Raw genomic sequence first — 72,089 nt, forward strand, 5'->3', positions numbered from 1 at the left:
ATTAGTCCATTTAAGACTGATGATTATTCTGCAGAAGCATCCTTTTTAATATTCGACATTTCATTGAAATTTTTCAGGTTGTTTTTAAACTGTGTTTTATTGGGGGTTTTTCCTTAAAGGAATGTTTTCAAAAATTCCTCCACCACATTGTTTTCTATAACGCTTAGGCTGTTCCTGTAAGGGTAGTTCATTTAAGCTGGATAAACAGGTTTCCTCAGTGGTTAAATCCCAAATTTCAAAGGTCAAACACTTAATGCTGTACAAAGATCTTGAAAAACTGATACATGCCTTTTTGACCTCCATATTAGATCATTGTAACTCGCTCTACTCTGGAATCCAACTTGCTCACTCCAACGATTACAGCTCGTTCAAAATGCTGCGGCTCGTCACCTAACCAGGACTAGAAAGTTTGCCTCTATGACTCCAGTGCTCTCTGACTTACATTGGCTGCCTATTAAATTTCGTATTGATTTTAAAATTCTGCTGCTTACTTTCAAATGCCTAAACCTAAGGCATTTGAAGTTATTTCATATTCTTCCCGCAGGCGATACGGTCTCTCAATCACACCACCACACAGTACTGACCCACACATATAGTTCTTACACACACACTGGACTTTCTGGACATTGGTTTTCACTTCATCACTTAAATCACTTTAAGCATATTTGCACTGCACAAGACATAATGTGGATTGCACAACACTGGACATTATATTCTTCATTTCCAGTTAATACTTGTACAGCTGCTGTTATTGTGTATATATTTATTTATATTTCTTCATACATTCTTATATAGTTCTATATTGTGTATTTTGTTGTACAGTTGTTTTATTTTCAACTTTAATTTATATATTTTATCTTATTCTTTCCCAGTTAAATTTACCCTTCATTCTAATTTGTGTTGTACAGTTATTTCATTTTTAACCTTAATTTATATTTTATTCCTTCCTAGTTAAATTTACCCTTTTTAATTTTTCATATTTATTTCCTATCTTATTCATAGCCTTTTCCTTTTTTGTTTTCTTTAGGTCACGAGCAGTTGTCCAAGCATTTCACTGCATATCGTACTGTGTATGACTGTGTACATGACAAATAAAATTTGAATTTGAATTTGAAACCACCTTGCCCCTGACTGTCTCACCAACCTCCTCAGTCTCTATGCTCCCAGCTGTTATTTACGATCATCTGGTCAGTTACTTCTGGCCCAGCTCAGGCACTGTCTGAAGACTAGGGGTGATCGTGCTTTTGCCTCTGTAGAACAAAACCTCTGGAATAGTCTTCCCGCTACCGTTTGTGCCTCTGACTCCATTGAATCCTTTAAAGCACGTTTGAAAACTTACCTATTCAACCTGGCTTTCCGACTCGCTAATTCTCACCGCTCATTAATTGCTGTATTGCTACTCTCTCTCTGGATAATCATGATTCCTGCCTATCTCTACTTACTGATGATTTTGCTTGTTTCTCTATTTTACCTTGTTTTAATGACTTCCTGTTAAGTGTAATCATTTACCTTTATTCCTTACTGTGAAGCACTACCCCCATGCTATATAAATAAAATTCTACTGTATTGTATTGTATTGTAATAAAGTACTTAGTAGTTTATTACTATTTAAATGATGTTAGGACAGAAATATTAGCTTCTTTCATGATGAATTAAGTTCTAATTAAGTTTCCAGTAAAATGATTAATTGCAGCCACAGATTCCCAATTCAGATTACCTTCAATGCAATAACTTCTATTTTCAATCTTTGCTTCATTTAAACTGCATCGTACTTATATCGATATGTTGTGATGGAAATTCCTTTTTCTTTTATGTATTGATCATGTATGTTAACAATGGTATACATATAGAGGTATTAGTTAAAGAGATGGAAAAGAAAGCATCATATATGTGTTTTATATTTTATTCTACACATACGCAATTAGGTATTGTAAGTTAGACTGACGCATCCAGGCACCATGAGACATTAGGCAGATAGCAAAAGCCTTCTCCTTATCTTAGAGAGGAGGGGGCCTTGAGGGAACGATTCAAGAGGTAAATCTTTAGGTGACAGTTAAATGAAAAACAACTCTCACTAGGGGAAGGGGGCATAGGATGAAGTTTTCCTGGACCCTCTTTCCTACTGAAACACCTATTTCACCTGAAAGTAAGTTAGAAGCTTAAAGTAACATTTACATAATGCAAAACACTATGTGACTCTGTGAAATACTGTAAATGATCAGTTACTTAGTTCAACCATAAACATTTGCTTAGCAGAAATTCTAAACAGAATCAGATGCTGAATATTACAGGAACTGGCTTCTCTGTTGTGGTCACTGAATGCTGCTGTATTTTCTTTTTTGGACATTCTGATGGTGAACAGTCAGAAAACACACATGCAGTAATTGGTTTGTATTACGATCTAAGTCAGACTGCAGTTTTTGTGCTTTAAAAATTAAAGGTCTTATAATTTATATAACAGATACTCTCGAAGAGTATCTTATTTGAAAGTGGAGACAAGATTATCCACTGATCCAATTCACATTACCTCAATATTTTCTTTGAAGCTGGATTCAATTTAGATTCTTTCATGTTTTCTCTCCACGATAAAAAAAATCATAGAACATAAAATCAGTCTGCTACAGACCCCTAGTCCCACCAAAACATTCAGCTTAAGAGGAAACTATACAGTACATTTTCCCAGAAATAAATGTGGTTCAAAAATATACATAATATGCTTGAATAACATGTCTGAATGTATTTTACCTTGTGTATTACATACAGTTTCTTCAAGGCCAGTGTACAATATACAGTTTAACCTCAATAAACCTAAAATTCAAGTACATACAATTGCCATACTGACAGTTACGGCAGTTATTAAGATGATTATCTAAATTGCATGTGACTGTGTTGGAAGAGATATAGCATAAATGCCCGTTCATCTCACGAGAGCTGTTGAATGTATTCATTTAAGTAAGTTTTTTTTTAAATTAAGAATGTTTTAATTTGGCAGGAGCTGTAGGGAGATGTTTTTATGAGACAGAAGACAATTATATGCTCCAGTTACACTTTAAAAATTTATTATCAAAATGGTTCAAATTTAAAATACGTTTTTCATGGCGCCGTGGACCTCCTCTCTCTGGCTCAGAGACAAAAGGCTGCAGTATACACTTTTTTATTGCATGTCACAGAAACATGGTATTAACATGATTGATCAAAACAGTTTAGATTGGCCTTATGTCTGATATCAGCTCATGTTTGTTCTTCTGAAGCTTTCTGGGCATCTCATTATATGGAAACGCCACTTCATCCTTCTGTCAGCAAAACTCCCGTTGCCATGACAACCATCTCTGGTCCTCCGTCAACCTGCAAAAAGATCCAGAGAGCTTTTCCAAGCCCAGAAATTTACAACCATGTTTATCTTCTGGTGCTTTCACTAGAGAGGCAACCCACCCCCTCAAATTCCTTGGAAACAGGGCCTCTCTCTGTAATGTCAAATAATATCAGAGTAGCAGTCCACCTCCAAAACTAGATGACACAATTGCTACATAGTGAAAGACAACAAAAAACGTTTAACACATGAGAAGAAATCTCCTATTTCGGTATTCTTGTTCCGGTCTCGTCCTCGCTCCCATCCTCACTTTCCAGGTTCACCAACATACTCCAACAATGGGCATCTGAAGCTGTGTATTTAAAAATTAAGGAAAGTACGCAATACCAAACACACCTTTCCTCTCCGCCAGAAGCATGTCTAAGACCTTCCTCAGTGACGTGTATACAAATTGTTCAAATAAACCTGAAATTGTATGTTAAGATTAAATTAGCCAATTAAACATTACAGTGGACAGAGTTATGAAGATCAGACCTAATAAATAAACTGCTGGCTGGCAAATGCCATTCATTCACTGTAAGAAAGGTCATTGGCAAAAAAAAACCCCAAAACAAAATCAAGTCATTAATTATCCAATAATTGAAATTATCCTACTGGACCAGCTCAGAATCTCATCTCTGATTTTTGCAGATGATGTGGTTCTGTTGGCTTCATCGGGTGAGGGCCTCCAGCTCGCACTGGAACGGTTCGCAGCCGAGTGTGAAACAGCGGGAATGAGGATCAGCACCTCCAAATCTGAGGCCATGGTTCTCAGCCGGAAAAGGGTGGAGTGCCCACTCCGGGTCGGGGATGAGTTCCTGCCCCAAGTGGAGGAGTTCAAGTATCTCGGGGTCTTGTTCGCGAGTGATGGGAGAAGGGAGCCGGAGATCGACAGACGGATTGGGGCTGCAGCTGCAGTAATGCGGACGCTGCACCGGTCCGTCGTGGTGAAGAGGGAGCTGAGTGTAAAAGCGAAGCTCTCAATTTACCAGTCGATCTACGTCCCTACCCTCACCTATGGCCACGAGCTGTGGGTAGTGACCGAAAGAACGAGATCGCGGATACAAGCGGCAGAAATGAGCTTCCTCCGAAGGGTGGCTGGCCTCTCCCTTAGAGATAGGGTGAGAAGTTCGGCCATCCGGGAGGGGCTCAGAGTAGAGCAGCTGCTGCTCCACATCGAAAGGAGCCAGCTGAGGTGGTTCGGGCATCTGACAAGGATGCCCCCTGGGCGCCTCCTGGATGAGGTGTTCCAGGCATGTCCCACCGGGAGGAGGCCCCGGGGCAGACCCAGGACACGCTGGAGAGATTATATCTCTCGGCTGGCCTGGGAACGCCTTGGTATTCCCCCGGATAAGCTGGAGGAGGTGGCTGGGGAGAGGGAGGTCTGGGCCTCTTTGGTTAGGCTGCTGCCCCCGCGACCCGGCCCCGGACAAAGCGGATGAAGATGGATGGATGGATGGATGGAAATTATCCTCTTAAGCAACAACGCCCCCATATACGGAGCCAAAAGGGAGGAGATCACATTTAGGGTTAGGTGTGCGTGCTAAAGAGGTTAAGTTCTTTAAAATAAAACTACAGATCTCGCGTCTCCCCTTCATAACCACCTTACTATCTATCCTCATTGTTGGCAGTCCGAATCAGCTGCGAACATCTTCCTCCTGTACAAAATAAATGCAAGCCCACCACCTCTGCAACTCCTCTCCTCACCAGATTTGTGACCTTTAGCGTGGAGTGAATAGTTGGTGTGTTGTGTATTCATTGTTTTATTTTGTGTGTTTGTGACATTCATTAGTACCCTCACTAAGGCAGGTTACAGTGTAAACACTGTCTCCAGGTGGAGCACAGGAGTGATACACCTCCTGTTTTGTATATGACTTTATTGTTTTAAAAATTTGGGCTTAAGTTTTCAAAATTTAGAATTTCAAGTTATGAAAATAATTTACTAAACACGTCTGTGGATTTTACAGTTAAAATCAAAATACAAGTACTACTAGGATTTTGGTTTTTTGTGTTATTTCAGATCAGTTGTGTTAATAGAGTATGTCGATGAAAAAATAACTGTAAATTCAGACACCTGAGGTGGAGCTGAAAAGAATGACACTAAGCAAGGCAAGGAAAAAAACAATTTGAAGGTGAAATACACATGTAAAATCAAAAGTAATCAATAATGGCCAATTATATTTTGGACCTCAGAGGGTTATTATGTTTATGGGGCAATCACTTTTTTTCCACAGAGGGCCATGCTGGTTTGGATGTTTTTCCCCTTAATGATAAACCCCTTAATTTAGAAACTGCAAGAATTAGGTGACACAGTCTGTGTGCAGATCTTTATCCACTTGGTAGAGCCCCAGAGCTAAACATGTAAAAGCAGGAAGTTGTTTTCAGGTCTGAAAACACAGCCTTCTCTGAGCTCATTACAATAAAGCATTTAACCAGAAATTCATATTAAATTAATATCACAGCTTAAAGTGAGGGCATTCACATGGACAGAATCACACCCCCAATTACAGATACTGAAAAGGACTTCCCACATAATCCAGGAGTTAAACATTATAACAATAGCCTACATGAAGTATTAAACTTTTTGGAATTAAACTATTGTGCTTGTTGTGCACATTGTTTTCCTGTATGGTTAGAGTAAGGGTGTACTTTTCCAGATATGGCTCTGATGAGTCATACAGGAAGCTAGCATAAGTACAAACCCACCACAAGAGAGATGGCTCATCAATGGTTACAGTTCTTTTTTCTTCTTAAAATTAGGTTAAAGTACTTCAAGCACCAGCACCCATTTGCTTTTCCTAAAACAATTGTGCCTTGTGTAGGCTTTCGTGCAGAATCCATGCACATACACAGTCAGGGTGCTCTGGAAAAGAACTGGAGGTTGTAAAACAAACAAAAAAAAACAGTTGATCCCGTTCAAGCAACCATAGACAACTTTGACATCTTTAAAAAAAAAAAACCTGATATAGAACATGGAACTGTAAACAGCATAAAGAACACTTCACAGAAAAACACTTCATTGTGGAGCCTGGTATTACATGACGATAACATGACAGCTTTGGGGAGAGAACACGATTGCTGTGTTGTCATATATATATAACACTAAGGACAAAGAAAAACCGTTTAAATGGTAAATTGACCGTTTTTTATGCGTAACATTTACATTTAACCCTTATCTTCATGCCGATATTGCATGCAAATGAGCAACATTTCATCTTTTAAATACAATGCTACAAGCCTGGTAATCTGAGGGTAGGAGTCAAATCTTTACTTTGCATGCACGCACGCACACGCACACACACACACACACACACACACACACACACACACACACACACACACACACACACACACACACAAACAAAACTGGGTAACAGCCAGGAATCTTGTGGTGTGGGTTTAGGGTGAAGGCTAGACTGGAGAAAAGAGCCAGGGTGCTCAGAATTACTGTAACAGAAGAAACAGGAGTCAAGGGGTGTTCTAGACACTGATCCAGGGTGAAACAGACAAATTGTGAACAGTCCGGGTTAGCAGTGAGTCAAGATTGGAGATCTGAGCTGTTCCAGTGAGTTGGGCAGGGAGGCAGGCAGGAGCATGAGCAGTGAAGCTGCCGAGCACACCAGTGACTGAACAGAGATTTGGTTATTGGAAGTTAGAAGCTGGAGATCCAATGAACTGGAAGAAAACAGCACTCACCCTGACCATGACAATTTGTATGCACAGAAAGATTTTTGAAAGACAAAAAGCTACAACTGAATAAATTGTGTATAAATGTATTGGATGTACACATTTGTAAAATAGCTGTACATGTAGTCATATTGCTTCAAATTTGTTTGTGGATTGGCGCATGCATTTGTTAGTACTCAAAAGTTACACACAAATTTACGGTACACGTTTGCAAAGATTATTTTAAGCTTATGGATCATATGGTATGCATTCATAGCCATTTTGGGTGTAAATATCTCTCCATAGTAATGTAGCATGGGGGACATGCAGGCTCAGCAAACACATGGATGTGGGGTACATGTAGCCACTGCACAGTGGAGTCTGGGTGGGAAGCCAACTGTTGATCCCAGTGTTGGTGTGAAATGTAGGATACATCTGGGCACCGCAGTGTGTGACCCAGGCAAGGATGCTGTGGGCAGATCAGTTTTGGTTGTAGACTATGGGCTCAAATTGTACAGGTAGAGCTGCTCCAAAAACCCACAGAGCCCAGCAGCCAGCGCAAGAAATTCTGGATCCTTTGCTTTTAGTTAGCAGTTAGCATTAGCAGCATATCCTGCGTCGGCACTGTGACTCACAGCAATGGTCCCGGGTCAGCCCTGACTTTGTGTTAAACTAATCCTAAAGTAATAATGGTATTTCTAACCACTGATATACCACAACTTTATCCTTTCAACAGCTGCTGAAAGTTATTGGGACCTAACTGCTATCGGATATTTATATAGAGATCCTCCAGCTTCAAACTGTATTACCCTTCAAGGACCTGCAGTTCAAAAAAGTGCCCTGCCGACAGCCAAACCCATCTGTTCTCTGATTGGATTGTTAAATTTGTGATTGACATGACATTGACCAATCAGATGAAAGAAAGAAAAATAGGGTCAAAATTCGTCATTGTAACTTGCAGTTTCACACGTTTTTTTTGGGCTAAGTCCACACACAAATCTTTTTTACACACACAAATCTTTTTTACACACACAAATCTTTTTTACACACACAAATTCTTTTCACACATACAAATCTTTTTTACACATACAAATCCTTTACAAGTACAAAAGTGATTTACAAGTACAAAATATTTATGACCACAATTTGAGCCCATAGTAGACAACTCCAGAGGAGAAAATCACGTCCTGTTTAAGGAGCCAGCTCAGACTTATAATAATAATAATTCACAAACCAAAAGCTCAGTCTTGATGACCTGCTCTGACATTGGAAGGAAAGAAGGTGATGCGTGGGTTTGCTCACTGTGGAAACAGAGTTAGGCTTTGTTTTTGGTTTCCCCCCCATTTCCTCCCTGTTGACATTCTGAGCTGGAGCTTCTGCTTCAACCTGTGGTGGAGTTCCTGGCAGCTCATTCCTTCCTGCACCTGTTCTTAATGAAGGAACCCATATTTGAGGGGCCGACAGGAGCCACAGTCCTCTGCCAGATAATCCTCTCTGCTATGTCAACAGTTAACCCTGTCTTGTTTTTGTTTAACCTTAGTATATTATTGCCATTTACCCAGATTTTCTGCTTTCCACACAGGAACTTGTCTGAATTTACTGTTGGAAATTGGTTTGCTTAAACCTCATGTCACCTGTGCACTGTGGATGCTGCTGGGACCATTCCCTTTAGCCTGCTAGCTGAAACCTGTAAAGAAGGAAATCACCAGCTAACCACCTCCCTGCCCACTCTCTCTCTCTCTCTCTCTCTGTTCCATTCCAGGATCCGTGGACCGACCACGGCTGGACCCGTAAACCTTGCAAATTCTCTCTCATTTTTTAACAAATAAATCAGGTTTATGGTCAAGTAGAGGTGGCGCGTTTGCAGTCTGCTCCAGTCCGGGGATTGCCTGTCTGTCTGTAGTGAGCTCTGTTTTCAGAGTGACGCGGTTTGTAAAGAATGTGGTTCAACAGTTTGTGGAAAAACTCTTGCTTGTGCCTTTAGTGAAACTCAATCAGACAAAAGTGGTGCAGTTTCTAGACGTGGTTTTCACATCTTTATTGATGCACCAGACAGATAATATATTTACGAAACATTTGGTGGTAAATGTGGTAGGCATGCAGTGAGCTGTTCTGAAAAACAGGATCCATTGTGGTTGCAGTATCATTCGCATGGTTCAAATGTGCTGCATGCAGATGAAACAGAAAATGTCAGTGAAATGTGTTTCTCCCTTTTAATTCATTTTTCCTCATGGGTGAACATTAAAGAAATCATATGTTACATTCATATGTGAATCCAGGAACTTGCTGTTTATGTAATATTGTGAGGATTATTAATGTCTGATAACAAACAAAGTGTTTTATGAAGTTAATTTTATTTTCATGCAATACAATGTGATTTTTATGAGATATTCAGAATCTTTGATGCAGTTGTTAACATATATTATAAGCACATAAGCTGATAAAATCAGATATACCAGTGTTAAGCTAGTGCTGTATCAACAGTCTGATGAGGATCCCACCCCCATCAGACTGTTTTTCGTTAACTACACCCCCTCAGTCACTGTACACAAGTGTCCAGCCCCTGAACTCTTAAGAGGTTTTTTCAAAACTCAGGCTGTTTGATTTCGTGGCTCCTTAATGTCTTGGATATTTATGCTGAATAAATGAGATAAGAGTGAAACTTTAGAAGGAAGAAATGGTAAGACATGGATCATTTCTATACTGTAGCCAGTGGTTAAATATCATAGTTTTGTTCATTCTGTTACCATTAACACAACAATAAAATTTCAATGACATATGACATAAATATACATAAATAAATGTAAATGTGAATTCAGTTAATTATGATATTAATTATAATGTTAATTTATTTTCATCTCTTATATGACTACTCCTGATTTCTGTCCAAAGAAATAAAAAGTATATAAATAAGAGTTTTGTTGTAGATATCATCCACGTGAAAGTTAACACTAAAAGAAAAAGGGAAACATTTGTGCAGACAAGGGCAGATGATTATATATTATATTTAGTTTGATTAATATTTTCTTCAGTGCCACATGCGAACATAATGGAGCAGTTTCCAGGGGGGTTATGACCCCCCCAATAATCAGACCCAACCAATATAACCCCCCCAGTAAAATTATGAATTATCTTGCATAAATAGGCTGTTGATTTTCTTTACTCGTTTCAGCTATTACCAGCAAAACAGTTGCATGTTTAATCATCTGGCAATTTAAAAAGATTTATTTATTTATTTAGACAGAGATCTTGACCCCACCAATGTTCAGCACAAAGTTACGTGCCTTTTAGTGAAACTATATAAATTTGATACATCAAAGGCAAAAGACAAAGTGTAGTCATTTTGTTGCTGTGAATATTTTTTATATAAATGTAAGGGGAGTTAAAATGTCAGGATTTTTAGATGTTCGAACATTGTCTCAGATTTCAGTGTGTGAAAAAATGCTTTTCAAGTTGGTTGATGCACCATTTTTTAAGAATATGTGTATTAAGTATTGATATATGAAGCAATCACTCTTGTGTCCAAATTTATTACTGCAAAATTTTTATGTAAATGCATTGGGTATGCCAGATATTGACTCTCCCTATACCAGATGCTGACTTTGCATCTTTAGTACTAAAATAAATAAAAATAATCTGCCACCTGACAGCTGTTGGGGGCAGGAGCATTAGAACTGCAATCTTTGCCCTTAGGTCCTTTGCTAGCAAACTGTCTACAACGTGAGTTTGTGTGTGTGTATGTCCGCAGATGTCATTGAGTAGCACAAGGCTCCAGCTGGTGGCTGTTACTCTGATCATCCTGATGGTTTTCTATGTCATATATTTCTCTAACGTTAATGAAAATCTGTTCAAGTTTTCCAGCGCAACAAAACTAAGGTAATAATTTGTATGTGTGTGTGTGTGTGTGTGTGTGTGTGTGTGTGTGTGTGTGTGTGTGTGTGTGTGTGTAAATCCCTCCTCTTGTATATTTGGCAGTGTTTGAAAGTGTTTTCATTAAATTGCCTTTAACACACACCACACGCACATGTAGAGTGCTTTGTATGACCACTTTGTGTGTTTTTGTTGCTGACCAGAGGTGAAACTGCATTTTATTTGAGGAAAGTTGGTATACTTCTATCCAGATGAAGCAACAGTCTTGTTACCCTTAATGCATCATTAAAATACTTTTTAGACTAGTCTCCCAAATTCCCATAAAATCTGAACTACTTGATTTAAATGACAATGTGATATAGAAGAGAATTTTGTCCCTTTAGGAGTTCTGTATTTCCTTTGTTCTTCAGGTCAGTTTCTCCTAGGAACTTTTCATTGGCTCATCAATGTACCTGCCCTAAAGGCTCAGAACTTCTTAAAGATTATATAGCCAAGGATCAATACGAAGAGCTTGTTAAACGGCGAGCTAAGGACCTCCAACAGTACAAAACCAGGTAGAGGGTGGATGAATGAATGTTGTGTACTTTAACAGTAATGCAATGGCATTTGTAACTGAACATAATCAATTGGTATCTTTGTAAACTGTAATTAATGTAGACACATTTGGCATTAAATATTACGCTTTGGGAGTGAGAATGTGTTGCACTTCAACAGCAGAGTTGCTTCGCTTGGTGCAGTCGTGCAGTCTGTCAGCGTTAATCAGAATCAGAATGGGGTTTATTGCCAAATGTTGAGCAGGTTTACAACATTAGGAAATTGCTGCGGTGCTTCAGTGCAAACATAATGTCATAAATAGCACTTAAATAGACATGGAAAAAAATAAAAGTAGGGATAAGAATTAATGCTGACAGCACTAGTAAAAAGGTGATACCTGTTTCTATATCTACCCACATTTCATCTCTTCATCAGGATGGTGTCTGCTGAACTATCCAGACTGCTGTTTGCTTCGCCTAACTCTCCTCTGCAGTATCCTATTCAAGGTTATATAGTACAGCCTTTGACCTCTACTCTCATACCAGGTATGCCAAGCCTAATACAGTGGGGCAAAAAAGTATTTAGTCAGCCACCGATTGTGCAAGTTCCCCCACTTAAAATGATGACAGAGGCCAGTAATTTGCACCAGAGGTACACGTCAACTGTGAGAGACAGAATGTGAAAAAAAAAATCCATGAATCCACATGGTAGGATTTGTAAAGAATTTATTCGTAAATCAGGGTGGAAAATAAGTATTTGGTCAATAACAAAAATACAACTCAATACTTTGTAACATAACCTTTGTTGGCAATAACAGAGGTCAAACGTTTACTATAGGTCTTTACCAGGTTTGCAGACACAGTAGCTGGTATTTTGGCCCATTCCTCCATGCAGATCTTCTCGAGAGCAGTGATGTTTTGGGGCTGTCGCCGAGCAACACGGACTTTCAACTCCCGCCACAGATTTTCTATGGGGTTGAGGTCTGGAGACTGGCTAGGCCACTCCAGGACTTTCAAATGCTTCTTACGGAGCCACTCCTTTGTTGCCCGGGCGGTGTGTTTTGGATCATTGTCATGTTGGAAGACCCAGCCTCGTTTCATCTTCAAAGTTCTCACTGATGGAAGGAGGTTTTGGCTCAAAATCTCACGATACATGGCCCCATTCATTCTGTCCTTAACACGGATCAGTCGTCCTGTCCCCTTGGCAGAAAAACAGCCCCATAGCATGATGTTTCCACCCCCATGCTTCACAGTAGGTATGGTGTTCTTGGGATGCAACTCAGTATTCTTCTTCCTCCAAACACGACGAGTTGAGTTTATACCAAAAAGTTCTACTTTGGTTTCATCTGACCACATGACATTCTCCCAATCCTCTGCTGTATCATCCATGTGCTCTCTGGCAAACTTCAGACGGGCCTGGACATGCACTGGCTTCAGCAGCGGAACACGTCTGGCACTGCGGGATTTGATTCCCTGCCGTTGTAGTGTGTTACTGATGGTGACCTTTGTTACTTTGGTCCCAGCTCTCTGCAGGTCATTCACCAGGTCCCCCCGTGTGGTTCTGGGATCTTTGCTCACCGTTCTCATGATCATTTTGACCCCACGGGATGAGATCTTGCGTGGAGCCCCAGATCGAGGGAGATTATCAGTGGTCTTGTATGTCTTCCATTTTCTGATGATTGCTCCCACAGTTGATTTTTTCACACCAAGCTGCTTGCCTATTGTAGATTCACTCTTCCCAGTCTGGTGCAGGTCTACAATCCTGTTCCTGGTGTCCTTCGAGAGCTCTTTGGTCTTGGCCATGGCGGAGTTTGGGGTCTGACTGTTTGAGGCTGTGGACAGGTGTCTTTTATACAGATGATGAGTTCAAACAGGTGCCATTCATACAGGTAACGAGTGGGGGACAGAAAAGCGTCTTACAGAAGACGTTACAGGTCTGTGAGAGCCAGAGATTTTCCTTGTTTGAGGTGACCAAATACTTATTTTCCACCCTAATTTACGAATAAATTCTTTACAAATCCTACCTTGTGAATTCATGGATTTTTTTTTTCACATTCTGTCTCTCACAGTTGAAGTGTACCTCTGGTGCAAATTACTGACCTCTGTCATCATTTTAAGTGGGGGAACTTGCACAATCGGTGGCTGACTAAATACTTTTTTGCCCCACTGTATATGCAACAGATAAGTTTACCAGTGGTCTGTATTGTTGTGTATGTGCTGTATATTCTGTTGTGGAAGTTTTCCATTTAAATAAAGCCTGCAGACGAGCGGTAGCTAACATTCTTTAATCAAAACACACAAAGAACAGACAACCAAGCTTGTGGAGAGCCTACATGACCGCGGGACAGACGGTCAGCAGAGTCTCTCTGAGCCTAACATGGCTCTCAGTTAAATACCTTCTCCAGGAACAAAAGAAAGTACACAGCTGCTTCACACCTTAAGGTTCACACTCCCTTGCTACCTCCCAGAGTCCTCGAAGAGACAAAAGACTCTTCCTGTGGAGTTGTCTGCTTCCCCCAACTTCCTTACTAGACCCCCACCATCTGTCTTACAGTATGGGTGTGGAACATGTTTAAATCTAGTGGCACCAAGGCATCATACAATAAAATAATGTGATTAATACATAAGTAAAAGAAATTCCTATACAATCCCTTTCTAGTTTATTAGAAAAATGGTTAATAAATGTTGATCTGAGACTAAATTTGGTGGTATTTCTCAGATTATTAAGTAAACTTTAATACCTCTGAATTAGAGTCATTAGTGAGTCAAATTAACATGCAATTTCAGGAATTTTCCACGTTTAAAACATAATTAAAAGATAATTAACCACGAGTGATAATGACCAGCAAACTTATACCTCAGCAAATGAGATGGCAAAATTAAATCTGTATTACAGCCAACATATTCACAGACAAGACAGTTGCATGGGGGTTTTAAGTAATTCATGTTGATCATTTATGCTTCAAAAACGTGTCATGGAGTCTTCCCATAAAAGGACAATGTAAAAGTAATGTCATTTTAATTTCAGGTTTAGGGCTGCATGCAGAAAACAGAAGCAGCTACAAGGTTGGTGTTTCTCCCTCACAGCTAATATGAACTGTACAGGTTGGCTGGTTCATACAAGATGCCTCCTGAACATATACATTTCAAACATTAAGGGCCCTGATTCCCTGATTTTGTGATCAATGTGTGGGGCTGACTTTAATTCAGCTTTAGGATAAATGAAAGAAAAAACACAAACCTCATTTATGGTCTGATGTACAGTATAAACTAGCATCTTTCTTTCCATCTTCAATAGGTATTCCAATGTTACACTGACATAGCATAATTTCATACACAGTTTATTTTTTTTGTAGACGACTGTATAGGATATTCTGGGGTAGGCATGGATATCAATAAAGTATCCATTATTATTATTATTATTATTATTATTATTATTATTATTATTATATTCTGAGTGCTTTTTAAATTTATTCAGGCCTTTCTTTTGTAGGTATCTTTAAGTGTGTCTAAAGGCATCCTGACCACAAATATTACACCTGAACAGACAATCATCAAAGGTGAGATTTAGTAAATAAGTGACTATATTGTAGGGGGCATTTTTGTTGGATTGGTTTTTGGACCACACGCCAGATTAGCAGCAAGGGTCAGAACTTTTCAGCCATGTGGAGAAGAAAAACAATCTCTTACAAATATGAAATATAAAACATTTACAGCAGTCTTGTCATGGGCTGGGTCTGGGACCCAGCATTTTCTCTTCATTTTGCATTATTGATATGTACTGTAGAAGACATGCTAAGTTCTTGTTGTTTCTATCATTAGTTAGGATTGAGTTGTTTTGTATTTTGAAATTCTTTAGTCCTTGTTTATCTAGATCCTGTTGTGTCGTCACCCCTTATGTTCCAGTCTCAGTGTTGGGAAGGTTACTTTTAAAATGTATTCCATTACAGAATACAGATTACATGCCCCAAAATGTATTCTGTAACGTATTCCGTTACGTTACTCAATGACAGTAACGTATTCTGAATACTTTGGATTACTTAATATATTATCATGCTTTTTACAACAACGTGAATGTACTATTGCTGTGTGATTTATTACTATTACTGAAAGTCCGCGATTCCGAACTGTAGTAAAGGGACCTCTGACTAATACGGCGGGGTCCCTGTCGGCTCGTAGCCGAAAAATAGCTTTACTTTGTTGTGTGGGTCAACTTTTCTTGCGAGAGACAGAGAGAGGCGTTGAAAGGCTGCTCCAACGGAACTTATTGTTTCGGAGGAAAACACGAACACGGTGTACAGTCGAGTCTTAATAGCTTACTTACAACTGGGCTCGTCAGGCTCTCTTCTTGGCTGCAGTGGTTATTATTATATTTACATGCTTCCAGCTCCCGTTTTTGCTCGATGACAACTCGTACTTTGCCTTTTTCTCCCTCCCTCGCTCACAGACACATTAACGTGTATGGCAGTCTGTAGCACCCTCAAGGATTGACGTACGCACGATGTAGTTATAAAACAGGGTTTATTCTGGTCTTGGCAACCCGTGAGAACTGCTCACGGACAAAACAATAAAACATAAACATCACATCAAAATGCGCTCTTGTACGTAATGTCAATCAATCAAAAAATCCTTAATTACAGAAAATAAACCATTTAAAATACACAAACCTCGTGAGCTGACATCCAGGAGGTGCTAAATAGTCCTTTATGGCCTTATTGCCTTATCTTCCATCTTCTTCATCAATTATTTCACTCTTTAAACAATATTTTCTCCATGTGTGGAGCTAACTGTGAGTTGCAGCATGCAGACACCATGTGCGCTAGCAAAAGAAAAGTGGCTGGGTGGAGACCCAAACAGCAAAGCTGTACCCTACACAGTTCACCACCAGAGGGCGCAAAGGAACAAAATCCAGACATACAGCTTAACAAATATCAAATGCAACAAACATCAAATGCAAAAGACCGTTACACTCCCACCAATCACTTGTGATTAAAAACTATGAACCTATGAACTAATGAACGGCTTTTGAATGAACTATCGTGAATTATCCTTTAAGCAGAGTGCGGTGGAGAATCGTTTTCCGCTTCCATCAGAATGACTGTCTTCTGAATGGGTCTTTCCAGGTGCACAGGTTTGGAGGTACGTTTTCCTGCTCTATCCAGGGTTGGATCACTCAGCAGCAATTTCACCTTCCTCACTTTTCCATCCTTTCCAGGATACACTTCAATGATCCTTGCCAACTTCCACTGGTTGCATGGAGTTATCTCATCCTTCAGGAGGACAACATCATTGATCTTAGCATTTCTGTGCTCTTTGGTCCACTTCTGTCTGCCTTGAAGATTTAACAAATACTCCTTTTTCCACCTTGTCCAGAAAGTGTTGGCAAGTAGTTGAACACGACGCCACCTCTTACGGAGATAAAGATCTTCTTTCACAAACCTTCCTGGAGGTGGAGAGATGATTGTGGACTTCATGGTTAGTATGTGATTCGGTGTTAAAGGTTCTGGGTTTGATGGATCACATAGTTGGTCAGTAGTCAATGGTCTGCTATTAATCACTGCCATGACTTCATACAGGAATATCCTCAGAGAGGAGCTGTCGAGTTGTTTGGCTGATTGTTCCAGAATGGACATGAGAACACTTCTTATGGTGCGAATTTGTCTTTCCCAGACACCACCCATATGACTAGACGCTGGGGTGTTCATGAGAAACTCACAGTCCAGTTTCCCTAGCTTGGCTTGATCCATTTCCTTAAATGCTCCAATAAACTCATTTCTAGCGCCGACAAAATTCGTGCCTTGATCGCATCTTATCTGGCGAACTGTACCTCTGATGGCCATGAATGCACGTAAGGAGTTGATGAGGGAATCTGTAGAGAGATCGTCAAGCATTTCAAGATGCACTGCTCTGGAGCACATGCAAGTGATTAGCAAGCCATAACGCTTTAGCTCCTTGTGGCCTTCTTTGACATAAAAAGGACCAAAGCAGTCCATCCCACAGTAGGTGAATGGCGGTGTGGTCTCCATCCGATCCTCTGGGAGGTCTGCCATCTTCTGCTGCTCTGTGCGCCTTCTGAACCTTCTGCATTTTACACATTTATAGATGTAAGATGACACAATCTTGCTGCATCCAAGAATCCAGAATCCATTAGCTCGAAGTTCATTCATGGTGATCCCTCGTCCTTGATGGTATGTCTTCTCGTGATAATGTTTGACCAGTAATGCCGACACGTGACTGTCTCTTGGCAGGATCGCAGGATGCTTGACATTGGGGTGCAAAGCTGCATGTGTTAAGCGTCCGCCTACCCGAAGAATGCCTTGGTCATCAAGAAATGGACATAACTTGTGTAACTTGCTAACCTTGTCTTTCATCTGCATCACATCATGATGTTGCAAGGTTCTTATTTGCTGAGCAAAGGCTGTTTCTTGAACCATCTTTATGATTGTTAACTCTGCTTCCTTTCTCTCTTGTAGGCTACTGATGTCGTGTGATCTACTCTTGTGATGCTTTGCTTCTTTCACATAGCGCTTGAGTCTAGCAACTGCCTTAATCATCCTCGACCAGTGGGAAAACTTGTGTAAGCGATCTAACAGTGACCTTTGTTCCTCCCCTTGTATCTTGTGGACTTGAACCTTCTTAACCTCCGGGTCACTGGTTGATAACTCTCCCACCTTAATTTCTCCACTGGGTATGACCTTCTGCCAAAGGAGGTCTGGGCCTTTGAACCAGTTTGATGCTACAAGTTGTTCTGCTGTGAGACCTCTTGAGGCGTGGTCCGCCGGATTATCTTCGGAAGGTACATACCTCCATTGGGTTGAATCTGTACTTTGTTTGATGCGTTCCACTCGGTTTGCAACAAACACATGAAATCTTCTGGCTTCATTGCTGAGGTATCCGAGTACCACCTTCGAGTCAGTCCAATACCTTTCTTCTGAAATTTCCATTTCCAATTCCTTTTTCAGCATGTCACCAGTGCGCACAGCAACAACGGCCGCCGACAACTCAAGCCGAGGAATAGTTGTGACTTTGGTTGGTGGAACTCTTGATCTTCCCATCACCAATGGGCAGTGGACTTCACCAGTTGTGCTTACTGCTCTGAGGTAAGTGCACATTCCATATCCAGATGCACTTGCATCAGAAAAATGATGAAGTTCGTAGTGGTGTGCCTTGAAGTTCGAAGGAATGTAGCATCTGTGAACCTTTACGTCCGCAAGGTTTCCCAGGTCACGCAACCAATACTCCCACTGAGGTCGAAGTCTGTCAGGTAAGTTATCATCCCAACTGAGTTTATCTCGACACATTTGTTGCAAGATCTGCTTTCCCAGCAGAATGAAAGGTGACACAAACCCAAGTGGATCGAACACAGAGGCGACTGTGGCCAATACTCCTCTTCTGGTGAGCGGTTTTTCCTTAACAACTACTCTGAACTGAAATTGATCTGATGCCACACACCATTGTACGCCAAGTGCTCTTTCCATATGTACTTCACCGAGTGCCATATCTAGCTCTTTGGGAGCTGCAGCGCATTCTTCTTTCGGAAGCGAAGCTAGAACTTTGGTGCTGTTTGAGATGAACTTGTGCAACCGAAGTTTGCCCATGCTGCAGAGTTTGCGTGCTTCATTAACCAGCTGTATTGCCTGATCTTCAGTGTCAACACTTGCTAGTCCGTCATCAACATAGAAGTTGGTGAACTTGATGGTTTCTTCATTAAAACTTCCTTCCCCTTCAGCTGCAAGATGCTTGAGGCCATAGTTGGCGCAACCTGGAGAAGATGCTGCTCCAAATAGGTGTACCTTCATCCTGTAGACAGTGAATGGAGTTTCAAGGTCACCGTTCTCCCACCACAAGAACCGTAGGTAATCTTGGTCACAAGCATGCACATGGAATTGGTGGAACATGCGTTCGATGTCACACATGAAAGCCACTGGGCCTCTTCGGAAGCGACACAAGACTCCGAGCAAGGTGTTTGTTAGCTCTGGACCAGTGAGGAGATGGTCATTTAAGGAAGCGCCTTGGAACTTGGCAGAGCCATCAAAGACGACACGAATCTTTCCGGGTTTTTGTGGATGATACACACAATGGTGTGGGATGTACCAAACTGGTGTCTTATCAATGTCTTGCTCTGTGACCCTTTCAGCATCTCCATGGGCTAGGATCTCATCCATGAATTTCTTATAGTCCATGTAGTACTGCTTGTTACTCTTGAGGCGATGAATAGCACATGCCTTGTTGTTTGGCAGGTTCGGCCTTTCACTTGCCTTTCAACAAACATCAAATGCAAAAGACCGTTACACAGTCCATTCTCCCTGCAGCACGGACTACACTGCCCATGATGCTACATTCTTTAGAGCTATGCTTGTAGCATTCTTCCTGTTAGCTTAGCACAACAACAACAACAACAACAAAAGGCGCTCTCTCACCCAGGAAACACACGGTCGCAGAGAGAGAGAGAGCGTCGCCCTGTAACCATGGGAACCGTAACGCTGCCGCCTGGAACAACAGAACGTAGCTGTCAAACAAAACCCAAACAGTCCTGACCCGCGACAAAATGAAACAGGAAAGTACCGCAGTGTAATCCATTTATTTCAACAAAGTAACTGTATTCTGAATACCACCTTTTTAAACGGTAACTGTAACGGAATACAGTTACTCATATTTTGTATTTTAAATACGTAACGGCGGTACATGTATTCCGTTACTCCCCAACACTGTCCAGTCTCCCTTGTTATCAAGTCAGTATTGTCTGCCTCCTGTCTTATTTTGAAAGAGCCTGGTTTTCTTTGTTCATTGTATTTAGTTTCACTTCCCCTGTCCCATTATTAGGTTCATGTGTGTCAGCTGTTTCCCTATGTGATTCCTGATCCCCCCCCCCCCCCCTTGTGTGTTTTTAGTCTGTGTTTTTCATTGTCTTGTCTTTGTCAGAACGTCTGTGACACCACGTCTAGTCATAGCACTCATAGTCACAGTCATCATAGAAATCATAGTTATCATAGTCATCGTGATTAGTCACAGTTATCTTGTTCCGTTTTCCCAGTTTAGTTTAGTAGCAGTTTAATTTGTCGCCCAGTTTGCCTCGCATTATTTTGTATTCATGTTTATCAGCTAAAATAAAACGTCTCACTTTTGGTTTAACTATCCGCTCTATCTCCTTTTGTGTCTGAACCTGGGTCCTCGTTCTCACTCTTGCACAATCAGCAGGTGTGGATCTAGAGAAATTTTCTTAGGGTGGCAGAGAAATCAAATGGGGTGGCAAAATCAAAGCCTTCTTTTTTCAAACACATATGCAGATGGTTACTGTTAGGTTTGTAGCTTGAACCCATCCGCTGGAACGTTGAAGACAATATAATTACACTGCAAGCAAGACGCAAGTAGGCAAACTTCTTCATGGTACTCGTGCACGGGAGAGAACCGGACAGGCACCGTTCCTTCGCTTGACCCCAGTAGCTCTCGTCCGTTCTCCCATACACTGTCCTTTTATTGAGGTTACATAAATATGCATAGGTTCATTAACATACGACGTCTACATACAAACAAAGAGTACCTTGCCTGTGTGTGTGTGTGTGTGTGTGTGTGTGTGTGTGTGTGTGTGTGTGTGTGTGTGTGTGGGGACTGCTGATCAAAGGGTCAAACATCCTTGGTCAGGAAGAGGGTAGCCTCCCCCTCACCCTAGATGGTTCATCCTAGATAACACGGTGAGGAAGTCCTGCAGTTCATCTAAACAAAGAGCACTTAGACTAGAACAGACGCAACTACGTTAATCCTACCATAAAATAATAAGACACGGTATGACCTCTCATGCTCCCAAAGTGCTGTCTAATACACACAAAGTTTGCAGACTATCAAGGATCAAAACCTCTACCAATCTACAACTAATTACAAAACTCTAAGCATATATAAGTAAATATTTCTAAGCATAAATGACAATCAACAATACAAATCTAACATTTCCCCCCTTTTTGACCTTTATGCTTGAAAAGTTCCCAGGTATAAATACCTCATGTCTGACAGTTTCAATGCAAACATTTTTATACTCAGCATACGTCAAATCACCCTAAATTACTGAAAAGGTACACAGTTCAACAAATGTATTAGCAGTTATCCCATTCCTCATTGATCTCATCTCATGGCAAACTGCATCCTATGAGCAAACAAAGAAATTGTTAATTTAATAGTGAAAATAAGAAGATAACATTTTCAAAAACATCTCAGCTTGGTGATGCTTCCTCCGGGTGTGCACATCACATGTCTTTCTGCAGAGTGGTTTAAGCTCTGCAGGGCGTCATGAATGTCTCTTCCAGTTGTTTCCATCACTGTCCATAGGACCAGAGTCCAAATGTATGTAGAATAGACATTCAAACATACTAGTTGGTTTTGTGTTTCGTCAACATGGGTCTCAGCTATTTCCAAGCTGCAGACCTCTCAGCACTCTAGTTTTATGGCCTCTTACCAGCCCCCATCACCTGACTTCAGACCTTCGTCTTGTGAGGGGGATATTTATGACTCCTTAATTGTCCACGCTCTGCAGAAAAAGCTCTCTGTGGAAAGGGTGCTGGGTTCCGTCATCTTACTGCTGTTATGATCCCAGCAGCCTTCAGAGTGTCATCGTATGCACAGTATAGTGGCACAGCATTAGGTGATGTTCATAGGAAACTGCTGTCATCACCACCATAGCTTCTGGTTCCTGTGCTTTCACAGAATCACGATGTCATCCTCGAACTCCTTCTGCGCTGTCGATGGAGCTTGGCACGCTCCCCTCATCCCACGAGTTTTCATGTTCCAACGCTGCTGAAGGTTTAAGGCAGAGCACGTCGTACACCTTAGTCGTCTTCCTCAGCGTCAATATTGAATCTTTCATTGTATTTAAAATCTTGCTGTGGGAAGTCTCCTCTTGATTTCCTGGAAGCTTAGTAGCACAGCTCTCTGTGTGATGTCTGCTGTGCTGAAGATGATCTCTGATCCTCCTGAAGCCTCTCTCCCATCTTGTGGACGATCCTCTCCTCTATTTTGCAGGCAGTTTCATGGTCCTTGCTGTGGCTCCAAGGTCTGATTTCATGATGGGCCCCAATCAGCTTGATCTTTGACCTCAACCACTGCCTGGTCCTGTCAGCTATGCGCTTCTCACTGGGCCTCTGAAGATTTCTCAGGAGATTACTGCTGCACCTGTATTTCCTTGCTAGGAAGACAAACTATTTGGAGAGTATGTCAACAATCATCAAACCACATTCTTTAGTTCAGTGAACTTCACTTATAGGCCATCAAAGCCTCATCTGAACATGGGTGCACCACTTGCATAGGTTTAATATTTGTAAATAAACAGCTAATCACACAAATCACTGCAACAATAATAAAAAACATTGTTTAATGTTAATCCTTGGACCCCTCCTCTTGACGCATGGACACACCCATGCGTCAACTCACCAAACCTGGATTCCAGTCTTAAAGAAAAAGATTAGCTAGATCATATCCCAGGCAACATCAGGGCATCTCCTCCCCTGGAGCAGCACCACCCTGGACCCATAATCCTGCAATGAAAATGTTAGTGTGCTTTGCATATTAAGTTTGCTTAACACCTGGCTCTCCCAGGAGCCTGCATACACACCATCACGGCCTGGAAAACAAAATCTGGAAGTAAAATCAAACTTCATACCTGTAAACAATTGTATCATAAGGACAAGAAGCATTCAACATCAGCAAGACAAGTGTCATGTGCAGGTTTTCTCAAATCAATAAACTACAATTATTTTCATAAGTCGCCTCAGACATGGATCATCCCATGTACTCAGGCAACATTAATGTAATCGGTGACTGCTCTTAAGCAAAGACACTCCACTTATATATTACTATGGGCTCAAAAGTGGCCAGCTAATGAGCCCATATCAAACCATCCCAGAAACACTGTATCTCTTATTTGTTTTACTCATGTCACTTGTCCGTTTCAGCTGAATCTTCCACAGCATTCTCAAAGAAACTAACATTAGCAATACACATTGACTGTAGTCAGACAGAGGTCAGACACAGGTCAACAGGTTCCAGAGGTGCCATAAAAACACCATAAAGTCAACCCTAGCTGTGGAAAGAAGTAACACCAGTTCTCAACACAGGAAATTTCACACAGGTTATTCACATTATCAAAGTAACCTTCACATTTTCCCATCAACACAATGCAACAGCATCACCACTCATAACCTGTAAACACAGTTTTCCTCACACATAAACCCAGAAATCCTGTAGTAGGAAAAAACATCAACCAGTTGTCCTGGTATAAATCGCATCATCAATTCACATGAAGAACTGGCATGCTGTAAGAAAAGAAAATGCAAATATTAGCGCTTGCGCAGGCGTATGCATACTTTGTCACAGTTATCTCTGTGAGCAACACAAGCCTATGAATAACACACCTGATAAATGCACAGACACAGAAAATGGCATTTAAAAGGTTAAATCATCATGCAACCTCGAGTGTTGCTGTCATCTTTCTGCTCCTGTAAAAGGAAACACATGGGTTCATCTGCACCTTTGTCAGGTGGGGGTTAGCTTCACACAATCATGTTCAGTCAGTCAGTCAGATATTTTAAAATTCTTACTCATTCACTCAGTGGTTCCTTCTTTTGCTAATTGTGGAAATTATCATCGCATTCGTTTCCACGCTCAGCAAAACGACGTTATTTCAAAAAGAAAAATAATTTAGACTGGATTTCCTCGTTGAATCCTTTTTGGGGGGGACTCTCATTTCCTAATTGTCCCAAATAAGTGGCTTTCTCCTGAACCCATTTTAAATGTGGAGAAACTCACTTGCAACAATTTTCTTGACGACGTGTAACGCTTTTAATTCCCGACTTGCAGATCTGCTCAAAGAAAAGAAATTCACAAGCAAAAATCAGTGCTTGTTCAAAAATGAAAAATAAAAAATAACAGAGATTATCAAACCAAACTCTCAGTGCACTGTGAAAGTATCAAAATAAAAAGGCCTTGTTAAGTCATGACACAAGCTCCTCATCTCAGGAGGGTAAATCATACCATTAGCATGGTTTATCATACCATCATACTAATCGGCAGGCTCAACTTCACAACAAAAGAAAAATCATCAGCTAGATTCACTCCAAATCAACCATCAGCTGCACAACACACAACATAACCCTAATGTCATATTAGCTATGAGTTTAATCACCCGGTCTGTGCTCTTCACTCATTTAAGCCACAGATCTATTTTATTCAATTTTTCCTTTTTCCCTTCATCATAAAACATGTGACATGCTGTCATGCACTTCACAAAACAGTCTGTTCTGACGTATTCAGAGTTGTGTATCTAAATACAGGATTCACTCGCACATCAAAGCAGGAAACTCAGTGTTTTAGAGTCTCTACTCAACACACAACAAACTCCAACACATCTCATTCACTCATACTAGAATTCAATCACCTTTCATTAATCTAAAACCGATCAACTAATTTGCATATCAGCTATTAACCCACTAAGTTGACAGGATGACAGAAAAGCATGTTCAAAATAGTATCACAAAAGACAATTTCCCTCATACAGTAAATTACTTATGCTGCCTCAATCAAGCAGGAAGCTTCTCCCAATTTACCATTTTAACACTAAATTTATTGTCTGATCACTGATTTATCAAACCAGGATTTTTTTTTTTTTCCCACAAAAGTTAAATTGTTGTCCTGCAACTTGTAGAGTCAATTTTTTTCTTTAGGATAAATTCAGTATTTGATAACAAGTGTCTGCTAAATTGACACTATTGTAACACTGATGAAAGATAACAAGCTAATTTTCATTGCATGGGTTTGTGTTATTAGGCAGGTCTAATGCATGTCTGTGGAGCTGCATCTCCAGCAGAGCATGTTCTTAAAGCTGCCTTTCCTACACATTTCTCTGCTATTATTTAATCATTTCTTAACTAATGTTCTATGAGTCTTCATGAGTCATTTTGTGTTTGGAATTGTTAGTAGGGTTAATGCATGTTCTGCTTGTGTGTGTGTGATTTTGTATATGTTTCTATTTTCGCAATGTTTCAGACTCCGTCTCAATTTTCCAACTTAAGCAGTCAGTTTTCTTTTCCCCAGGTTTGCTAACCCAAATTTTGATTTCCCACATTAAATAATTCCTATGTGTTCTCACCTAGTCTTCTCACTCTGTTGTCCTCTCACTCTTTTGTCCTCTCCCTCTTCAACAGTCCCGGCAGTTCTCCTTCAGCTTTGTCCTGTCTAGTAGCTGAAGTGCTGCTGCTGCCTTCTTGGGCGACTTCTTAGCAGCTGCTGCCGGTTTCTTGGCTTTGGCTGCGGCGGGCTTCTTGGCTTTGCTCTCAGTAGCCTTGTTCATCTTGAAGGATCCGGAGGTCCTGGTGCCCTTGGTCTGCACCAGAGTGCCCTTCGCCACCAGGCTCTTGATGGCGGTCTTGACACGGGCCTTGTTCTTGTCCACATCGTAGCCTCCGGCAGCCAGAGCCTTCTTGAGAGCGGCCACAGACAGGCCGTTGCGCTCCTTGGAAGCGGCCACGGCTTTCACAATCAGCTCGCCCACGCTGAGGCCGACCTTCTTGGGCTTGGAAGTCATCGTCTTCTTCTTCTTGGCCTGAACCTCGGCGCAGGGCGTGTTTATGATGGAGCCTTTCCCACCACAGCGCTGGCACGTTGAACGCATCATGAAGGGTCCATTTCTTTCATGTCGCTAGCCGCATGTGGCTTGCCCGAGTCACTCAGTCCTTTTTGAGCATTTCAACATGCTGCCACCTTGCTCGCCCCTCCGTGAAATTCAACCAATCAGACAGGAAGATGGGTTTGCTTTCTTCTTCTGCTGCTGTTTATCCACATTGCTGCTGCTTTGCTGGGACTTTTTGTGCTCAGGACTTGCTGCTGTCTCTTTATCATGGAGCTGCATTCCTTATCTTCAGGGAGGAGTGAGCTCGCTTGTGAGGTTGAGAAACACATGGCACTGTAAATAAGTCAGCCAGAAACTTGGCCTGCATGTTTCCAATGATGTTAAACTATAACTTTCTTCCGACCGCTGCATGTGGAAAATTGATTCAGGTCTGCTTTTCACCTGAAAGTGACAAACTAAGACATTTCATTATTATCATCACTGCTTAATCAACACACATCTCTCTCTGTGTGTGTTTTTGTGAACAGTCTTTTCTTAAAAGCAGAAAATGAAATTGTAGTTGTTTTTGGCTGATCAACACAAAACCTTTTTCCTATGATTTTTCTTTTTCACTCTTTTTTTTCTTTTTTTTTCGTTACAATAGCTGGTGACCTGCAGAATCACCGCTCTCACTCACAATCAAAGGCAATTACTTTTACACAGCGCACAAAAACACTGTGATGTCAGACACATTCACACTCACTTTTTCATCTGCATAAATAAACCATATGGCTGGAGATATGTGCCATGGTGATCCATAAGCATGATCACCAGTTTATTTAATTATTTTTAATCCAACAAAACAAATAAACAAAAACATGATGCTGATGCTACACACACACACGAGTCAAGGTGCAGAAAAACTGCTCATGGAAACGCTGCACACTCATAGCTCTGTTTCCCTCTCTTTGAGTAGTTCTCAGACAGCTCTTGATCTGATAATGTGTAGCTTGCTCATCAGCTCAAAAAACAAAAACAAAACTGCAACGCGACATCACACAGTAGTTGCATGCTCTGCCCACAGTGGCAAAGTCTTACACTTACATATTCAACTCAGCTTCTCCATCATGTACTTTTAGATGTTTCATACAGGGTTCAGCATATTAGTTGTTTTCACAGGTGTGCTGTATATCTCAACAATGGTTCATAATAAGACGAAAGTCTTCCACACAGGTCAAGTGCCTCTATGCACTTCATTAGTTTAAATATTTACCTATAACACTTCACCTCACATGTCATTGTACTGAATTTAAGCAACCACAAGCTTAATGTAGGTTACTTTTAACAACTATCCACCTCAATGGTTTGGCACACAGGCTGTTAACATTTTGTGTCAGGAAGGGGTGGGGGGAAAGCCACCCACCAGAGCACAGCTGCTGATGTGGGCTGGCCTTTTCCACACACTCTTCAAGGCTGGTGTGTTTTCTGAAAACTTCTAACATTTGAATCTCTTCCATTTATAAGCCTGCGATTAACCGCACGGCTCAGGTCCGCGTGAAACCCGCGCGACCGCATTCGCGTGCACCCACGTAGCTGTGGAGCCTTCGCTCTCTCTCTTTTATACATAAATACTTTGTGCTGCCAGGAGCAAAGTCCAGCACAAACGTCTTTCTCCCTCTAACTCACTCTTGGTTGCTTAGAAACCCATGATAACAACAACAGTCGGTGTTACAGACCACGTGTTCTGCGCCGCACACACTCACACAACAACAACAACAAAAACGACGACGATGACAACAATGACAACAACACAAAATAGGCCTACTCCGGACTCACACCGGACCGCTCGGGACCCTGACCCAGCTGTGGGACGCTCACCCACTCGCGCGACAAAACCCAATGAAGGGACGCTCGGGACACACACCCAGGGCGATTTCAAAACCGGACACTCACCGGACGCTTGGGACCCTTGGGCGATTTAACCAAAACTTCTTTTTCGGGACACTAACCCAGTTATCGCTCCACAAAGCAGCGAACTTCTCAACGCCTCACAAAATGGCGGAGACTGCACAACGACACGGTTATAGAGTCGGCCTCTTTAAACTTACTTGGCGTTGCTTAGCGTGTAATATCAGCCTGAATCCCGCCGATCGCCATTCATCGAGGAGAAAGACAGACAGCGAATCCACAGGAACTTCCTGGCTGACGTCAGTCTTTCAGCGTGCCTCCCCCCCCTCGGTGAATGCGATCCCAGGGAGCCGGCATCGAAGGACCAATTAATGTTAGGTTTGTAGCTTGAACCCATCCGCTGGAACGTTGAAGACAATATAATTACACTGCAAGCAAGACGCAAGTAGGCAAACTTCTTCATGGTACTCGTGCACGGGAGAGAACCGGACAGGCACCGTTCCTTCGCTTGACCCCAGTAGCTCTCGTCCGTTCTCCCATACACTGTCCTTTTATTGAGGTTACATGAATATGCATAGGTTCATTAACATACGACGTCTACATACAAACAAAGAGTACCTTGCCTGTGTGTGTGTGTGTGTGTGTGTGTGTGTGTGTGTGTGTGTGTGTGTGTGTGTGGGGACTGCTGATCAAAGGGTCAAACATCCTTGGTCAGGAAGAGGGTAGCCTCCCCCTCACCCTAGATGGTTCATCCTAGATAACACGGTGAGGAAGTCCTGCAGTTCATCTAAACAAAGAGCACTTAGACTAGAACAGACGCAACTACGTTAATCCTACCATAAAATAATAAGACACGGTATGACCTCTCATGCTCCCAAAGTGCTGTCTAATACACACAAAGTTTGCAGACTATCAAGGATCAAAACCTCTACCAATCTACAACTAATTACAAAACTCTAAGCATATATAAGTAAATATTTCTAAGCATAAATGACAATCAACAATACAAATCTAACAGTTACAATGTTGTAATGGTTCAAATGCATTAAGTATACACGCTTTTCATATAAATGTAATCTATAACTTAATTCTTTTCTGTAGCCCACATGATTAAACACGTTAGTTTGACATAAAATTCACATAAAACATGTGAATTTTGTTTTTATGTACTGTAGGTATATATATATATATTAGGGGTGCAACGATACACAAAATTCACGGTTCGGTTCGATACTTTGGTGTCACGGTTCGATATTTTTTCGATACAAAAAAATGTTCATGCCTTTTTAATTTGTCATTTATTAAAATTATAAATATATATATTTAACTCAAAAGTACAGTTTTTAAATTTAACCCTAACCCTTGTGCATGTTTTTTATTTTGACAGTGAATACGCACCTGCGGACCACTTATGTGCAGCCCTGGTTATTTAGCTCGTCATATTGCAGCCACAGAAATTCTTTTGTCCATGAAACCATAAAGCTGCACTTTCTTTTTGCCTTATAGTCTGATTTGTCATAACTTTCCCGTTTTGTGGTAAGCTTTTCTTTGGCTATCACTTCTTCACCCTGACCTGTCTTATTTGGCTCAGCAGAACTGAAATGCTTTTACACACGCACTCACATAAGCTCAGCGATTCTCTGCGCGATCAACCTCTCACATGTTTAAGCTTGCTGCGGGAGATTTCACTTGTCATGTTTGCATAGTAAGCTAACGATTAATAAGACGATGTCAGAGGAATTGGTGCACAAATTATCATCACTCACAGATCAGTGCTGTCGCTCTCTATACACAGTTCGCGCGATTGCAAAGTGAAAGCAAAAAAACAAGCGCAAATTCAAACGTGATTTCAATATGTCACATATTGACAGTGGCTCACCGATGCCAATGACATAATTACCCAGCTACATTTCCAAAAGAATGCAAAAGCATTGACATATATTTTTCCTTCCTACAATAGCCGGACGGGCAGGGCAGAGATAGATTTTGGTAGCCCGACTGGAAAAATCGCTAGCTCCGGGACGTCGGGCTAGCGATTTTGCGAGCCCTGTATCTGATTGAGGAATCACTCATCTTTGGAAAAGAGAGTTTATTACAGAGAAATGTCTCTTTCCAAAATAAAAGCTATACTATCCGCTTCTTCTGGGCTATATTCTCAGCAGCATATTAAACATATCAGGTCCCCATAAGGAGAATCATGTGCTAACATCTGTCTAAATGACTCAGGTAAAGTTTGTAGCATGCGTGCTTGTTGTTTTTGTCTTTGCACTAGGATGATGTTGGCGTAAATGTGCAGTCATATTCGTTGTGTTCCCACTAGTGCTTTCAGGTTAACCTCGTTAAAATGACGTTAACGCCACAACACGGCAAATCTCCGTTAACGAGCTACCGCCGATCGCCCCGTGCATGGGGCTAGACGGCCAACACGTTAACGAGCTAAGTGCGCTAACACACTAGCTCCCACCCATGTAATTGAGCATTGCGTGGCACATCCAACATACTGTTTTACTTTAGTCCATGACTCGCTTACCTTCAGGGTCATACGTCACATGAAAACCAAAATAATTCCAAACGCCAGATCTGAATGAGGGTGGGGGAAGTTCAATTTGCCATGTTGCAAGGAGAGCTTAACTTCTGTCTCGCTAGCTTGCCCTGCGCTCTTCCTTCTGACAATGCTGTCTGTGTGGAGCGCTCAGTGGATCTGCACTCGACAGTGCAGCCTAGGCGGAGTAGTCGAACGCAGATTCACTGAGCGCTCCACACAGACAGCATCGTCAGAAGGAAAGTTGATAAAATAAATTACAAATGTTGTATCGTTCGATACATATGCGTACCGAACCGAAAGCACTGTATCGAACGGTTCAATATCGATACGAATATCGTTGCACCCCTAATATATATATGTATATATATATAATAAATATGTAGCCCAATACGTATAAAATCCAGAAAGCTGCACAACATGGGGCGGTTCATTTACAAACACATGTCTATCTTAAGTTTCACTGGTTTTTTGTTAGAAAAAAATCTAATTTTTGCATGCTTAATTTACACAAAATGTCAGAAATCTGCACCGTCATGAACAAAAATTTAAATGATTTAACCCTCTGAGGTCCAAAATATGACTGTTTATTTTTGACTCCTTTTGATTTTACATTTGTATTTCACCTTTAAATTGTTACATTTTTTTCCCTGTCTTGCTTGGTATCATTCTTTACAGCTCAACCTCACATGTATTAATTTTGTTGTTTTTTTCATTGACATACTGTATTATCACAACTGATCTGAAATCACACAAAAAACACAAAATCCTTTTCACACATTTTGTAAACATTTTCAACTATTTATCTAAAAATACACCTGGAATTTTTTACAATTTTGAACAACCATTTAAAAATATTACTCTAACTAAAAAGAGAGAACAATCGAGTGTCAAAATAAGATGCCCCACAAATTATTATGTGTTTGTCGGACACAAGACAGAGGAGAACCCCACAGGGATAAACCCTGCAGGCCTGACAACAGGAGTTGTGTCACTCCTCTGGTTTTCTACCTGGTCACAGTGCTTACATTGCAATCTGCCTTTATGACAGTCATTAGTACCCTCACTGACACACAAATTAAAACAACGACTACACAACACACTAACTACACACTCAAAGCTAAACGTCACAAATCTCCCACATCTAAAAACTCGATATCAATATCTCTCTCTCTCTGTCACTCGCTCTGTCTCGCTGCTGTCATTTCCAAAACTTTCCCTTCTTCCTATCTGTCCTTAGAAAATGCTTTAAAAGAAAACAAAACAAAAATACAAAACAAAACATGACAATAGTATTTAGAAAAAAGCATGGCTTATATTATATTTTTTCTATCATAACTCTGAATTTACTGGCCTGTAATTAAAATTTAAAAAACGGTGTATACTTTGAAGTCCGAACTTTCAACACGGGCTGAAAGACTCAGCGTGGCTGCAGCTTGTTGCTATGTCAGCTTAAATCAGACATGTGATTTGGAGGTGCAGCATGCCTGTGGACCACAGAGGGTTAATAACACTCACCTTCATTGTGTAACAACCAACCACCTGTGTGAAATCTGAAATTCCCATGGTGTTCTTCGAAATGTGCTATGGGCTGAACCTCTTGTTAATGGTGGAGGGGGGTAACACTATGCAGTATATTCATTTGTAGAATTTATATTCACTGCTAACTGTAACTGTGCTCAAAGTGTTAATGCTATCTTATTTTAAAGCACAACACTGTCGTATGCAAAAGTAGGGTGGTACTTGGGGTGGCAAGAGATCATATTAGGGTGGCACATGCCAACCTTCTAGATCTGCCCCTGACAGTCAGCTCCCACTGACCGTGACTTGAGAACTTAATGATTTTAACAATCATCAGATGTTTCTTGTGTTATGAAACAAGCAATAACCTTGGTAATGCGACACCTTTTTATAGGCCATCACTTGGTACTGAGGATTGGCAGGGTTGCTTTCTAATTACTGATAGATTTCAGCTGGTGTCATTACTTTCCATGCCTTCTTGCACCTCCCTTTCTTCTTGTGTTTAATACTGTTTCCCTGTATTAAACTCATTATTACACATCTTGATTTACCTTCCTGTTGTATTTGGGTCGAACCTGACCCATTTACAAATTAAAACACTCATTTGATTACCTCAAGGCCTTATGACATCCTCCACACTATGCATTTGAACATATAAAAGTAATGAGTACCTCTTTCATTTCAGTGTTATGTTAATTTAAGAGCTGTTAAAACAGACCAGTCAATTGTTACCGGGAACACTAAAGTAAGGGGGGTGGGGATGCACACAACAGGAGGGTTTATGGACAGTTCTAGTTTCTTTGCATATATCGATTGGATATGTTACATCTGGTACATTAGCATTATTTTTCATAATTATGTTGTATGAGAAAGCAACATACAACACTAGCAATTTGTTTATTTTTCTCAGTGTTGTTGTGAACTCACTGACTGCTTTTCAACTTTTTTTTTCTTGAAAATGTGTCCCGCCTTTAGTTGTTATTTAAAAAATATAAGAAAGTGTGATTTCAGCTAGGCAAAAAGGCAGAATAAACAGACCTTGTTTGAATTCATTTTTATATAATCTATATAGCTTGTAGGGTGTACACTTTGTCATATTTATTGACTTTAAAACTTGAACTATTAATCAAGTCATTTTAATGCTGTTGTGAAATTTTGTGGTTTGAATTAACAGGATCTGGTAAGAACAAACTGATTATCGAGTCTCGCAGCCTGGTGACCCTCAACAACTTGCTAGCCAAAGTGTCCTATACCAGCACTGACTACCACATAAACACTGGAGACCTTGGTATGTGTTTAAACAATGTTAAATGAGCTAGAAATTTGAAATTCTATATGAAAATAAAGTTTTGCATGAAATTTGATTGTTTCTGAATTCCGTATGTCATGTCCAAGCAAAATAAGTGAAAGCAAAAGTGAAATTAGACAAAGTGTTTTCCAGTTATGCAGTTTGTGTGCTGTTCTAAGGTTTATTGGAAAATCAGTGACTATGTTTTGTTATGTTTTTGTTTTTTCTCTTTATACAAGAGTGTCCTTTGCACTATATTTAATCTGAGCTTTTTGTTTTCTGATTTTAGCCACTTTCCAGTTTGAAATGCATGAAGCTGTGTTTCCAATTGCCATCAAACAGCCTTGTGTACCAGTCCTGTATGACATGGGAACAGGTAGTTTGTTCTTCCTAGGAATTAAAAATCTCTGTGATGGTACCATGTATTGATTCCTGAAATTATGGCCAACTTAGACTGCCTTCCTCCAATGAATGAAATGTTTCTAACTTAATTCTGTTTTCAAGGTTCTTCACTAGAGGTGTACAGTCCTTTCAAAAAGTAGTTGCACCCTTCCTGATTTCTTATTGAATATTGTTTTGCATATTTCTCACACTTAAATGTTGCAGATCATCAGATAAAGGTTAACATTATTTACAAATAATCTGGGTAAATACAAAAGGCAATTTTTAAATGTTGAATTCTTTCATTATTGAAAAAAGTGATCCAATCCCTTTTGGTGTTATTGGTGCTACTTAGTAAAACTTTAACTTTAACTTTGTAACTTAGTTTCTTTTTACCCTTTTAATACACTGATTGGCGTTCTTATAGACTTTACTCTTTCCTTGACGATGATTTATCTGATCTAGTTACAACATTACCAAATTAATTTAGTTTTTTCCAAAAATTTTGATGCATTTTTTTTCATTTAATTAAATCAGTTTTAATAATAGTTAACAGCTGTCATGTTACGGCTGTGTGCAGGCAGGGATTGGACCTAAACGTAAACTCACTGACACATAGAATAAACTCAAAGCCAACTAAACTGGGAAACTAATAGAACTAATGCACACGAGGAGACACTGGGGAGCACACAGTACGAGGGACAATGTGACAGCCTTGTGTACCAGTCCTGTATGACATGGGAACAGGTAGTTTGTTCTTCCTAGGAATTAAAAATCTCTGTGATGGTACCATGTATTGATTCCTGAAATTATGGCCAACTTAGACTGCCTTCCTCCAATGAATGAAATGTTTCTAACTTAATTCTGTTTTCAAGGTTCTTCACTAGAGGTGTACAGTCCTTTCAAAAAGTAGTTGCACCCTTCCTGATTTCTTATTGAATATTGTTTTGCATATTTCTCACACTTAAATGTTGCAGATCATCAGATAAAGGTTAACATTATTTACAAATAATCTGGGTAAATACAAAAGGCAATTTTTAAATGTTGAATTCTTTCATTATTGAAAAAAGTGATCCAATCCCTTTTGGTGTTATTGGTGCTACTTAGTTGAGGAGCGTGGCTGAAGAGTTTAAAATATTACTCTTTTTGGGTCACAAAATAAAATTAACAAATTTTCAGGCGAGAATGTAGCTGTGTCAAGTTCAAATATCTGCTCGATTTATCAAGACATCGCATATTTGCAAAAAGTGCTCCGATGTTTTCGGAGACGTCTGTTACCGACCAGCTCGATAGCTGACTGGGTGGTCAAGGCTAACTTGAGCCGGCGAGTACAGTGAACTCCCGACACATCATTTTCAGACCCTCGCGCAGTCTTTCACTACTCAGGTTAAACATGATATATAAGTCACTTGTTGATTAAAAATGTTATTGTTTGGTGTTTTTCAGTGTTTTATTTGTTCCTCAGTAAATCAGTTTAGCTGAGATTAAAGTTTTTTCATACAGCTCAATAAACGTCAAACAGAAAACTGATTAAACAGAAGTGTGAGATGGTTGAGAATTTACTCCAATATTCTGTTATATTTTAGATAGCAAGGAGCAGATGGCTGAGTTTATTAAACTCCACCGACACAGTGACACAAATCTGAAGACTAGACCGTCCCATTTCACAGAATCGCACTTCTGGCCTTCTCGGACCTGGCCCACATAGACTGCAAAGGCAGGGTCCTCCAAAGGATGCAGCCACTGCATTGGGACATAGCCCATAGCCCAGGTCTACCCCCCCTTAAGAAGTGAAATCAGTATTTAAAAACTCAATTTTATATCTGAAACATTTCATTGTAGTGAATGGGGACAAATACTTTTCCATGGCACAATAGGTGAGAGAAGGATGCACATAGAGAAAAGTGTCCTACGATAACTCATTCTATGCTGTAGCAGATCACCCTACTTTTTCTTGAAATAAGTCTTTGTTTGCTTCTGTCTCTCAGATATCAGCTCTCAAGTCACCATCACAACAAAAACTTTCCAGCGCTATAGACACTTAAGAGTGTTGCTTGACAGCATCCGGCAATTTTATAGCAACGTAAAAATTATTATTGCCGATGACAGCTTTGAAACGGAGCACATTACTGGAGAAAACATTCAACATTACATTATGCCTCCAGCACAGGTATATACCTACATTCTTATGGACTAAACTGACTATACAAAATTTAGAACATATGTCACTTTACTTTAATTCTTGAAATTTTCTATAAAATCTGATAGGAAAATAATTCAGATTTCAGATGCATTTAAAATTTTATTAGCTAAACTTCTGTTACTTAGTTGTATCAAGCATGTTAAATTGCTGCTAATCTAACTAACTATATAAAGAATAAATGGACTGCAGTCACATGTGGTCACCACCACAATTTAAGGATAAATCTGAAATCAGAATTAGAACTCTTATCATTTGCATTAAGATGTGAAAGATGTTTCCTTTCTCAGGGCTGGTTTGCAGGCAGAAATCTGGCTGTTTCCCAGGTAACCACCAAGTACTTCCTGTGGGTGGATGATGACTTTATGTTTTCAGAGCAGACGAAGATAGAGAACCTTGTAGAGGTGATGGAAGCGATGCCAGAACTTGACGTGGTGAGAATGAAATGGCTCCTGTTTGGGTTAATTTACTTCTATTTGCTTTATGGGATACAGGTTGCAACCAAACATCAAATATACATAGCTATTTCTGTAATTAGGTAAAAAAAACTTTAACTTTAACTTTGTAACTTAGTTTCTTTTTACCCTTTTAATACACTGATTGGCGTTCTTATAGACTTTACTCTTTCCTTGACGATGATTTATCTGATCTAGTTACAACATTACCAAATTAATTTAGTTTTTTCCAAAAATTTTGATGCATTTTTTTTCATTTAATTAAATCAGTTTTAATAATAGTTAACAGCTGTCATGTTACGGCTGTGTGCAGGCAGGGATTGGACCTAAACGTAAACTCACTGACACATAGAATAAACTCAAAGCCAACTAAACTGGGAAACTAATAGAACTAATGCACACGAGGAGACACTGGGGAGCACACAGTACGAGGGACAATGTGACATGTAACTGAGAGAGACTCGGACATAAATACCCAGAAGGTAATGAGGAAAGTGGAAGCACATGGGGAACACAGCTGAGGATAATTACATGTGACAGGACAGGAAAGACATGAAAACTGACAATGCTGACACCAGACACAAACCTGATTCGGGCGATCGTGGCTCAAGAGTTGGGAGTTCGCCTTGTAATCGGAAGGTTGCCAGTTCGAGCCCCGGCTGGGACAGTCTCGGTCGTTGTGTCCTTGGGCAAGACACTTCACCTACCGCCTACTGGTGTTGGCCAGAAGGGCCAATGGCAGCTGTGGCTACAACTGTAGCTTGCCTCCACCAGTGTGTGAATGGGTGGATGACTGGGTGTGTAAAGCGCTTTAGGGGAGGCAAAGTGGGGGACTAGTAAAGGCGCTATACAAATACAGGCTGTCATATACTGGGTTGCCTGTGTCGAACGGGTGGGCGTTGCGGCTTTACGCCACTAGGACATGCTTTGCGGCAGGGCTGTCTATGTCCAGATCTTCTCTTAGCTGCCACACCCGTTGTTGTGCTGTTATAACCCATGCTGGATACACATTCAATAAAGCAGCATCACAAGAAAGCTACCGAGTGGTCATTCTACATGGTGTCAGAAGTGGCCCGGACCATCGCCGGAATAACGCCATAAGGGAGAAAACAGAAGTTTAATCCCCCGACAAGCTTCCCCTTCGATAAGCCGACGGAATGGCTCGACTGGAAACAGCGTTTCGAGCGCTACAGGATCGCAACGAAACTCCACAAAGACGAAGGACAAGTACAGGTGAGCTACCTAATCTATGCAATTGGGAAATGAAGCAGAGAACATTTACAAGTCACTCACCTTCGCCGCCGATGAAAGTCGTGACAACTTCGCCATCGTAATGAGGAAGTTCGACGAGTATTTTTCCCCGCAGCAGAACATTATACATGAAAGAGCATGTTTTCACCAGCGTGTCCAGCGGCCAGGCGAAACGGTGGAGAGTTTTATCCGAGCCCTGTATGACCTCTCAGAGCACTGTGAGTTTGGTGCATGTAAAGAGGAAAATATTCATGATCGTATTGTGGTCGGGATACGAGACAAGGACCTCTCCCGCAGGCTACAACTGATGAAGGACCTCATGTTGGCACAAACGACCCAGATCGTCAGACAGTCAGAGGAGGTTGCAGCGCAGGTCAGCTTGCAGGGAGATGCTGGAGGCTCAGTACAGGATGTACGGGATAAACGGAAAAGCATGGACTGGAAATCACAACAACAGCGAGGCAGGCTACCCGAGGAAAAAAAATGGGCGGGGCGTGACAAGAAATGCATTAAATGTGGGAAGACACAGCATGCCAGGGATGAAAGGTGCCCGGCAGCAAAATCTGTTTGCCATGGCTCCCGAAAAATTGGACACTGGGCCAGGGTGTGTCGTAACAGCAGATCAGTTAATGAGGTTACAGAGACAGAGAAAAGCAAGCAGGCCTCATATTTTCTAGGCTCAGTGTGTAATGCAAAAGGAAATAGTGAAGCATGGACTGTGCAGTTACTGCTAGACTCTGCCCCAATAGAATTTAAGATTGACACAGGAGCAGATGTCACTATCATAAATGAAGATACATTCCACACACTTGCTCATAAGAGAACACTAGAGCCTTCTAATCTCCCTCTAGAGAGCTGCTATGTCTCGGTTACTTAAAGGCCACAATACGTTATAAAGGCAAAGACTACCTGTCCAAGGTGTATGTGGTTCGTGGACACAGAGTCAGCAACCTTCTCAACCGCTCCTTGTCAGTGCAGATGAACCTGGTGAGAAGAATTGATGAAGCAACGATCACACCCACCAGGAACCAACCACTTTACGGTGAACACGGAAAACACAAAAAACTGAACCAGTCAAAATTCAGTTAAGGGACGATGCTGTGCCATACGCGATGCATACGGAACGCCGTGTGCCTTTCCCCATGCTGCAGAAAGTGAAGGAGGACCTACAAAGAATGGAGAACCATGGTGTCATTGAGAGGGTGACCCAACCTACCGAATGGTGTGCCCCAATGGTGCCTGTCTTGAAGAAGAACACAGCAAAGGCCAGGATCTGCGTCGATCTGACAAAACTGAATAAGTCTGTCAAAAGAGAGCGCTATATCTTGCCTACCCCTGAGGAAACCATGTCCAGGTTGAGTGGGGCTACGGTCTTCTCCTCGCTGGATGCAGCCAGTGGATTTTGGCAGATCCCTTTGCATCACGAGAGTTGCAAACATTCATCAGGCCATTTGGCAGGTATTGCTTTAAGAGGCTGCCCTTTGGGATAACAAGTGCACCAGAGATCTTTCAGCGAAAGATGTTGGAGACCTTAGAGGGGCTCGAAGGAGTGGAGGTCTTTATGGATGACATCCTGGTCTATGGGGCCACCATGGAACAACACGACACCTGACTTGAGGAGGTGCTGCAGCGCATTGAGTTAGCCGGATTGAAGCTCAACCGAGAGAAATGCTCCTTCAGACAGAGCCAGCTTCGCTTCCTAGGGCACCTGATCGACTATTCTGGGGTCAGGCCAGACCCTGAGAAAGTGAGCGCCATTCTTCAGCTGCCGTCACCAGAAAATGTGCAAGAGCTTAAACGGATCCTAGGAATGGTTAATTACCTGGGCAGATATATTCCTGCTCTTGCCACAGTATGTCAGCCACTGTACGAGTTGCTTAAAAGCAAAAACAGTTGGACCTGGGGTCACCCACAGCAGGCAGCCTTCAAGAACATTAAGAGAGCGCTTACATCAGCACCTGTTCTTGCCTTCTATGACGTCAACAGACTCACAGCCGTATCTGCCGACGCCAGTAGCTACAGGCTTGGGGCTGTGCTGCTTCAGCTTCATGGCGCAGAGTGGAAACCTGTTGCCTACTACTCTAGACGCCTCACGGAGGCTGAAACACGCTATGCACAAATCGAAAAGGAGTGTTTGGCAAGTGTTTGGGCCTGTGAGAAGTTTGATAAGTATCTATGTGGCTTAGATCGCTTCAGGCTTGAGACCGACCATAGACCTTTGGTGCCCCTGGTCAACAGCCGGGACCTTGACAATGTTCCATTGAGGTGTCAACGCCTCCTGATGAGGCTCATGACAGGTACAAGCCGGAGGCCGTCTATGTCCCTGGCAAAACGCTTGTCATCGCCCATACGTTGTCACGGAGTCCACAGACTCGGGCTGAGGATGACACTAGCACTCACAGTGAAGTGGACTGCTACATAGCCACCGTGTTACAGGGCATTCCAGCGTCCCCAACCCGAATGGAAAGCATTAAAGCAGCCACTGCAACGGACGTTGAACTACAGACTGTCATTACGTACATTCGCAGGGGTTGGCCTGCATACGGAGCTAGTGTGCCATTGAACATTAAAGCGTACATGTAAGTGAAAAACGAGCTATCAGAGGCTGACGGCCTGGTTATACGAGGCTGCAGAATTGTCATTCCAAAGTCACAGAGAACAGCCATTCTACACAAACTACATGAAGGACACTAAGGCCTCACCAAGTGCAGGGATAGGGCTAATTCATCTGTGTGGTGGCCGGGGCTCTCCACTGAGTTAAAGAATGCAGTGCTGCAGTGCCACACATGTCTGGCACAGAGGCCAACACAGACAAAGGAGCCGCTTATCTCCACACCTTTGCCGGATCGTCCATGGCAAAGGATAGCCCTGGATCTCTGTGAACACAACCGGAATAATTATCTTGTTGTGTCGGACTACTACTCACATTTTCTGGAAATACCGCACCTACCATCCACGACCAGTGGCCAAGTTGTTCAGAAACTGAAGTCGACCTTTGCTAGGTTTGGGATCCCTGACAAGGTGGTGAGTGACAATGGCCCTCAGTTCTCCAGCTCTGAGTTCCAGGCCTTCGCGAGAGAGATGGATTTTGCCCACATAACGTCTAGTCCCCACCACCCACGGGGAAATGGTCACGCGGAGAGGGCAGTACAGATTGCAAAGAAAATCCTTCGACACAACGACCCACTGATAGCACTAATGTGCTTTAGGTCTACTCCCTGTACCACTACAAGCTTCAGCCCAGCAGAACTTATTATGGGGAAGAAGACCAGGACAACCCTGCCTACCTTGGAGAAGAATCTTCAACCTAAATGGCCAAACAAAAGAGAGGTTAAACGAAGGGATGCTGGTCAGAAGGCCAAGCAGGCGTTCTACTTCGACCGCCGCCATGGTACTAAGCCCCTACCTCCACTTCATCCAGGGGATGCTGTCCTAACTAAGCTGGACCAGGAGAAGGCTTGGGCAACACCGGCTATCATCTCCAAGGAGAGCGACACTCCGAGGTCCTATCTCGTTGCCACACCCCAAGGTGCAGTGCTGCGACGGAACCGCCGCCATCTCCGCCTCGAACCATCTCCACGGGCTATGCCACAACCCCTTCCAACACCCACTGTGGACGCTGAGGAGCTGCCATCTCAGTGCGCTGGTGCGTCCACTCCAGAAACCTCACCTTTGGCCCCTAGTCTTCCCCCAACACTTGCACCCACTCACGCCGACGTACCGGATCAGTTACACATGAGGTGCGGCCGGGTACGCAAGCCAGTCAAGAGGCTGGATCTGTAGACACTGGGGTAATGGGAGAGAAAGAAGGACGGTGGAGTGGGAATGTTGTATTGTTGCTGTTTTGCACTTATGTTTTCAGCTGCAACCAATACTGCTGTTACCTGGTTGACTTAATTACCTTAAATGGCCTGTATTTATATAAATGGCCTGTATTTATAAAGGTTTACCATGTTTAATAAGTCCTGTTTTGTGGACACTGCCCTTCAGGCCGACAGTAGGCCAGTTGTGCCCGGTCCTTAAGAGAACCGCCCAGAGGCTATTATAGTGTCACATGTTATCATTGTGTCGTTGCTGTTCTATTTGGGGTTTGTTATTGGAAATAACATGAAAAGGGGGGGAGATGTCATATACTGGGTTGCCTGTGTCGAGCGGGTGGGCGTTGCGGCTTTACGCCACTAGGACACGCTTTGCGGCAGGGCTGTCTATGTCCAGTTCTTCTCTTAGCTGCCACACCCGTTGTTGTGCTGTTATAACCCATGCTGGATACACGTTCAATAAAGCAGCATCACAAGAAAGCTACCGAGTGGTCATTCTACACAGGCCATTTACCATTCTAAATAATTAAGGTAATAACAATACAATGATCAAGAACCAGGGTGAAAATTTGCATATATTTGCATCACTTCTGTGGAATTACAGAAGTTAAAAGCTGAACATGTGCAATAGCACGTGCGCAGTTGAAGTTGAAAGCAGGTTAAAGCAAGTTTCACAGGATGTTGGGTCGAGCTGAGACAACCACAGGCTTCAGTGTGAGTGCTGCAGTGCTGTAGAATTCTGAAACCAGCCATTTCCTCAACCTTCTCACGCTATGAGGCTCACTGAGCTGTCAGCATGACTATATGTGCATATGTCTGTGTTTTCATGACTAGTAAAAGCGCTATACAAATACAGGCCATTTACCATTCTAAAAAATTAAGGTAACAACAGTACAATAATCAAGAACCAGGGTGAGTAAAAGATACTTCTATTAAATTTGCATATATTTGCATCACTTCTGTGGAATTACAGAAGTTAAAAGCTGAACATGTGCAATAGCACGTGCGCAGTTGAAGTTGAAAGCAGGTTAAAGCAAGTTTCACAGGATGTTGGGTCGAGCTGAGACAACCACAGGGTTCAGTGTGAGTGCTGCAGTGCTGTAGAATTCTGAAACCAGCCACTTCCTCAACCTTCTCATGCTATGAGGCTCACTGAGCTGTCAGCATGGCTATATGTGCATATGTCTGTGTTTTCATGAAGCCTTTAAACCACTAGTATTGTCTAACTGTAATTGTTTCACAGCAGACTGATCAGTGAGCGTGATTCTCTGTTTTAGAAGGCATTTGCATTTTCTTTCTTTTATTGGTGAGTTTTCTTCTCCTCTGGGTCTATTTACAGTTTAGTATAAAGAAGAAGTTAATAAAAAGAGACAGGATACTTGTGCAAAAAATAGAAAAGAACATACTGTATAACACCTGAACTGTGACCATGCTCCCCCTTGTGGTGGCTAGTGGGTAATACACCACACTACAATTACTACTACAGGTTTTCAGCCATCATTGTATGTATTAACAACCAACACACACATTTCACACACATAAAAACTTTTTTAATTGTAATATGGAGGTAAAAAGGTTTTACCATACACATTTATGGACAAATGTGTGGCTGCTCGTCTATAAGTTTGTTTCTGTTTATATCATTTCTGACCTGCATCATTTACAAAAGTCGCACAAACCAGGTTTTCTGCACTGTCACCTAACGCTCCCTGAAATACAATAACTTCATAAACGACTTCTCTGATTTTTTAGCTGGGATTATGCCCAATTGTGCTGTTAAGAGGGAATGTCATCGAGCAGAACAAATGTGATGGATGGTCCCAGCACGGAGCCTTGAGGAACTCCACATAGCAGCTCTGTGGATTCAGACTTAATCTGGTTTGCAGACACATTAAAACTCCTATCAGATATGTAGGAAGAAAACCACTCTAAAAGAGACTCTGCCGTGGTTTTTGTTACAGCCTCCAAGAGACTTTCCCAACGTGTGGTAATCCAACTGCTCTCAGAACTGTTCGGTCCAGTGACTGCTGTCAAACAAATCCTTTTTATGCTGACACAGAGAAACTACCAGCTGACATAAACACATCAGGTTTTTATTCTGGGTTAAAATTAGTATTAGTATTGATTAAAAAAAAGACTTAACTAATTAATTTCACAATTTTCTGTAATTGATCGCGATTAATTGCAATTACTTGATGAATAGCGTGGCTGCAATGACACTTTTTAAACTTTATATTTAAGCTTGTAACAAACATTTATGCAATATAATGAAGTAAATGGAGAATAAACACAAAGAATGTGTGCTTAAATTCAGAGAGAATTTGAACAGTTTTCTTTTAGCACAGGTTCTCTCCTGTGAAATACAACTTTTTTTAAAACCTACATACTAATGGCTAAGTATACACTTATATATAATATATATATTAGTGCTCTCAAACAATTACAATTTTCAATCGGATTCATCACAGGGTTACTGTGGATTAATTTTGATTAATCATGATTAAATATAATTCATTTTTAATCAATATTAATTGCATTTCATTTTGCATGAGCAAACAGACTGGAGAAAAAAGCGGAAAATATACGCACTTAACATGTTTATTGACATCTTGTACATTCATGTTAACAAAAAACTCTGTAAACATTTATCCTCTCTCGCTGTCACTCTTGCAGAGTCACTTCAAGTCCTTGAGACGAGGAACCAAAGCTATGTAAAGTGCGTGTTCTCAACGACATTAACAGGTGTGCAGTTTGTTGCAATCCACTTGGCAAATGTGTCAGTCAATATGTTCGAGGCAGACTTACTGAACCCCCGATGCTTCGTGAGTGGTTTGTCGCAAGTTGGGTGACGCGTTAGCCAAAGTCCTAGCAGCATCCCCGGCTAATGTATGCTTCGCATCAATGTGATATTTTAAGCTGCAAGTGCTTTGGTGAAAAGAAAATTCCTTCTTGCACAATGTGATTGATTCAGCTGCCCAGCCTCGCTTCTGTTAGTGCGCCCTAAGGCAGCTGTGGCTACAATGTAGCTGCCATCACCAGTGTGTGAATGGGTGGATGACTGAATGTAGTGTAAAGCACTTTGGGGTCCATAGGGACTAAGTAACGTGCTGTACAAATACAGGCCATTTACAATTTAATTGGCCTTGGTTATGGCAGGTTAAGACTCTACAGAACGTTGTAGAACCACATATCAAAGGATTTAAGTGAATCTTTGTATATATTTGAATATGTGTGAATAATTCTGACCATCTGTCAATTTGAGAAAAAATAATTAAAGTCAAACCAATTCTTTTGTTAAGTAATTATAATTTTAAGCTGTACAGTCATTCCACCCAGTTAAAACATCAGTCTACAGAAATAATTAAAGGCTCAAAATTATTTTGGCATTCATGCCCAGGGTGGGCATTAATATCTACAAAAACGTGTGCAGTGAAGTTCATCCTCTTCAAATACTTCTGTTATTGCTGTTATTGTTAATAATCTAGTTCCTTTATACTGCTGTCTTCTGTCAGGGCTGGCTCATTATATCTGTACTGTTCACTATTATTTCTATTGTGCTGTAAGCCTTTGGATCTCCGCCTTCCTTCTCTTCTACTTCTTAAGTAGCTTCCTTCTAATGATATCATAGCACTAGAAGTACTTTCCGACCAGTGTGGATGTTGGTCTGCTTATCTATAGTTCCCACATGTGTTGCACGTTTGGTCTATTTTTTTAAGATAAAATTCTGGGTATTTTCTCTACTATCAAAGTAAAGCCAAGCAGAGATGTGATATTCTGGTGATGGCACTGACCTTTGTGTATTCTGCAAAGTATTGTGCTCATATGTTTCCCGGAGGTTTGGCTCTTAGGCCGAGTTTAAAGTGCATGTTTTTGTGCATTAATGTCTCTTCAAACCACCAGATGGCAGAGGTGAGTAAACATTAACAGACGAGGATGGATTACTGCTGTTCAAGCTGAAGGAAGTCTCATCACTAAGCACGCCAGAAGCAAAACCTCAATTTATATTTATATTTTTAACATGTACCATGATCTTATTCGAAGACACCATCATGCACAAAGACATAATGTCATTTAATTTTACACATTCAGTCAAAGTTTCACATGTAAATTTGTTCATTAAGAAAGCTGGTGTACTGCACTGCTGTTGTGAATAATCTTAAAAGGAATTAGTTAAAAATTTACACCAGAAGGAGACATTAGCTTTGCAGCAAGATGCCTTTGTGAGGCGCCAAGCTGTTTTCAGTATTTTATTTGTTTCATCATTCTTTATAATATGGTGAATTAAAGGCATCTATCAAGACCCATTGAGACTTAAATCTGAGCCAAACATTAAGGCTGTTGTTACGTTGTTAAAAACACACACAGACACACACACAACCATTAGGTTTTTATTCTTGGTTAAAATTTGTCATTAACTTGACTTAGCTGAGGTTTGTTTTTGCTCCCCAGATGTCTTGACTGACCCTTACTTCCTTGTGTGTATTTAAAGTCTCTCTTCAGTCTTTATCATTCCACTTATGGGCTCTATATTTCTTGGTCTGTTTATTAACCCCTTTTAATGGTGCATTTTGAGTTGCTTTGCCTGCTTTTGAGCCTTTGCATTTAGGTCCGTTTGTCCTGCACACCATGGTAGTTATGATAGCATAACGTATCATATAACTCATAGCTCTTGTCAAACAATGTCGAACAGGTTAGATTTGGTTTGGCTTAAAATTCCTAGAGAACCACAAGATTTTGCATATATTTATTGAGATAATATATATGTAATAATAATTATTATATTTTCATTCACTTGCTGATAACTGTAAACATGAAAAACTATATTTATTAATGGTCCGAGAAAGAGAACAGGCTGTGTATTATGAAAATACCATGTTCTTTTTTCAAGATTGTATTAGACTTGGGAATAATTACTTTTCAGGGTTAAAATATGAATATAATATATAATACATGTAAATAACAGTTGCATTTAGATTTTTTTGATTGTGTCTGAAACGTTTACAATTCAAACACCTTTGTGACTACTGCATAAAAAGTGTCTTGTTCTGTTTTGTCACTTAAACATGTCCAATGTGTAGATAGCGCTTGATGTTCCTAAGCCACTGCATATAACTACGACTCATAATAATAACATATAAAAGCAAATTACAAATATCAAATGTGATTTTCATTCATATATTCAGATTTTCATTTAATGCATAAACGTTTTAGATAATAATTAATGGTGGAGTGCCCACTCCGGGTCGGGGATGAGTTCCTGCCCCAAGTGGAGGAGTTCAAGTATCTCGGGGTCTTGTTTGCGAGTGATGGTAGAAGGGAGCCGGAGATCGACAGACGGATTGGGGCTGCAGCTGCAGTAATGCGGACGCTGCACCGGTCCGTCGTGGTGAAGAGGGAGCTGAGTGTAAAAGCGAAGCTCTCAATTTACGGGTCGATCTACATCCCTACCCTCACCTATGGCCACGAGCTGTGGGTAGTGACCGAAAGAACGAGATCGCGGATACAAGCGGCAGAAATGAGCTTCCTCCGAAGGATGGCTGGCCTCTCCCTTAGAGATAGGGTGAGAAGTTCGGCCATCTGGTAGGGGCTCGGAGTAGAGCAGCTGCTGCTCCACATCGAAAGGAGCCAGCTGAGGTGGTTCGGGCATCTGACAAGGATGCCCCCTGGGCGCCTCCTGGGTGAGGTGTTCCAGGCATGTCCCACCGGGAGGAGGCCCCGGGGCAGACCCAGGACACGCTGGAGAGATTATATCTCTCGGCTGGCCTGGGAATGCCTTGGTGTTCCCCCGGATAAGCTGGAGGAGGTGGCTGGGGAGAGGGAGGTCTGGGCCTCTTTGCTTAGGCTGCTGCCCCCGCGGCCCGGCCTCAGATAAAGCGGATGAGGATGGATGGATGGATAATAATTAATGATGACAGCAACCTAGTGGTTGTCATGAAAAATAATATCTACATCAGAGTATTTATTAGTAAAGATTTGATTTGTAATGTTCTCTGTTCTTGTTAGGTTGGTGGGTCGGTGAAAGGGAATCAGTTTTACTTTGCTCTCATCTATGAGGAAGGAGATGAAATTGAAGGTGGCTGCCTTTACAGGAAATCTGGAGGGAAATTTCAAACACTTCCTGGTTACCCACAATGTTCTATGACCAATGGAGTTGTCAACTTCTTCCTGGCACGCACAGATGCCGTGCAGAGGGTGGGCTTTGATCCTAAGCTCCAGCGGACAGCACATTCAGGTAAGTCCAGACCTCATCAAAGTTTGAGTTCTAAGTGGCAATTAAAGTTTTTTACCTTATGGGGAAAATGTCTCTTTCTTTCTCCAGAGTTCTTTATGGATGGTCTGGGCACTTTGCTAGTTGCCACATGTGGTGATGTTTCCATTGACCATCAACTCACAACATCAGAAAACAAGAGTCCTTTGTATAACAAATTTAGATACCCTGGACAAGGTGATGTTGAGTTCAAACTGAAGCTTCACTTTTACAAAAATCATCTAAAATGCATTAAATATGGATAGAGTACCAAAAAAATGAGAGTCACTGGTTTTAGAACATTTTGTTTCTTTTTGTTTTGGATGTTATTGCCACAGTGAAAGAAAATAAAAACAATGATACTCTGGTCTTCCTTTCACCATGTATGACAATTTGTTATTTCTGTCATTTCGTTCAAGTGTTTAATTTGGATAACTACTGTATGTGAAAATTGTAATGTCACTGCCACTGACAATTGTTTCTAAATTTTTAACACTGGTATTTTATTTATTGCTTCTATTTAAAATTTCATTTTATTGTCTGTGAAATGTTGTTTCTTTAATCCAACTATGTAAGGAACTGAAATCAGGGAGTACTGTTTCGCTGAAAGGATGTCCATCGGGGCTGAAACTCGTGGCAGCAAGTGGCCTGGGCCTATGTATATTTATATATAAAACATAGGTGTACACCTTGTGACATCAATTTGATTGATGTCCCCAGCCTTGACCTTTTGACCTTACCGGAAGTACTCCGGAAGTGTCTAATCGAATCCAGATGTGTGTAATATGATCCATAAGCGCGACGAATTGCATCCGGTGAGGGGAGGGGGTTACTCCGGCAGTGTCTAATCGATTCCATATGTGTGACTAATCGCATCCGGTGGGAAAAAAGGAGGGGGTTTGTGGAGGGAGGAATATAAAAACAGAGGGGCCAGCGCACACTTTTCTATGTGCAGACAAGATGGAGCCTTTCACTCTGCACCCCTGCGTTCCTCTGTTCTTGGACGGGGAAGAGATCTGCTCTCCCGACGCCGTAAGCATGGGAGGCAGCAGCAGCGACTGGTCCTCATTAGTGATCAGCAACACCCCCGTCACTGTCTACAGTAACAGATGCGATGCGGCTGATTTCATATAGCACATATTCAGAACTCTATCCTAAATAATTTTATTAAATCACCCCGATGAGCTATTTTGGTTTTGTGCAGCCACTCCTTTTCAGACCAAAAGTAAAGAATTTTTCTTCATTTTTTGAGCTTCTTTTACAACAGGTTTTCTCATTAACAGAAAATAGACAGAATTCCCAAAAGAAAACGGCCTTGTTTTACGTACATCAAGAAGGAATCAGATGACCGTCGGTTCATCCCTGTCAATTACCTCCGAGAGATCGGGATGCGGATACAAGCGGCAGAAATGAGCTTCCTCCGAAGGGTGGCTGGCCTCTCCCTTAGAGATAGGGTGAGAAGTTCGGCCATCCGGGAGGGGCTCGGAGTAGAGCAGCTGCTGCTCCACATCGAAAGGAGCCAGCTGAGGTGGTTCGGGCATCTGACAAGGATGCCCCCTGGGCGCCTCCTGGGTGAGGTGTTCCAGGCATGTCCCACCGGGAGGAGGCCCCGGGGCAGACCCAGGACACGCTGGAGAGATTATATCTCTCGGCTGGCCTGGGAACGCCTTGGTATTCCCCCGGATAAGCTGGAGGAGGTGGCTGGGGAGAGGGAGGTCTGGGCCTCTTTGCTTAGGCTGCTGCCCCCGCGACCCGGCCCCGGACAAAGCGGATGAGGATGGATGGATGGATGGAGATCGGGATGCTTCCCCCGTCGGGTACCATAAGCGTATAAGAAAAAAAACCCAGAGAATGTATTATTTGTGTAAGACTGAGAGAGAGAGAGAGAGAGAGAGAGCGAGAGAGCGAGAGAGAGCGAGAGAGCGAATCGATCAAACTTTTCTACAACACGTTATACCACTCCAGCTCAGGAGAGGCGATTTAGCATGGACTGGCTGGATGACTACGCCGGATGGAAGCATAACCGGAAGCATGGCATGGACTTTCCCTTTGACCTTCATTCAGCTCTATGATCAGCCGTTAAATCTTTCCTCAATATTGCTGTAATGTAGAGCTTGGCGATATATCGAGTTTTTAAAACATATCGATATATTTTTATACGAGATATAAGATGTGACAATATCCTTTATATCGATATAGTCTATGTTACGTTATAATTATAGTTGTGGAGCCGCAAGTTTGCCTCTCTTTCGTCCACTTTTGTCTCTACGTAACGTTACTCCGCCTCATGCGTGGGGCTGGACGGCGTCAACGTGTTAACGAGCTAACCATGCTAACGAGCTAACCGCGCTAACCCTAAAATCCTTTCATTCTCTCAAAAGTAGCGCCTTATGTATGAATTCTGGTTGTGCTTGATGGCCGCGAACCGATTTTATGTGGTACACGGCGCTCAGCAATCTGTCAAAAATGTTTGAGTACGACTTTCGTAAGCTACGGAGCTGCACCGCTTGATAGTTTGTCGGCGCATTACGGCTACCGAGGAGCTTCGCGGAGTGATACGTACTGTGCTTCAATGTAATATTACCGTATTGTGTGTGTATAAGGACCATAAATGGCACCTGTAAGAGACACGGTTATGAAGCGGATTTCAAACTCCAGGCTGTCAGTCATGCAGTAGAACTTGGGAACAGAGCAGCTGTGAAATCTGTCTGTCTTTGTTATTACGCTCAGCGTCTTTTAGTTTACATTTTGACTGCACAATTGTGAGCTCTTTGTTTAGCACAAAACAACATTGTTTTCTTTTATTTATGGAGCATTATTATTTAATGAATGCTCATAATTTAATTTTGAGTAATTTTTCATGTACATCTGTGCTGTATGTTAATAAAAGTGCCTGTGTGACATCTGGGACACAGCTTTAACTAAGAACTCTCTTTTTGTTCTTACTTTATGGCTTAAAAAAAATATCGAGATATATATCTTATATCGCCATCCAGCTAAAAAATATCGAGATATGAATTTTGGGTCATATCGCCCAGCCCTACTGTAATGTAACACCAAAGTTAGTATTTTAAGATCAGACAGGTCCCAAAACATTCCTTAGACATTCCCACAGTCATTGAATAAGCATCTGTGGCACAAATAAGCTTCAGGGACTGACTTGTTTTTTAGAACCGACATTTGACACTTGGATGTTGGCTTAATTTTTTATCCAAAGAGAAATTTGACCCTAATAAAAAAAAAAACCACAATACTGTGGTGAATACTTACCTCAACTTTGATGGTTTTTTTCACAGCTACTGTATTTATCTTGAAAAAAAGTGTTACAAGGACACATTGGACATTGCAGAGTACATGAATGGGAAGTAGGAATCCCCCCCCCCGACCTTACACACACACAGCACAGACATCACATGGGGATACAGGTCAGAGATCGGTAGCGTTACAGAAAATAAAACACTGAAATATACACTACAATGGGAAAGTACAAGAGGAAAAAGAAGAGACCTCTACTCATGCTGGGCTCCTGGGAGGACAGCATGAGAACAGGAAACAAAAAAAACTCCTCTGCACAGAAAAGCACATAAATGTCCACAGCACAACATTATGGAACACGTGACAAGCCACAGGGTCGGGTGGGGGGTGAGGAGTAATCCGAAGCAAACACAGCAGCCATCCTGCACTGTGCTACCATTCCAGCGCGGGCTCAGACCCGCCATGTTCCCAGGAGGGAACAAGCATCGAAGGCGTTAGGAAAGGGAGGGGGGATGAGTGTGTGCATATCAGTGTATATGTATGTGTGTGCGTGTCCAGAGTTCAGCTGAGACAGTGTCCTTCGCCCTGCTAGGCTAAGTAAACAGTCTTCCAGCCAACCCAGGTGGCCTTGCATGGAATGGGAAGGAACATACTAAACACAGTCGTTATCAGGGAGATTTTGTTCAGCTCCAGCCTTGCGACCGCAGCTGGCTCCGAAAGGGTATCCGCATGAAGTGATGGTGTTTTTTACTTTAGTGCAAACATCTCATATGAATTTCAAAGGAGTTCTACAGTCCAACACTGGTCTCTCAATCTCCCGTTGGAGAGCCGCAAGGTTCACCATACTTGCGTTCTGTGATGTTGTCATTTCTTGTGCTCAAGGAACCGATTCTGAGAACTCACGGCAGTGAGCCTCCCCGAGAAAAGTGCGTCCGCCTTTGTCAAGTGCTTTGTCAGTGTTTACTCAGCATTCAAGGACAGCAATATTTGCATAGTATTTTTACTGACATATAGTGCACATATGTTTTGGGCAAAAACATTTTTTAATATTAAAATACGAACATTTGTAACAAACAATTGACAAATTAGCCAATGCCAATGCAAAACTTTATCTGCCTGTTAAAAAAAGAAGATAATCTTCTCACAAACTGGTGTTTGATTTTGAAACAGGAAAAAAGTGGGGAAACAACTGAAAAGACTAACATTTGAATAAAACCTGAAAGCAAGTAAATACTTTCTATGCTGCCTTATGGTAAACTTTGGTAACAAGTAACAGTAACAACACTGGCTGATGATGAATTACAGTCAGCTGGTATGGTGACACTGCCAGTATTAACCTGCAGGGCTGGACCGGGACAGAAAATCGGGCATTTTCACTACAGACCGGCCCACCAGGTATTAAAGCCATAAAGCCTTTGAATGAAAACAAATGCTGTTGTGACAGTGATGTACAGTCTTTTTGGTATATGTATGATTTCTATACATTTTACATCAGATAAAAACTTTGGTTGTAAGATTTAGATAATTATTTAATAAAAGCGAGACATTTTAAATGAGAATAAGAAAGAAAAGTATTTCTTTGTGCCCCACCTTTCCCTGTTAATGCCCTACCTGGCCCCCTGGCAAAAATTTCCTAGACCTGCCCCTGCACAGTTACCAGCTGTCAGCTGCTTAGAAAAGGATCCTGGTGTTATTTCTCATAAACAGTTCATAACTTCCCTTCAACTCATCCATGTCACCTAAAAGGTAAACCTGTTTCTCCATCACCTGTTCAGCTCTGATGATTCAGTAAGGACATCTCCTGGTTTCATCTTCATGTTTCCCTCTCACCACATATCCAAACCGACATCATGACCAGCAGTTTTACAGCTGTGGCTCCAGCAAACATCAGCTGATACTAGAAATTAATATTAAATACATTCTAACAACAGCTGATCAAGCTTAAACGTGCTGCTGTTGTTTAGTGCGACATCTGCTGGTTTCCTCTTTCTGGCGCAAAGTGGGAGATAAACAAACAAGAGAGAAAAGCCGATCAGGTGATCATTGATCAGTTTCATGATTGAAGTAGCAACAGGAGAGGCAGGGGGAGAGAATGAGAGGAGAAGAGGCAGCTGTGCAGCGTAACGACAGAATAACTCCAGCTTTGTGTCTTTTTCCATTCTAGCTAAAGTTCGGGACAAACTGCGTCTCTTCTCAGCTCAATACGAAACGTGTAATATTTTCTCTGAATGAGGGACCATTCCATTTTTTAAGGAGCCGTTGGCAACTCTACTAACTAACCTTATGAATAAAATAAAGTTCACGATCAGTAACATCATAGCACCCACCCACCTAAAAACTCCATCAAGCTGGCTAGAACGCAGTACGAGTTATTGCAACTGACGGTAAAAAGTCAGCACAATGAAAATAAACTCCACCTAAACTTGGATTATATCTGACCCAGATAGACTGCAGGTCATAACTTCTTACCTGAAGTTCAGTTCACCTGACACTCGGACTGGTGGCTGCCTCGGGTCTCTCCTCCTGCCTCCCCTTCCCTCATCCACCTGCTGGCCTCTGTGGAAGCCCCGTCATAGCCACCACCAAACAACTGATTTTTTTACACATCGACCTGCATCTGGCCAATCCACCACCTCTCATTGTTCATGCCATTACAAAAATAAATAAAAAATAAGTCACCGGGCATATCCCCGGTATGCCCGATGGCCAGTCCAGCTATGTTAACCTGCAACCAAATCTACAGCTCCATACAGCAATTTTACAACTTAGATTATATCTTATAACTCATAACTCTTATGTTAGCTGCCCTCAGTAGCATACTGTCTGAAATATTCGACGGCTGCAACAATTCTTTAAGTGTTATTTTTTCCTTGGTATTCTAATTTCACCGAAGTTTACTAAACTCAACAAACTTAATATTACTTACCGGGACAGTTATTCTGTCCTCATTTTCTTTCACCGAAAAATTGTTTCCTGCGGTGCCGTCTTTCGTGCTTGGCTCTCCTACCTTTGCTAATGTGATGCACATAGCGCAGAAGCCGATGCTGCATTCACTTACACTCGGATGTCTGAGCTTCACCGTGAAAACATGATCGTACATTTGATATTTGATTGAATTTTATTGTTTTACCTTTGGGGTGGCACCTGGGGTGGCCAGTCTGGTTGGGGGGGTGGCCTGTGCCCCCCCCAGGCCACCCCGCTGGACACGCCATTGAGAACAACTCGAGCATCTTTCTTTTGGGAGCCAAACTAGGGCTTACAAGTTTGCCGTGCAGATCCCAGCTTCATCCAGAAAGGCTCCCGTGCTGTCATCGCTGTGGACTGGCTCTACGTGGACGGACAGCTCTACCGCGACCCCGGCACCACACCGTGGTTATATTGACTACACTCCAGATAAGAACCCGCTACACTCTTTTCTTATTCATTCACACTTTCTCCTTTAACATGGGTTTAACCTAGTAATATCAATATGATGTCATAGCAGATATAACACCGTCACCCTCCGTCATTACTTTAATTGGAATGTTTCCGTTTCTTTTCTTTTTTTTTTGTTGTTGCTCACAGTCAGTGTTGGGGAGTAACAGAATACATGTACCGCCGTTACGTATTTAAAATACAAAATATGAGTAACTGTATTCCGTTACAGTTACCGTTTAAAAAAGTGGTATTCAGAATACAGTTACTTTGTTGAAATAAATGGATTACACTGCGGTACTTCCCTGTTTCATCTTGTCACGGGTCAGGACTGTTTGGGTTTTGTTTGACAGCTACGTTCTGTTGTTCCAGGCGGCAGGGTTATGGTTGCCATGGTTACAGGGCGACGCTCTCTCTCTCTCTGCGACTGTGTGTTTCCTGGGTGAGAGAGGCCTTTTCGTTGTTGTTGTTGTTGTGCTAAGCTAACAGGCAGAATGCTACAAGCATAGCTCTAAAGAATGTAGCATCATGGGCAGTGTAGTCCATGTTGCAGGGAGAATGGACTGCCATACACGTTATGGGTCTGTGAGCGCGAGGAGGGAGAAAAAGGGGAGTGAAAGGTACGAGTTGTCATCGAGGAAAAACATGTAAATATAATAATAACCACTTCAGCCAAGAAGAGTGCCTGACGAGCCCAGTTGTAAGTAAGCTATTAAGACTCGACTGTACACCGTGTTCGTGTTTTCCTCCGAAAACAATAAGTTCCGTTGGAGCCTTTCAACGCCTCTCTCTGTCTCTCGCAAGAAAAGTTGACCCACACAACAAAGTAAAGCTATTTTTCGGCTACGAGCCGACAGGGACCCCGCCGTATTAGTCAGAGGTCCCTTTACTACAGTTCGGAGTCGCGGACCTTCAGTAATAGTAATAAATCACACAGCAATAGTACATTCACGTTGTTGTAAAAAGCATGATAATATATTAAGTAATCCAAAGTATTCAGAATACGTTACTGTCATTGAGTAACGTAACGGAATACGTTACAGAATACATTTTAGGGCATGTATTCTGTATTCTGTAATGGAATACATTTTAAAAGTAACCTTCCCAACACTGCTCACAGTTCATGTGGTTTCTTTCTTTCTCTTGTCTTTCACTGCTGTGATCACCTACTTCCCCACTCACCTACAAACAACACCCTCTATTTCTCCATATTTTCACACCACGATCACGAAAACACATCCGTTCAACGGCAGCACATTCACAACTGCCTCACAGCACGCACAGACTTGCAGGACACATAAGCAAGCCACGCTTGTTCATATTAGTGAATATTCACACACATAGTCAGACTTATGGAGCCTCTCACCACACTTTTTTTTCTCTTTCTATTTACAAACAAGTGATGTTTCCATATTCTCTCCACCTGTCTAAACGAAACACCCAGCGTACATCATTAGACATACACACACAATTATGGGCATTCTGAGGTTTGTCACATGGAATGTAAATGGAGCTGGCTCCAGAGGAAAGAGGTTAAAGATATTTAACCAGCTTAAAAAACTACAGGCAGATCTTGTTTTATTACAAGAAACTCACAAACCTGTCACAGGTTTAAACGAACTTAAAACACCTGAGTTTCCTAACGTGTTTGCAGCCTGTTATAATTCTAGACAACGGGGAGTAGCAATTTTAATACATAAAAATGTTAATTTTACAGTACTCGATACAGTTATAGATCCAGAGGGCAGATTTCTAATTATTAAACTATCAATATTGAACAAAAAACTATGTATTGTAAGTATATATGGTCCAAATGTTGATGAACCCTCATTCTCCCACGGATTTTTTAGTGCACTCTCTGAACACCTCGATTGCACACTCGTTCTTGGCGGCGACCTCAACCTTGGACTAAATGAAGAAATGGATAGGCTCAACACAACAGGAACTCAGCGCAACTGTCAATCCACAAATATAATCAAACAGTATATGAGCGACTTTGGCCTTTGCGATGCATGGCGCTCCCTTCATCCCAACAGTAAGGAATATACTTTTTTCTCACATGTTCATCACTCGTCTGGATTATTTTTTGGTCGGCAGCTCACTGCTGAGTGACATTTCAGACACTGAGATTCATCCTATAGCTGTCAGCGATCATGCTCCTGTATCTTTAACACTAATGCACAAGAATAATACTACGCCAAGAAAAAACTGGAGATTTAATACATCACTGCTTAAAGATGAAGACTTTATTAAATATTTTAAAAAGGAATGGACTTCATATAGACATAGACACCTGACTAGAAGCCGCAGGTGTTTCAATGTTGACTTATCATATGTAAGAGAATATGCACAAAGGGAATTGTCAGGAAAGAGATGGCTGTTTGGAGACACACCCCTTTTATTAATATTTTGAAAAACAAGTTATGGGTACATATTTGCATAACTTTTTATGCAAAGTACAAGTAGCGGTAATTACAAGTACGAAACATGTACTGTGCTTCATAAATGAGTAACAAATGTAGTACATAACAGTAACCTACAGCACACCAGAAAAATAGATTCGGCCTACCTTTTAGGCTCAGGTGCAGTGACACGGCTTCAACAAGAAGAAAAGTCAGTCCTTCACCACCATCTTTCTCTTCTTCCTGCACTAAAACCAACCAAAGAAATCCTCGTTCTCCAGTGTCGGAAACGAACAGGCTCAGGGTGGATTCGTCATCCACTCTCCGCTTCTCTCCTTCGTTGTCACTTTCAAAACCAACCAAAGAAATCCTCGTTGTCAGAGTCAGAGTCGAACACCCTCTGAAGGGCCGTGGCGGTGTCCTCCTCTCCATCATGCAGCAGTCCAGCCCTTCGAAATCCGTTGGTGATCGTGGATGTTTTCACACTTTTCCACGCTGTCAGAATCCACCGGTGGAGTTGAGCATAACTTGCTTATCGCAAGTTTATCGCCGCTCATCATCCACGCTGAACGCGTAGCGCTACTTTGAAGTTTGTTTTTCGCGCTACTTGTATGGCACTATGTTTCCTGGCGTGTGTGTCTGATCACATGCCCTTCCGCCAGGCAACGTAGTGCCGTACAACAGCGGAACAAATAAAACAAATCGTCTTACGATATCACAAAAATCATGGATAATCCATAGAAAAGCCGCACCTGACTAAAAGCCGCAGGGTTCAAAGCTTGTGCAAAAAGTAGCGGCTTATAGCCCGACAATTACGGTAGTTGTTTTCTTAATAAGTTATTTGGAACATCATCGCAACCTGTCAGCTTTTTATTGAGGATTTAGAAAGTTGCTGGTGGCCCGAGTGTGTACAGTGGGGTGTTGTTTTTGTCACATAGTGAAAGTGACCTCATGGGGAGCAAAGAGAACAACTGAACAATTTGGGGATTCACAGACTTTGGAAATTGCTTTAAAAACAATTAATAAAAATTGTTCTGTGTGAACTAAAAGCTCAAATATAAACCATCCTGACACACTGACACAAATGATCTGCTGTTTATAAGCAGGGCAGTGTTTTCATGAGCCTGGGTGAAGGTCATTTGCATGAGTTAAACCTCCTGGTCAAAAACTTGCATGACTCTGTTATCACTGTAACTTTCTTCTGTTTATTTATTCATTTCTGCTAATTGTAGTAGATTAATATGTTGACCAACTGATTCTTGGCCTGAATGTTTGAATGTTTGCAGTTTCAGGTCCTACTGATCAGTTTTAAGTACTGTAGAAAGTGAGCAGCAATTTAATCAAGTCCTGGGATGAAATGGGACAAAAGGGTAATGTGACAGCCACATTAGTTCCCTTCCCTCGTTTAACAATGTGTAAGCAAACTGCTTTAACCTGCAATTTACTGCATGTTGTTAGGCTGCATGGTACAACCACAGGCTGCTAACCACCCGTGGTGATCGAAGGTTTTGAGGTCTTGTTCGAACTACTGATGAAGTTTTATCAAAGCTTGTTAAGTTTCCCAACCACATTTCATCCCGATGGTCCAAGGCTTACATCTTTATGCTCACAGACGTACTTCTGTAATTAATCAGTGACCGATTTATTACTTTAAGTTACAGTGTGAGGGGCATTAATGAACATAAATCAGATTTAACTGGATTATGTGTTTAGGTCAAGAGACACAGACCTTCATCTTTAAGAGGCTCTTCTTGAATGTCTAATCACGATGTTTGTGTTTGTCTGCAGCATCACTGCAGCAGAGAGGGTATAACACAAGGCCACAGTCATGTGGTATTCTTATTCTTATATATAAAAAGGGTTCACAACTGAAAGTAAAAAGTAATACAGTTAATGCACATTCACATTAGTCGACATAAGCATAAAGACAATGTAAATAAGATATGAAAATATTTTAAAAGGTATTATTTTTCATGTTGCATCAGTGGTTGTCATTTTATTCACGAGAACTGCGATCTGTACAATACTAATCGGCTAGTTTCTGGGATCGATTGGTAGTGTCTCCAATCTCCACTAGGGGGCTTTCGCACATTCTCCTCATTGCATTAAACTACTCTGTGAGATAACAACACAAAATCACTCTTGTGATTCTTTCCTTCCTGTTTTCAGGGGTGTAATAATGGCTGCATTCACTGAGGAACGTAGAGGAACAGTTAATATATGACAGCCTATATTTAGTAACATAGGGTCAGTGCAACACAACCAGGCTTTTTTTTACATCAATAGCTCAATTATGTCCAGCAATATTAGTAAATGGCCTGCATTTGTAGACCTGGAAACATTCCTCACAGATTTAGTTTCATATTGGCATGATAGCATCACACAGTTGCTTCAGGTTTGTCGGCTGTGCATCCATGTTGCAAATCTCCTGATCCACCACATGCCAAAGATAATCTGCTGGATTGACATCCGTTATAAGATGAGTATACTGTGGTCATAAAACGATGGACATGGTCAGCAGCACAGCTCAGAGAGCTTGTACCTCTGGAAAGGCCACCTGAAGTTTTCACCAGCGAGTTAGAAAGGAACGGAGGGTTCCTCAAACAGTGTTTCCTAGTGTTTCATCAACAAAGTAGAACTTATTCTTCAGACTGTGCAAAATTTGCTTTCATGGTTATTCTGCTGCGAGGGTGAGCTCTGAGATGGGCTGAAGCCATGCTGAAACCAAACCCAAATTTCATTGCAAAGTGTTTATGACAAAGGATTTAGCTCTTTATCTCACACCTCATCGTCCTTATGACTGCTCCATTGACTCGCTTACTGCTCCTCCTTCACCTTCCAGTAATCAGTATAATTTTTAAACCCACATGGGTCGTTTCGGTTATTTGAAAATAGCATTTTCAGCAAACGCACCAGGAGTCTTTCAGGCCCTGGTCAATGACAACCTTTGTGACTTCATCATCCACATTTTCTTTATTTCAACAATATTCTTAACTTCTCCCAGTTGTTTTATACCTGTCAAGTCCTTCTCAAATGTCTCCTAGAAAAAAACATCTCAATTTAAAAGGTGAGAAATGTGAATTTCATGTTGATTCAGTGTCATTCCTGGGCTTTATTGTTGAAAAAGGTCATTTAAAAGCACACTCAGTCAAAGTGGTTGAATGGCCAGTTCCCTCAAACAGGAAGCAGCTTCAACAATTGCTGTTTTGATGACTTTTACTACCTTTTATGATTTCAGAAAAATAGCTCTATTGTTATCAAATTCAAATTTTATTTGTCACACACACAGCCATACACAGTATGAGGCAGTCCTGTTTCAAATTTCCACCAAATATACTTTTGTGCTTGTAGTGGTGTGTTTCCTCAGTGGATGCAGATGGTCAAAGTCTGTGTTTTCAAATATGTAGAGTGTCATTTCTCTACATAACACAGAAATAAGAATTTACAAATCAAACAATTATTCAGAAACAAAATGTGCAAAACCCAAAATAAACGAATCTTCAGTTTAGAGCAAAGGAGTCATCTATTAATGTTGTGGAGTTGTTAAACACACACAAACTGCTCTAAGATGAATAACTCGGTGTGGAGATCAGGGAAATATTTTACTGCTGCTATTCATAACCATCATCATTACCATTACATTAATTATTATTTCATCAAGTGCAGTGTTTTGTGTTGTTTCACTTTAAATTTGTTTAAAAGGAGAAAGCTGAAAATTTAAATAGTTAAAAGTTGAAATGTAAATAGTTGGTTTTTGTATTTTATAGTTTATTTATTACATTTTAATTGAAGTGAATAAATAAAAGTGTATTTACGCTGGCCCCTAGAGAGAAAAACTGCAAATCACGTACAAACTCCGAAACACGTACCAATTGCAAAGCACATACAAACTGCAAAGCACGTACAGACTGCAAATCACGTACAAACTCTGAAGCACGTACAAACTGCAAAGCACGTCGTACAAATTCCAAAGCACAATGGAAGTGCTCCAGGATGCCGGGGGCAGTTTTGAGCTTTTGTTACCTAGTGGCTACATAAGCCAGGAAGTAGTGGTAGTAATAGGTAAATGAAACTTTTTCTTAAAATTATTTGAATATATATATATATATATATATATATATATATATATGTGTGTGTGTGTGTGTGTTTGTGTATAAATACACAAACAATAGACATATGCTTTCAACTATGTAATTTAAGTTATCTAGGTAGCTCTGTTTACTTTATTGATCCCTAGGGGTATTATATTGGTTACAGTGCTCCAGTACAAACAGTAACAAAAATAGACCATACAAGAAGTAAGAAATAGCACAATATATATATATACATATGTCACTTACTAATAAATATCTGAATAAGAAAGAAGAGCATTTGCAAAAAGGGTGTAGCTATTGCAGTATATAGTGCGTTAGGTGGATGAGTTGTACAGGGAGATGGCCACAGGCAGGAATGATTTCCTGTGTCATTCAGTGGTGCTTTTTGGTCATCTCAGTCTCTCACTGAACGTGCCTCTGTGGCTAGCCAGCGTGTCATCGAGTGGGTAGGAGGTTTTTGTGCATCGACGATTCCTGGACCCTGTGGATACCTGCCTCATCGCTCCTTCTTGACCCCTGTCCTCCTCGGCTCAATGTGCGCCAAGTGAACCCCGCAATCTGAGGCCTCTGTGTCGGGCTCCCTGTGCATTTTATATTTATATATTTTTTTTGTAACTTATTATTTAACTTAGTATACAGCACTTTGTTTTCAGCTGGGAGTTGTCTGAAAGTGCTATATGAATAAATTGCTTGCTCTCTTGCTTTTGAAAAATGAGCTTTAAAATGAATAGTGGTAATAAAAACGGAGACAGGCCAACAGTGATCACTGACTTTTTTAGGGGCTTAAAGATTAAATAGAACAAGATACAAAGCATTAAAACATGTTAAAAACACAACAGCTTTAATAAATGCAGAGTCGTTGGGACCCGGAAGCAGGGTTCATATGTCATCACTTAAAGACCGGATATCCCACCTGCTGTGAATGTTTTAATGCAGTAGAGCTGTTATTATTATCACTTGTCACATCCTGTTTATGACAGATAAAACAAATAACATTCATATAAGAAATAAAATTGTCTGTGTAAACTGATTATGGTGTTAAATAGGCCTATATTACTGTACTTTAATGTCGTTCATAAGGGTGGTACTTTAAGAGCCATATATTTTATGAGGTGGTACTCGTTGTGAAAAGTTTGAGAACCACTGCCTTAGAATGCTCTGGTTTCTTCAGCGGTAAAGTAATCCAGTGACAGCTGTCAGTATTGCCACTGTTGCACAGCAAACAACAACTGTTTATAATGAATTCAGCAAACTTTATTTTTCAAATTTTAAACAAATACAGTTTACATTTCTATCGCTGCCACAGTGTAACTTGGTTTACTGCAGTAACCTGAAGTGTCCATCAGAATGACCAATCAACTTTGTCGATTTGCGAGTGTAGAGAGCAACCCACGAGAGCGTGTAACTGAAGCAGAGTTAGCTACAGGAACTGTAGCTTCTTTGTCTGTTGTTGAATTTACGCGCAAGGAATTTATTTGAAATTGAATTATTTGGTCAGATTATCTTTCTGAGTTGATTTCCTGTCTTCCCACATTCTGCCTGCAACACAGCTGATCCTTCAAGTACTGTTTTTTTATTCCATTTTTTTGTCTCCCCTTTGACATCAATTAATGCACGTTTGTCAGAATTTTGTACAGAAACTCAGTGAAGCCTGAATGAATTTCATGAGTGGAATCTGTCTCGCACATTTCTGTTTATGACCATCATATTTTCTCAGAAGATGCTGTTTTCCAGTTTGTGGATACAGACATTTAAATTAATTATTCTGTCTTTCAGGTGTCACAGTAAGCACCATGGTGGATTTGCACAGGAGAATCTATGGTGGTCAAGACTGTCAAAATGAGGGTCACTATCACGTGAAAGTTATTTCACAAAAGGATGGAATAGAGGGTTACTGTGGCGGCTCACTGATCCATCCACGGTGGGTTTTGACTGCAGCTCACTGCCAAAAGAGTGGATGGTGAGAAAATTATAGTTTCACATGAAAACATTAAAAATTAATTTAAAGATTGGCTTGCAATATGTCTTAAAATACTGAAGCAAAAATAATTGCCAATATTTTTTCATAGCAATAATATGATAATAACAACACTGCTCATTCTTATTTTTAGCAAGCACAGTCGCTATTTCAGTCACTATTTCTCTTGTGCAGGAAACTGAGCGCGATTGTTGGAGTCCATCCAGATCCAGGACAAGTCCAGAAAGTGGCAAAGAAAAAGATCTTTAAGACGAGCATCTGGAAGACAAATATCTTAAATATCTTTAATAGAAAGAATGACATCATGCTACTGAAACTGTCTGAGGCACAGAATGGGAGTGTAGCCTTACCTGACTGTAACAACCCTCCTCATATGTGAGTTATCATGAAATTAATAAGTTTGAAATATTTATTCTTGAGATGCTGATATGAGATGCTTCAGGTTCTTATATTATTGTTTTAATTTATTTTATATCTAATGATTACCTGTGCCAGATGACTGTTTTTTCTGTATGTTTTTTTTAAATTAAATGTTATATGATAGCTGACTCTTTAACTTTGTATTGCAGTAGTCAGAATATCACATACTGTTTTTAGCTAAATCACACAGCTTCAATAACATTTCTGTATTTTTAGCATATTATTATGATGTACTGGGTTGGCAGCCTTTTCAGAATTTAGTCTCCCTCTTCTGGGCGACTGGCTTCAGAGTGGTGGACAGTGAAGCAAGGTTAATCTGTTAGTGATGCACGCTGAGCCTAATTTCTTTTCAGTGTTTCAGGTGGCTCTCTTGTTACCTGGTAAGATCACCATGGAAATATGCTCCTGTTGAGATTATGTTCAGAGTTTTGGTTTAAAATGAACAGGAAGCATCACATTTGAATTAGTCATTCAATTTATAGTATGCTTTAAGCATGACATAGATTGTCTGCTGAATTAATACGTTTTATGTAAGCAACTTGTTAAGACATACATTACTAACACCATCAGTTTAGGAGCAAACAGGTTTGGCTTGAATCTGCTCCTCAGTCTGCTTCACACTGCTGGAAATGCAGCTAATAGAACACAGATTAGAAAATGTATCAGTAACATTTGTAAACTATGTATCAGCTGCTCAATCTATAAATTCCAGTTTGATCTGGAGCCAAAAGAAAGTGACTTCCTGGTCTCCTTTATTAAGCCATGGGTCAAAGTGTTGAACACAGTGAGTGATCTGTGGTGTTTAAATGTATTCCGTTTAAATTTTCAGATCTCCAATGTGTGGCTGTCATGTTGAGTTAAAAACAGCAGAACCGATAGCACAGTGATGATCAAATCAGGGCTCTGCAACATTACTTTTTCTTTGATTTGGAATACCAGCGTTGTATTTTGCTGTTTATTTATTTATTTATTCATTTATTTATGTATATAAAACACACACACACATGCACACACACACACACACACACATCTCTAGGGTTTACAGAAAGTGGTATGAAAAAGTAACATATCGAGCAAGTAATATTTCTCTGGATGAAAATGCCTCGTCAAGATCACAATGGCCAGACTGCTTTGAGCTGAGCGGAACAACAACTCAAATAACCACAAAACATTGTTCTTTGTCAAATCTGTTTTTAATTAGTAATTCACTCACAATCAAAATAAAACTATAGAAAGGATGAGAGCCTCTGCAACCACATTTGTACAAAGTAATAAAAAAAGAACAATTTTAACAACATTGGTTTTATTAAAGGGGGTCATTATTCAGTTTGTGCAGCTAGTTTTAAAAGTTTGAACTTATCTGAAAATGGAAAGGGGTGGGGCAGGGCGGTTTGATGCTAACAGTTGTTGAGCTCAACTGTATCAGTGTGTGATGAGTTCATGTAATGAGAAAATGCCTCCCCCTGTTTTGTACACTAGAACAGCGGTCCCCAACCTTTTTTTGCGCCACGGACCGGTTTATGCTCGACAATATTTTCATGGACGCCTTTAAGGTGTCGCGGATAAATACAACAAAATAAAACCAGTACCGGTACCAACACCCCCCCCCCCCAATCTATTGATAACACACCGGAAAAGACCCATGGAAACCGAGTTAACGATAAAAACAATAAAAAATAACGATAAAAACCCTGAAAACCATAAATTTCACACCCGAGCCTCAACTCTCGCAGCCCGGTACCAAATGACTGGCCCATAGGTTGGAGACAGCTGCACTAGAATGATAATTTTGCACTTTGTGTGGATACAAGTCTCTATGAGCTTACTATGTATCATTTTGATTAGTTATTACTTCAAGATGTGGTTTAAAGTTATGATGAGGAGGAAACAACTCTCAACTTCAGATCATCATCATCATCAATGTCTCCTTCTCGGCAGTGTTCGCGTAAACCGGCCTAAGTGAGGACTTCGGACTCTCCCTGCCTCCCCGTCCTGCGACCTCCTTCTGCTTCGTTCTCCTGCTCCTCGCAGGTGAGCGCTTTGCCGGATGGGCCTTGGGTTACGCGTAAATGGGCCTAAGTGAGGACCTCGGGCTCTCCGTTGCTCCTCGTCTTCCTTGCTCCTTCTCCATCGTTCTCCTGCGCCTCGCTAGTGAAAGAGCAGCTGCTTGGCCTGCCTATTACGCGAACACCGCCCTCCAGTTGGACCTCAGGCTCTCCGAGCCTCCTCGTCCTCCTTGCTCCCTCCTCGCTAGAGTATGCTTAGTTTTGCAGAGGGTGGGTTTTGCGAAAACCGCCGTCGGTGAGGACATCGAGTTCTCCGTTGCTCCTCATCCTCCTTGCTCCTTCTCCATCGTTCTCCTGCGCCTCGCTAGTGAAAGAGCAGCTGCTTGGCCTGCCTATTACGCGAACACCACTCTCTGTTTGGACTTCAGACACTCCTTGCCTCCTCCTCATCTATGCTCCCTTTACATCGTTCTGATGCTCCTCGCTAGCGTACACATAGGTCTGCGGAGGGCGGGTTTCGCGAACACCCCCTTCGGTGAGGACCTTGGGATCTCCGTTGCTCCCTGTCTTCCTTGCTCTCTCTCCATCATTCTCAAGTGCCTCGCTAGTGAAAGAGAAGCTGTTTGGCCTTCCTATTACTCGAACACCGCCCTCCAGTTGGACCTCGGGCTCTGCGTTGCTTCTCGTACTCCTTGCTCCCTCTACATCGTCCTCAAGGGCCTCGCTAGTGAAAGCGCAGCTGTTTGGCCTGCCTATTACGCGAACACCGCCCTCCGTTTATGCTCCTCGCTAGTGTATGCTTAGGTCTGTGGAGGGCCGGTTTCGCGAACACCCCCTTCAGTGAGGACATCGGGCTCTCCGTTGCTTCTCGTACTCCTTGCTCCCTCTCCATCATTCTCAAGGGCCTCGCTAGTGAAAGAGCAGCCATTTTCCTTTCCCATTACGCGAACACCGCCCTCCGTTTATGCTCCTTGCTAGCATACGCTTAGAACTGCAGAGGGCCGGTTTCGTGAACACCCCCTTCGGTGAGGACCTCGGGATCTCCGTTGCTCCTCGTCCTCCTTACTCCTTCTTCTTCGTTTTCATGCGCCTCGCTAGTGAAAAAGCAGCTGTGTGGCCTGCCTATTACGTGAACACCACCCTCCAGTTGGACCTCGGGCTCTCAGTTGCTCCTCATCCTCCTTGCTCCCTCTACATCGTTCTCAAGTGCCTCGCTAGTGAAAGACCAGCTATGTGGCCTGCCTATTACGCGAACACCGCCCTCCGTATGGACTTCAGAAACTCCTTGCCTCCTCCTCATCCTTGCTCCCTCTACATCGTTCTCAAGAGCCTCGCTAGCGTACGCTTAGGTCTGCGGAGGGCGGGTTACCTGAACACAGCCTTCCGTTTAGACCTCGGACCCTCAGTGTCTCCTCATCCTCCTTTCCCTTTTTTAAAACATTTTCCTCGCTCTCACGTGCCTCGCTGGCGAGCCCTTAGCTTTGGGGAGGGTGGGTTTCGCGAACACCCGTCTGTGAGGAACCCAGTACCTCCTACACACACACACACATACAGGAGGCAGTGAGGAGTAGAAGGAGGTTGTTGCTATGCCTGCGTCGCGAACCCAGGGCTCATTGTGTGTGCGCCCGGAGCAGCTACGGGGGAAACACATGGGACAACCGACCAGTTTGGGGCCATGGTTTATTCAACGTGTATTTTCAGTGTGGTTTAACTTTTTAATCTGATCTGAAATACTTTCCTTGAATGTGCCTTAATTTCACCTCTTTTTTCTTTCTTCTTGTCACGGCTGGCGTGGTGAGCCGTGTGGTGAAGGAGGAAAAGGACCCAAAATGCAGGCAGTTGACTGGTGATGAGAGTGATGTTTTATTTACAGAAGTGGAGCGACCGAACAGGCAGTGAGAAAAGACGAATGACTGAAAAAACCTAGACTGGGAAAACTAAATGACAAACCTAAGCATGAAACGGGGAGCGGAGAATGCAGAGAGCCGTAGTTACACCGAGAAACACAGACGATCCGACAATGAACAGAAGCCAACACACATTATAAATACACACTAGGTAATGAGGAGATGACATGCAGGGGTGGACACAGCTGACACTAATGGACATGTTGAGAAGCAGACCTACAAAGTAAAACCGGAAACACACAGACTGTTTTACAACAAAAACGCAGGGACCTGAACGGAGCACAGAGGGGAGACACAGGTAGGGATAATAAACACGACAACCAACCCAAAGAATTAATACAGAATCAGAATAAACACCAAACACAAGATGAACCCAAAAAGAAACACAAAACGCTGGGTCAACGACCCAGGATCATGACACTTTTCTTAGGCTCTGCGACCCGTGAAGAACTGAGACTCCTTCTGGTCGGTAAAACAGGATCGGGAAAGAGTGCATCCGGAAACACCATCCTGGGGGATGCGAACGCTTTCAAAGAAGACGTTTCGCCTGAGTCTGTCACCAACGGCTGTCTGAGAAAAGAGGCAGAGGGCGAAGACGGAAGAAATATCGCTGTGATCGACACTCTGGGGCTGTCTTTTGGATGAAATAGATGAAATGGTGGATTTCAATGGAGGAAACCACTACACCGACGAGATGTATAAGGCGGCCCAGAAGAAACTCGAAGGAGAAAGGCTGAAGAGGAGAAAGGAGGAAGAACAAAGAAAAAGGGAAGAAGAGGAGAGGATCGAATTGAAGGAGCGGTGTAAATTCTTCCGCCTCGCTTCCCTGGGATTATTTGGCACAGGAGCATACTTTACATCTTATGTTCTCATGGGGCTCGGTGGAGCCCTTGGAAATTCTCAGTTAAAGACTGAGAATGTGAGGTGGCTGTAGCTCAGGTGGCAGAGCAGGTCACCCACTAATCAGAAGGTCGGTGGTTCGATCCCAGGCTGCCTCCTGGCTGCATGCCAAATATCCTTGGGCAAGATACTTCACCCGTTGCCTCAGAGGGCCCGGTGGCGCCAGTGTCCGGCAGCCTCGCCTCTGTCAGTGCGCCCCAGGGTGACTGTGGCTACAATGTAGCTGCTATCACCAGTGTGTGAATGTGTGTGTGGATGGGTGGATGACTGGATATGTAAAGCGCTTTGGGGTCCTTAAGGACTAGTAAAGCGCTATATAAATACAGGCCATTTACCATATCTGCTTCTGCCGTGGCCTGGTGGACAAAACATTGGTTAAGGGTTCCCCGAGCTTTCACGCCCCTCATGTTCTTCATGTGCCCACCACTAGAAGCATGCCTATGGAAAAAGTGCACCGGCACTCAGTGCAGTGCGTTTTAAAGGTGTTATCGTGCATTTTCCGAGCCAGGTGTTTTCCTTTTCCCATTCCTCCCTGTACTTTTGCAGCCTTTTTTTTTTTCTTTCTCTGAGCGAACAAACATTGCTGCTCTAATGCTGGGCTCACACTGTGCGATTTTTGGCCCATTTTGAGACGATTTTTGAGTCGTGCGACCGATTTGGTGATCGGCCCGATTTTGGCCTTCATCGTGCATCGTGTAGTATACGTAGGGTAACGAGAAGCGATTAACACCTCACGACCAGCTCCCGATCATCAATCACGCGCAAACACGTAAACGTCGGTGAAAAAGACAGAGCAGCACGGCAGTGCAACGTGTGATCCAGACACAAGCGATGGAGGCACAACTTGTAGAACTTTGGAAAGCTCATCCGAGCCTTTTCGATGTGGCATCACAAAATTATCACGACCACAACAACCGTGAAAATAGTTGGATTTACACTGCTGCTCAATCACAGCTGCCTGATCATGTTTTTCATTAGCAATTTAGCAAAGTTGATGGTAGTGGTGTGTCTGTGTGAGTGAAAGACAGAGAGAGAGAGGGAGCGACAGATTTTCTGTTATAACCTTCATTTTATGGACGCACAGTGTGAGCTCTCAGGTCGCATCAGAGCATCGGGCCGTATAGTGTGAGACCTGCATCGTGACCTACCAACTTCTAACCCCTGCGAGTCAATCGTGCAGTTTGAGCAGGAGCTGAATAACGTGACTGAAAAAATCGCACAGTGTTTGCCCAGCTTTAGGTGTACTGTCGTCCGAGCCAATATGGAAAAGATATATATAAATCTTATAAAGTTTGTATCTGTCTTGTGTGAAACTTGTATGAAAGAGAAAAGCATATAAGAGTGAAAACAGATATAAGATCCCTTGAAAAATTATACAATGAAACTTGTATGTTTTGGATACTTACTAAAACAATGTATGAAAGTAATGAGAAAGTGGCCACTTTCATGAGTAAATCACATATAAGTTTTTACTATTTCTTTTCCATATGGGAGACTTGCACCGCAGTGTCGGCGTTTGTTTCCCTGTTGGCCATGCTTGTTGTTGTGGTCATCTGTTGTCTTCCGGTATTTTCTCTGTAAGCGACCTTTCCTCGACCAATGAGATGAGCGGTAATCTGAATTGTCATACTCGAATTGTCATAAGTGTGCTGTCAGCTCATTGGTCACAAAGCAGGAGAGGGGCTGGGAATTATGTTTTCAAACAAAGCGTTAATTCCATTAAAAGTTATAGACTACTTTTGATTCTCACTGTATTACGGGACAAAGTGCGTCCCTTATTAGCTCAATACGGGACGTGTACTTTTGTTTCTAAATACGGGACAATTCCGTTTTTTAAGGGACGGTTGGCAACCCTACCATCGACCCACCGAGTAAATGCCTGGTATGCCCGATGGCCAGTCCAGCTACGGTCTTGCCATCAGTTAACTACGCGTGCCTAGGGTTGCCGACTCCTGCTGTAAATGTACAATTTTCTTTCATTTATAATATTCCTATTTCAATGTATTATTTGCATTAAATCTATGAACATTACCAGGAAATCACATAGCAATCACAGCAATAACAACTTTTCAATATATTCTATTATTTATTGTGTTTAGTCTCAAACTCACAGCCCCCGGGCCACTTCCAGCCCGCACCTCCCCTTCTTCCAGCCTGTGAATTGATGTAAAATATATAATGCAATTTTGCCCTTGAAGTTACTTTTTGGTTTTTTTCTGCAATGAAAAAAAATATTAAGTAATTTATCATTTAAATTTCCAAAGTAAGTGCAGTTTTTGACTAGAGCAGGGCAAAGAAACCGCAGCAGCTGAAGAAGAAATGGTAATATTAGCAGAAGAAGAAGAAGAAGAAGCAGAAAATGTTGCTTTCCAAACCTAAAGGAAAGTGGATGACGTAGACCGATAATTTCAAGAAAGATGGACTCTGCAGTATTTTTTGTGAGTTTGGTTGAAAAGCGACCTGCCTTATATGTAAGGAGAAACTTGCTGTACTTAAGGAATATAATCTCAAGCCATGTTTAGTCGCATGAGACTAAACACGTTGAATTGTGAGAACAACAAGGGAGATGACAGGGGAAAAAAATTGGCCAAACAGATATAAAGAAGGCTACCAAAAACTACTAGAACCTTTTCACAAAGTTTATGCCGACACTGATTTTGCCATCCAAGCAAGTTATGGGGTTAGTGAATTAATCACTAAAGTGGAAAAAGCCAGAGGGGCAGTTTCTGAAGGATTGTACGTTGCAGGGTTGCTGATATGATCCTATGTCCTGAAAAAAAGAGCTTGTTCACCAACGATGTTGTGTCAGCAAACACTGTGCCACTGTGCAGATTAATGCATTTAACAAGTAATATCTTTGTAAGACTTACAAAGTGTCCAAACCTTGTTAGCTCAGTTTGGCTGTATTCAAACAAAACAGCAACTGTGAATGTAATCTTGACAAAACATACTTACAATAATGTGCGGTACCTTAAATGTTTCAGTGTAGGGGTCCAGATGGAAAACATAAGTTGTCTTGTTGTCCTCAATCAGAAAAAACAGCATTTTGTGGAACAGAAATCAGCCTCTAACTACATTAAAGCTGCTTCCTGGAATACACCTCAGTACATTTAGAGTTACAACTGTTTTCCACTGGAGGGAATCAAAGTATATTCTTTGTTGAAATGCATCGCATATAGTCAATGAAACTCCTTGAGCAAATCCTATATATAAATAGAATCTGTCTATCTACCTATCTTAAAGACACAGATTTGTCATCTATCACATTAATGGGGTTACATTAATAGATTCAGGATTAAGTTAAAGTCTTAATTCAGCCTGACAACCTGGGGGTGGAAACTCCAGTCATTCTGTCTTTGTTGTTTTCAGCATATGATAACGTCTCCTTGATGGCAGCAGGTAAAAACGTCTCTTCCTGTTTGTGAGGCAGTTAGATCCCCAACGGTCTCCGTATTTATTGCATGTATTTGCAATAAATGTGTCCTCTGCTTAGTGACTGAAAACTAGTTTGGGAGAATTATAGATTTGCTTTTAAACTCTGAAAAAACAACTTTTTTTAATAATCCAAAAACTGCTATTCTATGAGCAAATATTTAGATGTTGTGTGTAGCAGGATTACAGTTGGGCTTCTTTACCTTTCCCTATAGCTAAGCAAAAAGATTTAAAAAAATCTACTTAATTTGCAAAGATAAGTATTATAGATACTTATCTTTTATACTTATCTGCAAAACTTTCTTTTATAAATCTTTTATTTATAAAATATGTTTCATGCCATGCTTTGTATGGTAGGAAGCAGATTCATGAGTTTGTTACATTTGGATTTCTGTTTGAAATCTCCACCCTGATAGGTTAGGGTGGTTGTTTTGTCCAAGGTTCACTGTTGTCTGGGATTACCAGAAGAGAAAAAGACAGCCCTCTTTCCTGTATGCAGTGCCGATGGTGGATGACCTCCAGTTTTCACAGGATTTCAGAGGTTCCAGTGATTCCTGCTGATCAGCGAAACTTAAAAAGTGGAAACGGTAAGAAGACATTTCTATACTATTATTTTTGTTCTCACTGCATTCTCTAACCTCAGTTTCTGTGTATTTATAAGA

General features: G+C 41.5%; 1 protein-coding gene and 1 pseudogene across 1 annotated transcript; one reads left to right on the plus strand and one right to left on the minus strand.

Annotated features, from left to right (window-relative positions):
• Window positions 1-9,571: 9,571 nt before the first annotated feature.
• Window positions 9,572-48,703, plus strand: LOC101475242 (beta-1,4 N-acetylgalactosaminyltransferase 2). Its single transcript, XM_076883573.1, has 12 exons — window positions 9,572-9,695; window positions 10,764-10,891; window positions 11,296-11,439; window positions 11,855-11,964; window positions 14,447-14,484; window positions 14,912-14,978; window positions 33,154-33,267; window positions 33,557-33,643; window positions 35,637-35,818; window positions 36,139-36,282; window positions 47,376-47,604; window positions 47,692-48,703. Exons 1-12 carry the CDS (start codon window positions 9,693-9,695, stop codon window positions 47,883-47,885), a joined length of 1,440 nt encoding a protein of 479 aa, XP_076739688.1. The 5' UTR covers window positions 9,572-9,692; the 3' UTR covers window positions 47,886-48,703.
• Window positions 20,797-27,163, minus strand: LOC112432145 (histone H1 pseudogene; annotated as a pseudogene).
• Window positions 48,704-72,089: the final 23,386 nt, after the last annotated feature.

Source organism: Maylandia zebra, linkage group LG4 (assembly GCF_041146795.1).
Source record: "Maylandia zebra isolate NMK-2024a linkage group LG4, Mzebra_GT3a, whole genome shotgun sequence".
NCBI classification, from domain to species: Eukaryota; Metazoa; Chordata; class Actinopteri; order Cichliformes; family Cichlidae; genus Maylandia; species Maylandia zebra.

Excerpts from the sequence above, each read along its gene's own strand:
- LOC101475242 (XM_076883573.1), top strand. Across the intron at positions 10,892-11,295 it reads TCCAGCGCAACAAAACTAAG|GTCAGTTTCTCCTAGGAACT; the intron begins GTAATAATTTGT and ends TTTGTTCTTCAG. Across the intron at positions 11,440-11,854 it reads CTCCAACAGTACAAAACCAG|GATGGTGTCTGCTGAACTAT; the intron begins GTAGAGGGTGGA and ends TCTCTTCATCAG.